Raw genomic sequence first — 60,948 nt, forward strand, 5'->3', positions numbered from 1 at the left:
CTCATCCTGCTACTCAGTTAATACGTGTGCTGTATATTGAACAATTTCTATTAAATTGGGTCTGCACAAAAACACAGGTGCAGAACATGGACATGGTTTTTTGACCAACAGATGGACTACTGTTAGTTGTGGTAATTTCAGATCTACACCTTATTTACTACTCTGCGGGACTCCGCAGGGATCTTCTTTGAGCCCTTCTCTGTTTAATGTGTATGTTGCCCCGCTGGCAAATTTGATTCGATCCTTTGGATTTATCCCCACCTCCTATGCGGATGACACTCAGCTAATCATCCCAGTTAATAAGAACTGGGAGGAGGTTGCGGATCGGTTCAACAATTGTATGCAAGCAGTTAGTAATTGGATGTAGAGTAACTGGCTTAAAATGAATGCTACCAAAACTGAAATTCTCTGTTTGGGGCTGGGAAATGAGCAATGGAATCCACGTTGGTGGCCCACAGATTGCAGTACCCCTCCTGTCCCCCACTACTGCTAGCAGGAATCTGGGCATCATTTTTGATGATCAGTTATCCTTCAAAAGTCAGGTGAATCACACCTTAAAGACATGCCTTTGGCTTATTAAAATGCTAAGGAAAATCTTCCCTTATCTTCAATTTGAATGGAGAGTTTCTGCTACTTTAGCATTGGTTATGTCCAAAGTAGATTATTGCAATGCCCTTTTTCTTAATCTGGACAAAGCTTTGATTAACAAGTTACAACTGGTCCAGAATTTGGCTGCTAGGGCGGTTCTTAATCTCTCTCGTTGGGCATCAGTCAGTGGGAGCCTTAAACAACTACATTAGCTCCCGGTGGCTCAGCGTATTATTTTTAAATCGCTCTGTCTGACTCACAAAGCAGCTCACGGGATTGGTCCCCGCTACCTTGCCACCAGGCTCTGCTGGTATGTTCCCAAGACAAATCTCAGGTCTTCCAAGGCCTATAGAATTCAGGTCCCTCGTACCTACAGAGCCAAATGGGGTGGCAAAGCGTTTACCATGGCTGCAGCAAAATGCTTCCTTTGAATATCAGGAAATAACCCTGCTACCTAAGGTTCAGGAAACTGGTCAAAACATGGCTTTTTCCCCGATAGCTTCTGTTTCTTTTTGGGTTTTCTTCCTGGGCTTTCCTCTTTCCTTCTATTGTCTGCTTCTTTGGGTGGTTTCTTGGCGTTGTTTTTTCTCTCTTACCTCCTAGGCTAGCGCTTCGATGCTCTTCGTGAGCCGGAATGCACTCTATAAATCCGACATACACACATACATACATACATACATGGTACGGTTTCTCTTGTTTGTTTTGCACTTTCCATTAGAAAATGCAGCGTTACAAACACCAGCATACAAATCAAAACAAATTTAAAAAACTGATAACTTGTGATTTGCTGTTTATGTATTGTTGGTTCCTGAATATGTTTTCATCCATATTGTTTTCTGGGACCCCATAAGATATTACAGTTACTAACTTTAGTGGAAAAGAAACATTCCCCAATTCTTCATAAAGGGTTTTTGCAATCAAACATATTTTACAAAAAGTGTGAACCTTTCCTTCTGTGCTCTCACTTTCTAACAAAATTTAAGTACAGCACAACTAAAAACTAAGAAACAGCTGCAAGCAGTAACTCGTCTTCTATAATATACCATTTTTCTTTCTTGTTTATGACAACTTTTTTTTTTAATTCGCTTTATTTTAAGTTACATTTTTCTAATTCTTTATTTATGGCAACTAAAGAGTATCCTCGTTGAGCAAGATGTTCTTGAATTCTTTTTTGTTCATTCGGTTCTACATTTGTGTTGAACACTATTTATTTTAATCTACACACTTGCAACAGTGACAGATTCTCAACTAGAGGTTTTGGTTGAAAACTCAACAGTGCATTAGGAACTGTGGGTTTTAATAAATTATTGTTTCCCAACTGTCTGTAGTATGTTAGACCAAAAATTCCTGAAATTGTATTTCTTCTGGATTTATAGTTTGTGTGAACTTGATTCTTATAGTTTCAATAAAACATTGTTTTATGTCTTTCCATATAAGAAAAATATAATCTATAAAACCTCCATGCATCTCGAAATCGTGGCTCCACAATTTGTGTGAGGATTTGGTCCTCTTCAAAGTTCATCTAAAAAATAGTGGCAAATCTTGGAGCTGTGCAACTTCCTATGGAGGTTCCATAGTTGTAAAAAGTATGTTCCCAAAGCTTGAAAATACCTAGTGTGGTAACACCCGAATAGCATAATCAGTTGTAGACCTCAAAATAAATGTTCTACAGCACTCATGTCTTCTTCATGGAGAATCAATGTATATAAAGAGGTCACAACCAATGTGCAAAACAACATATCCTTTATGTATTCTTCAGGCAATTTAGTCAGAAAATCTGTTGTGTCTCTTATGAACAATATACAATTGATCATAATCTGTTGCAGGAATGTGTTTAGAAATTCTCCTAAGTATTATTGCTAAGAATTTGTGGCGGAGACAATAGGCCTGGCTCTGGGATTCTCCAAATAAATTCTTATGAATCTTTATCTAATGTTTTCTCAAGAATAACCTCTCTAATTCATTTGTCAATCACAGTTGGGGTTGCCACCTTTCCCAGAGAAAAATACTGGCCATCTGTTTATTTTTTAACATTCTGCAAAGTCCCTGGACATGATTGTTTAGTAGAACTTTATGTGATATCTTCCATATTCATTTTTAACATGGCCCTTCACTTTGTTTACTTAACAATCAGTCAGATGTCATTAGAGCCTCTGTGGACGACATTGTAAATTGTTTTCTTCTTACATTTACTGCTTAAAGAGTGTACTGGTAAGGGAAAAATACTATGTTTAGGTGATTTGTCTAATTTGTGTATCAGTCAGGACATTAAACTGCTGGTCATACCTTAATTGCAATCCTGTTTTAAAAGTGCCGTGGTCAGCTAAATGAAGTCAAATTTTTTTCTTTGAAAAATATTGTGTCCTTTTTTTTACTGCACATCCCAAACAGCTGGTTTGATATTGATTTTGTCCATCTTCAACAACTGGTTTTATATTGATTTACACTTTTTTAGGGAGTTTAATACATTACCTCACTGACCTTTATATTGCTTTTCTTTTGCTTTTTGTATCGCTTTTTCCACCATCTACGTATCATGTATAGTGTCTTCCATATCTTCTGAAGGGCTTTCAGTGACTTCTTGTTCCATAGTTTGAAAGTTTTATAAAGATTATTCTGTGAATATGGGTTCTCTTGAACAGCTCAATTTGGCAAAATATTTATGATTTTCTACAGGGGGAGCATTTCTTCCTTTTTGCTGAGAATTTGGTTAAGTGGGGGAAGCCACCTCTGTATTAGCCACATACCAGCCTTCATCTTCCCTTATTGGATTTCAAGAGCTGTATAGCCAACTTCGCCACTTGTTCCTTAGGATTTTAAAGCCACTTTTGTGATTGCTGACTCCATGTGAGTCACGCTGACTTTGGACTTTTTAAAATGTTCCTAAGATGAGTATGTTTTTCAACAATGTGTAATTCCATCAAGATAAAGCGCTGAAGCTCTGCAGTTCAGCATTCCTGTATGGGGTGGACTCTGATTTCATGGTGTTTGTAAAGAAAATCCTCTGTGTAGCTCTGGAAAAACGTGCTTCCCCCCCACACAGAGCTGTGATGCCCCGCTCTAAACCTTTTTTCTCTAAGACTTGTTTTTCCCTCATTGAGCTTTCCAAACATGCAAGCCGACTGAGGATATTTCAGTTTCAGTGAGATGAGACCCTAGAATAGGCTCTGAGGTTGAGGCGACATACAAAGTGCACCCCTCTTTCAGAGAGCTGCAAGAAATTGGTGGTGGCGGCAACATGACAATAGTCTAAGGACAAGCCTTTTTTGTGTATCACATGGAGGGAATTGTCTCCCTGCTCAGCTCAGGAAATGTTCCCCCAGTGGAGTTCTATATCCCAATCATGTCTGGAATATGCATGGAGGATCTCTATACATGTATATATATATGGTTGAGGTGTGTAGCTATCTTTGATGCTGTGCCCATTGGAGTCCAGTGGTCTCCACGTGTGTGCCCTTTAAATGCAACTGAGTAATGCAAGTCTACCCATGGTCCCTACTGGACTTGAGGGATTGGAACCATTTTACTTTCCTTTCCCCCTGACCGCATACAATTGTTCCTGTGTGTGGGGAGGATAACCCCAGAGGCCATGCCAGAGTGACAATAGCCTCTTTTCTCCTTCAAGCCTCAATCTGCATAAGAACTGGCCCCATTCATCACTTAGCTGAGAAGGATTATGATCCACGGATAAGACTTTGCTGCCTGGCATCCCCAAACAGACTAGGCATAAATCTATTCCTGAGACTAGAAGAACCCTCTGCGGTACATCTCAGAAGGTCTCGAAGGGTTCTGTGCCTGGTACATCAAAACCCCTTTAATATTCCTACACCAGTAACTAAACCAAAATCTATACAGCTTAAAAAGCTAATTCACTCTGCTATGAAATGCAGAATTGTAATTGAAAACACATTTATATAGCGCTTATGACCCCTGATAAGGCATTGAAGTGTTCCTTTGGATGAGTAGCACACTACTCCGGAACCCAAGATTAGTAGTCAGTAATTTAGTACCATTTATTTTGTTTTTTTCCATGTGCATTAGTTGAGGTAGGATTGTACTCTTGATTTCTTGTGTGTTTAGTGAAGGTTGGGATAGGGATAAAATGATAGGAGGCGTTTTGAAAAGGGGAAGTAGGGAGGTTGTTTTGGTAGCTAATAGTCCTGTGTGTTTTTTATTTGGGTTGCATGTCTAAAAAAGAGGAGTGAAAGACTGAAAAGGATGTTTGGAAGTTCATAATAGTCAGAAGGTTTGGAATGAGTCAGAGGGAGTAAGGATGGAAGGGTTTATTTTGTTGTAGTAGCAAAATGTACATAATTATTATATATATATATATATATATATATATATATATGTGGGTGTGTGTATATATATATATATATATTTTTACACATGATGTTTGGAAAAGTTTTATTTTCTCGATGAAACCCCCTATATATAAATACCCATTAGTACATTGATACATTGAAGGGTAATATCTACATGGTCTGCTGTCCACATTTATCATGTAGTGCATTTTTGTGCTTTCAAATAACTATTATTATTATATATAATCATAAATATACACATTGTACTTATTGTGCTTATTAATAACAGGCATAACCCTCGATATATGCGCCTATATGTACGTAGAAGCAGCAGTTTTGACATGGTCTTTTGTACTCATGTATCCTATGGTATAATTTACAGTTTCCTCTTATATAAACTTATCTGCTTATAACCAGAGGCATAGTTCAAAGTACAATGATGTGTACTTGTATAACAATAGCTCTTTTCCATAGAAGTATTGTTTGTCATGTTTGAGTATCCTCATGTGGTACATTCCTGAGTCCTGAGTGTATTCATCATGAGGGGAAGAGTCAAATTCTGACAAATTTTTTGAATTGGAGATGGTTTTCTTATGTTTGTGACCAGACAGAGATGTTCCACCCATGATATGTTTTCTTGTATGTAGGTAGGAATTAAGAGGCGAGAAGACATTCTTGAGCTTAGATTTCTTTGTTATATGTATTTGTTGATTTGTCCTGATGAAGAGTGTTCCTTTATGATGTATTGCTTTGTGTATGATATAAAGCAGCATGAATGGCAGCTGGTAACCATGTAGCGCCCTCAATGCAGAAAAGATGTATGCTTTTGCCTTTACATGTAGAAGGAGTCTAGCAGCAGAGTTCTGAATTCTTTGTAGTCTTCTCATAGTTGGCAAAGTTAAGCTATGATACAGATCATTAGCGTAGTCCAATTTTCTTAGGGAATGCCAGGTGCAGGAAGATAAGTCACATTGTTTTAATTGTGAGAAAACTTGATTTGGCTACCTTTTTGTAAGGAAATGCCTCTTTTTAGCATAATCACCCCCAGAGTTTTGGACTGATGTTGATGGGTGTTTGACTCAGAGTTCATGAGGCATGCTAACCAGACCTCATTGCCAGTGTTCTAACTCCTTACAAAATATATGTTGATTTTGGCTAACCCCAATTGGTTTAAGGCAACTTTTTTATAAGTCCCTACTATATAGTATCATTTGTATCTAAGACATGTAAGTTATAGGGGGTCATTCTGACCCTGGCGCCACGAACGACTGAAGCACCGCCAACAGGCTGGCGGTGCTTCATTGCCCATTCCGACCGCGGCTGTAAAGCCGCGGTCGGAAAACCGGGTCCGGCGGTTTCCCGCCGGATTAGCCCCGGCTGGGCGAATCCTCCATGGCGGCGCTGCAAGCAGCGCCGCCATGGGGATTCTGACCCCCTTCACGCCAGCCTGTTTCTGGCGGTTTTCACCGCCAGAAACAGGATGGCGGGAACGGGTGTCCTGGGGCCCCTGGGGGCCCCTGCACTGCCCATGCCACTGGCATGGGCAGTGCAGGGGCCCCCTAACAGGGCCCCAGTATGCTTTTCACTGTCTGCTTAGCAGACAGTGAAAAGCGCGACGGGTGCAACTGCACCCGTCGCACACCTGCAACACCGCCGGCTCCATTCGGAGCCGGCTTCAGTGTTGCAGGCCCTTTCCCACTGGGCCAGCGGGCGCTCCCTTGGCGGGCGCCCGCCGGCCCAGCGGGAAAGTCAGAATGGCCCCCGCGGTCTTCTGACCGCGGAGTGGCCAATTGGCGGTTCCCGCTTGGCGGGCGGCAACCGCCGCCCGCCAAACTCGGAATGACCCCCATAGTGTCCACCCAGGGCTGCAACATTGATGATTGCACACTCTGCATGTGACAAGGTACAGAATGGCTTCCAGCCTGCCTCGGCAGCCTGGAAGAGCAGTTTCATACTGCTAGTTCAACGTTGCAGTTTAAACCAATGGTAAAGGCACAATTTTCCTTAACAATATATGTCTCCCCTGAGGGAGGCCTATTGAGCCCTACAGCAGTGAGCAGTATGTTATTAGATGGGGCAATATGTCTTAATAGTAAGGCTTCCAAATTGTTGTTTTACTGCGGAAAAGTCAGTAGACAGGTGAGCTTCAAAGGAGAAGCTGCCTTTGGTGGGCAAATGGCGATGACAGTTGAAAGGGGCTACTCCTTTGTTCATGTAGATTGGCTGACAGCAGGAACAGAGAGGGGACTAGTTGCCAAACTGGTTTTTCTATGGGTGTGTAGCCCCCAGGTTGCCACACCTCTAGGGTGGGCTACCAAACTCCTGACAACCAAGGAAGGGTTCAGCCATCTAGAGAGTGGTCAGAACAGTGCACTTTGGAATTGCCAGATGCCACACATAGCTGGAAGTTGCCTTAAGGCAGGAAGGATTCTGGTAGCACCTTGGCTAGTTAACATTTCATCCTCCAGGGCACTTACTGAGCATAAATATGCCAACCTGGTACCCTGAATCTCAGATAACATCTGGACTTTAGAAAGGCCTGAAGGACTGCCCTGCTGACCCCGGGACCTGGCAAGAGAGACTTCACTCCACCTGCTGCTCCTCGGGTTTGTGAAGAGAGGACTGTGCCTGTGGTCCTGGCTCTTGGTAAAGTTGGTCAGAGCCCCAGACCTTAAAGGTAAAACAGGGGTCTGGAATTCCTATAGCCCAACTCTCAGGACAAATTGTTTCAGGTCAAGGACGATAAGTTTTCATGTTTATTGTGTCCTTGGGACAAGTAGGCCCAACCCCCTGCAGCACACATCCTTTGGATACCAGTTTACAGTACCACATTATGAATCAGGGAAGGGCAGTATCTGCACCTAAAGTAATATTTGCATCCATATGTAAATGTTGGTGAACTTGTATTTATGGTTCATTACTGCAACACCTTTTGTATTAGGACGAGCACTTTAAGGTAATGTTGTAAGCTCAGACTGCAGGGCTGACAGTGGTCCCAGTATAAAAATGTGCACACACGTTTGCAAAGTTTGACAATATGAGGCTACGGATAATGTTCCAAGAAAGCTCTGATTAGATGCCAATACACGCAGAAGCTTGAAAGCAAGATTGATGAGACTTTGGTTTCAAATTAAATGTTCACAAAAATGCAACTAGGAAAAACATGTTTTGCTCAACCACTACTAAACTTTAGGTACTGTTTCTTTGAAGCATCAGCTAGTAAAAAGTGTTGATGCATGCTAGTATTCTACAAAAATATTCAGAATGGAAAATCAGTGCAACTAGTTTCAATAAGATTTTGTGAAACATGAAAGTAAACAATCATTGGCAAATCAATAGGTCTGACAAGGGTGGTCAGCCTTTTGCTTTTGTCAGTGCGTAAAATATTCTGCAATGGTTTTTGTACATCTTTATTGTTGTGGAAGCTGCCAGGCCCTCACCGTTATAACAAACATTGGCAGAAGGCAATAATACTCTTTAGTCCCTGGCACTGAACAAAACTACTTTGTGTGCTGATATGCTCCTTGTGAAAGAGCAGAATGCTGTCACTCACAGTGAAGCCAGTCTCTAGATTGACAGACAGAACTTAAATACAAACAAAAGGTCTTGGTTACTTCAAGGCTGAATTAGGGGCCCCAGTAAAGACACAAAAGTGCATCCATGGTATATTCCCTCCCATTAGTTCAGATTTACAGCTTTCATAAATTGACATTAATTTACCGAAGTAGGTCAGGAGATCATAATCGTAGAAAATATTTCTTAGCTTTATTTTAGAGCGGGCAAATATGCATGCGTAGTTTTGCTCATGCATAAATCTGTTGCACTTAAGAGTTTACTTTATCTCTAATTTTTTCCCAACTGTGGAAGACGTTTTACTTCTGCCCTTGCCAAGCGTAAATGTCCATCCTTTATAAGTATGGGAAAAGATTAGAGAAGAACAGGTGAAAACCCCTAAGACATGCAAGTTAGTAGATTTGCAAAGACTTAAAAGCACATTCCGACCCTGGAACTATTGCTTAGCGCTACTCCCAGCCCCAGTATGTAAATCTGTGGAAAGGTGGCTAATTTTGGGAATTGCTAGAATGTAAACCCTACTATAGTATGAGCCTTGGCATAATCAGAGAGGCTATTATCAGAGCCCCTAATTAATGAGATTGATGCCATAATTTAGCCGAGCACCACATGGCACCAAAAGAAGGAGTGTTTTTTTTTTTTACAGGGCATGTACATTTACGAAGCAACTTGTCCAATGGACAAGTAGATATCTTATTAAATTCTACACCGCTGGGTGAACTCCAACGGTCAGTTGGCTGAACCTCTATTCTAACACCAGGACCAGAAAAGCTGAAGTAGCCTGGCCTAGCTGGCCAGAAGCAACCCACAAGTAATTGCTCCTGAAGTGCAGCCAAGAAGACTTCCCCTCAAAAGTTGCACCAGTGTCCGCTGGAATGAAAGCATCACCAGAGCACACAGATTGGCCACCAAAGAGAGACAGTAGCCCTCAATAAAGGAAACTGCTGGACCTGGTGTTGCTGCAGATCCGTAGCCCAACCACTACTGGACTTTTATTGACCTAAAGAGGCCTTTGAGGGACAACGATCCTTGTGGCCAAACCCACCCCGCCTTACCCGTGGACCAAGGAATGATGGCAAGGAGACCCCCGCCAACCGCACGGTATCCAGAGCATCGTTCAGCATTCTCATCATCCTGGATCATCAGCATCAGGACCCCTCCATTTAAGTCTGGGGCGGTTTTGATGTAAAGTGTGGAGCTGGACTTGAGAATGCTTGGTGACCAGGTAACTGCCAAATATTCCTTATTGACCTCCTTGATCTTCTCCCTGTTGGAACTGGCCGGCCAATCCAGGCCGGAGTAGCCAAACGTAACTCTTCCAAACTTTTCAAAATGTTCTGAACTTTACAGTTAACACTGCTTGTTTGCACTTTGGACCAAAAAGCTGAGAATTACATGTTCCCTAATAATCTATATTCTGAACCCTCTGGTGCATGTTGCTCATCTCGGTGTCTGAAAATGTTTACAAATATAATCTATTTTTATAAATTGGTGTTGGGTTTCTTTTGTGTTGTGCAACTTTCTTGTTCTGTTGTTTAGTAATTCTAAATGGTTTACACTAATTCATTTGTTTAAGCCTTGCTGCTTAAAGCCCCAGATACCGAGAGTCGAGCAAACAAGCCTGACTGGACCCAAGACGGTTTTGTCAGTGTATTACACAGTGATGTTGCACAACCACACTATATAATACAACATAATCCTCACAGTTACCCACTTGTGGATACATTGACAGTTTGGCATCCTTGGTAATTCCAAAGTGTTTTACCTCCCTTAGATATTTTTATCAGATGGTCCCAGATTGTTCGGCCTGGTATAGAGAGGATTGTAATTTTTCCTGTTGCAACAGGTGAGTATCTCTGTTTTCGGGGCATTCAGTTTGATGTGGCTCTATGTCATTCTTTGGTCAATGGCTAAGAGGCAATCGAGGAATATTAATGTCCTTTGGGCCTTTCACTTCAAAAGTAGCTTGCAAAGGTTTAGTCTCCCAAGTGTATCATTGTAAAACTGAAATTTGGTGCTATAATTTTGGTTTATGCAACCCTCCTATAAGGATTATGAGCTCTCATGCATGTACTGTGGACTCTGTAGGTCATTGGTTGGTTATCAATAGCCATAGGCCTCTATGTTAAATATTCTCAGAGAGTTTCACTCATAAGCAATTTAATAATGTGTGAAGTCTTATCTCTGGCTGGGAAGATGCCAAATAATTTTTTTGCTGATCATCAATGTAGTTATAGTTTATCCCACTTATATATATTAAACACATTTTCCTAGATATAGTAAATCACTCCCTTGACAATTGGTTCTTAAGTTTTAATGAATTGTTTAATGTGTTTTAATGCCTCACATCACCACCTTGAGTAAGCCTTAGATTTCTCACCCAGGTTATCTTGAGAATCAAGTGGTAAAGGTGGGTACATGGACAATCAATTTGGGTTCCGGTCGCACTCTTGGCCGAAGGATATGATTAGTAAACGATTCCAATCGTCACAGTTGGAAATCAGTAACAGCTGACAGCACTAGGGGCCCAGTAGCCTCATCTCAGTCCAAGGTTGCCCCTTGTGTAGATGTATTCAAGTTCCCTCAAGCACCAGTAGGATGCATCCTATGATTTATTTTCCCTTCTGTTTTTTAGCATATATCTCTCATAATCTAGGTTGACCAGGGGCCAGGGAGTTCAAAGTGAGTATTGAGTGTAGCAAATGCATTTGAGAAGGTGTTGGGGTGGTTGGGTGTCGGTATTTGCAAGTTATCTGAAAAACTTTTCAAATACTTTGTCACTCTCCTTTTGTACAATGATGAAATAAATCTCTCTGGTTACCTCTGTCTTCAATTTGGGGCCAGGGTTGTTGAGGACCTGTCATACCAAATAGTTTGATTGCTTGGATTTCAAACATGCTTCATAATCATTCGGTTGTTTGTGTTTTTCTTCACTTGGCATGCTGTATTTGCACTTAATAGACCGTATGGTTTGTTTCTCAGTCCTCTTTCTTTTCTTGAGATCACCCTCCTTAGTTCTGGCATAGTTACCAAAGTACTGGATTGTTTTTCACATCCTTCTGCCTCATTCAATGCATTTTGAGATTTTGAGTGGATTGATGAACGTTTGCTGTGTCTCACATGTCTCTATACCTGCATTCCCCGCCCTTTCAGTATCATTCACAGACAGGATCCATCCTCATTAATGTTAATGGGGTATTCTTCTGAGAATCATACCAAAAGTCCTTTTTCCACTGAGAAGGAAAAGTACACCAATCACATGTCAAAATAAACTTCAGGTGAAAAACCTGGCCGGAGTCCTGTTATCGCTGTTCTGAATATATGCTGATCCCTTTGGCACATCCAGTGATCACCATATCCTTGAAAGATCTCTACACAAGTTTGTAGAGAAAGACTTGAATGAGAGGCAGAAACTTCGGTTTTCATATTTGTTTGGGTAGGTAATATACTCTAGGACTGATTAGAAGACTATTTGCTGTAACATAAGGATGAGAAAGGAAATAGAGGGCCCAGCATGAGGACAAAAAACAAGCACAATGATCCACAGTATTGCCATGAGGTGTTTGGTCAGATGATGACTACTGAGACATGAGATGCTTCTCAGCTCGACCTGTGACCCGTACACTGAGAGTTATTCATTCCTTGTATACTGTCACTTCATCTGTAATCGGTCTGACTAGTGCTGCCCACTGTCCTAAGTGTTTGTGAACGAGGTGTGATGGCCCATGTGCCTTTGACCTTCATCGCTGCACCATGATCTCAAATAGGTAGTGCTGAGACTTGGTGAGACGTTAGTTTAGATTAGATTATGTACACAGAGTACACCTCTTTCACTCAAATGGCACCTTACCACTGTAAAAACAAGAATAGTGATGTAACAGAACCCACAAATCACAAACCTGAGAATCTAAGGGACTAACAGGCTATGGCAAATTGTTGGGAGAGACAAGTTTTTTAGAGCTTTTCTGAGCTTTAGAATATTCACCTTTCAAAGTAGAGTTAACAGCTGAGAATTTTATAAAAGAGTTGCATCTGAAGAATATGCAGGTCACCGAAGCGTTGGGGTCACAAGATGGAAAATCCCAGTCTCCTAGTTGGGGGATACTACTTGAAGTGATGCCTAAAATGTGTAGGTTTAACTGCATAGATCACTTTATGAAATAATCAGGGAGACTTGTGTTAAACAAGATTTTTAATCGACAGGAAATGCAGAGCGATTATAGCTGGAGAGATATGGGAATGTGGGTCTACATGTTTCTGACCATGCTACATCTTTTGTTTATCTCAGAGGCACCCACGGTGGGGAGGTGTTTCTTCCTGCAGTTGGTAGGGCACTTTCTGGTGTTATCGATCTGCATCCTGTTTGCGCAGGGCCTTCTTCCCTAACCACAGGTGCTGGACATAGGCTACTTGTCTTTGAGTGGATATGCCTGCAACCAATGTACTTTTACAGAGCGGTCAGTGGTTCTGATTATGTGTGATATTTCGTATCTGCTGATGATTTGACCTCATTCTAGGAGTTTGATTCCTGAAATTACTTGTAATAGTATTTAAAGTGGGTTACAGTAATTTCAGCTCAGTAGTTCAGCGAAACCTTCACAAGTCAACATGGCGATGATTCCTTCCTGTGATTCCGCTCCCATCGTTCAGTGTCTTCCTTTGCAGCATGTGATTCACTCACAGCAGCGATGCTCCATGTTTGTTGATCTCTCTGCTTCCTTCTGCTAATTCTTGTTCCTGATGTGTCTTCTGTTCCTATTGCCTGAACTTCGACAGGTTTTTATCTACTCTGTTTTTCCTCTGGAGAATGGAGTTTTACCCTATCTGAATTTCTCAAACCTGCCTGCTTTGGTGTTAAGATATCATTCTGGAGTAAGGAACACATGAGAAGTGCGACAAGCCGTTCCTAGGAAACCCAGGAAAGAAATACAGCTTTAACTTTACAAAGAGCGGCACTGTTGACTATTTCTTACCAAGTGCTCTATGGACAAGAACCAGCGGATCTGTTTCTGAGATCCTGCCGGTCTCCAAGTTGGCAACTGAGATTATCATCTCTTTATCTTCTGTTCTGTATACAGGAAGATAATGGACCCACCTTCTCTGAATTAGGTGGATTCTTGTGGACTTTCCAGCCTCCTAGTCAGCTGAAGGTCGCCATGGCAGTTTTACATTCAGAAGATAATTTAGCGTGTTTGACTTTTGCACTTTTGAAATTCTCGTGAAAATGTTATGATTCAGCCACACTTCCCATCAAACAAGCATTTTTTGATTTGCAAGTACCTTTTTCCTTTTGTCCACATGCCTGGATTTGCACAAAATTTGTCAATCATTTGGCATAGTCATAATGGCTAGCTTGCATATTTTCATGCAGATCTGTGCGGGGGAGAGAAAGTTAATCAAGTGAAAAAAATATGTACTATTTTAGCTCCCATAGGAAATTGTGCTTGCACCTATAGTCCAAACCTCAGATTGAATTTACAATACATTTGGCGTGAACATATAATGGTAATTACAAAGGGTGTTTTTTGTTGGTTTGGTGTTTTTGAGATATTAACGTTAAAACAAAGTTTCCAGGTGTGCTTGAAAGGGTTTTTGTATTACTTTCTCATTTAGGTTTATAGATGCTCCGTGGATCCATATATTTTTTTTTTTTAAAGAAATCCAATTGGATGAGGATGCCTTTTCTCGCATCACCCCTTTTGGACCTGCAGTTCCAGAATTGGTACCACACATCACAGTGAACTGATTGGCTGATGGCTGCTGCAAAAGGAAAAATTATATTGCGGCAGCTTCTCAATATGCTTTTGGAAAATGTCCCTATGATCAGAACAAAAAAAACTAAAAAGTTATGTAAGATGGCAGGGTAGACATACCACGGATTCGATGGCATAGTAGAGGGATGCCCAATGGAACCTCTATGCATTAAATATCAGAAAATATAGATCTGCTGTACTTTTTAAGGCTCAGCAGGTCTCTGACACCTAAGAATGCTGCAAAGTGTCTGCTGTACAAAAAAGGTACAGCTGGCCCTGTTAGCATTTTAGAAGTTGGGGATCTGGAGGTCCTAAAAAATGTTTTCTGACTTATGTGCATCATGTTTTGCAGAGTTGCAATAATGGATTTGGAACTGTAATCTTCCAAAAGGGGGTGACATGGGTTGCAGAACCCAGACATTATGCTCACCCTAGATTTGCAGTTCCAAGCAAAGGCCTGCCAATCCGAAAAAAACAGGCTAAAGCTGAAATATTATTGGCCAACCCCTGACCTCCCACAGGGTTCGGCACATGGCAAGCCAAGGGTCAGGCCCCATGGCCAAACTCTACTGTGCACAACTGAAGGCCTAGCAAAACGATTGTAGACCAACAACCTCTGCACACCGGCTTGCACTGTATTCAAAACACCAATTTTCCAATGGTACTGCAACAAAGATAAGAACTATCAAAAGAACAGCCCGACTGGCAGCACGACTATTCTGCATGAATTGGTAACCGCAGCTTGGGAATATCAGTGGTTTTCTGCGGTTGAGCCAAAACCATACCTTTTAACTGTGGTGCAGTAAATACATATGTATATATACACACAAATATTACATTGTGTATATATTTATATTTATTTCTAATATACATGTATATATATATATATGTATATATATATATATATATATACAGGGAGTGCAGAATTATTAGGCAAATGAGTATTTTGACCACATCATCCTCTTTATGCATGTTGTCTTACTCCAAGCTGTATAGGCTCGAAAGCCTACTACCAATTAAGCATATTAGGTGATGTGCATCTCTGTAATGAGAAGGGGTGTGGTCTAATGACATCAACACCCTATATCAGGTGTGCATAATTATTAGGCAACTTCCTTTCCTTTGGAAAAATGGGTCAAAAGAAGGACTTGACAGGCTCAGAAAAGTCAAAAATAGTGAGATATCTTGCAGAGGGGTGCAGCACTCTTAAAATTGCAAAGCTTCTGAAGCGTGATCATCGTACAATCAAGCGTTTCATTCAAAATAGTCAACAGGGTCGCAAGAAGCGTGTGGAAAAACCAAGGCGCAAAATAACTGCCCATGAACTGAGAAAAGTCAAGCGTGCAGCTGCCACGATGCCACTTGCCACCAGTTTGGCCATATTTCAGAGCTGCAACATCACTGGAGTGCCCAAAAGCACAAGGTGTGCAATACTCAGAGACATGGCCAAGGTAAGAAAGGCTGAAAGACGACCACCACTGAACAAGACACACAAGCTGAAACGTCAAGACTGGGCCAAGAAATATCTCAAGACTGATTTTTATAAGGTTTTATGGACTGATGAAATGAGAGTGAGTCTTGATGGGCCAGATGGATGGGCCCGTGGCTGGATTGGTAAAGGGCAGAGAGCTCCAGTCCGACTCAGACGCCAGCAAGGTGGAGGTGGAGTACTGGTTTGGGCTGGTATCATCAAACATGAGCTTGTGGGGCCTTTTCGGGTTGAGGATGGAGTCAAGCTCAACTCCCAGTCCTACTGCCAGTTCCTGGAAGACACCTTCTTCAAGCAGTGGTACAGGAAGAAGTCTGCATCCTTCAAGAAAAACATGATTTTCATGCAGGACAATGCTCCATCACACGCGTCCAAGTACTCCACAGCGTGGCTGGCAAGAAAGGGTATAAAAGAAGGAAATCTAATGACATGGCCTCCTTGTTCACCTGATCTGAACCCCATTGAGAACCTGTGGTCCATCATCAAATGTGAGATTTACAAGGAGGGAAAACAGTACACCTCTCTGAACAGTGTCTGGGAGGCTGTGGTTGCTGCTGCAGGCAATGTTGATGGTGAACAGATCAAAACACTGACAGAATCCATGGATGGCAGGCTTTTGAGTGTCCTTGCAAAGAAAGGTGGCTATATTGGTCACTGATTTGTTTTTGTTTTGTTTTTGAATGTCAGAAATGTATATTTGTGAATGTTGAGATGTTATATTGGTTTCACTGGTAATAATAAATCATTGAAATGGGTATATATTTTTTTTTTGTTAAGTTGCCTAATAATTATGCACAGTAATAGTCACCTGCACACACAGATATCCCCCTAACATAGCTAAAACTAAAAACAAACTAAAAACTACTTCCAAAAATATTCAGCTTTGATATTAATGAGTTTTTTGGGTTCATTGAGAACATGGTTGTTGTTCAATAATAAAATTAATCCTCAAAAATACAACTTGCCTAATAATTCTGCACTCCCTGTATATTCACTGAACAAAAACAAAGGTTAAAGGGACATCCTAGTTAGGTTAAAATATCAGTTCAAACATATCATTTTAAATGAACAAAAGCACTGAAATTCACTGGTTATAGTTATCTCAAGCAACTCATGCCCAAAACACTGAACTTCACTAGTTATAGTTATCTGAAGTAACTTGTGGCATAAAATACGTATAAGTTGCACTATATATATATATATATATATATATATAGCCACTAGGTAGTTATAGTTAGGACCATGTTTCCATAGAAAAAGCGTTTTTTTACTTGCCTATATCTTTGGCACCGTTTGACGAATCTTCACTAAATTTTCCCCAAAAAGTGCCCTAGTAATTCTTGTTGCCTGTGGAAAATTGTGGGGTGATCTGTCAAGCGGGGGCCCAGAAAAAGCAGGGGGGTCAAAAAATTTGCGTTTCCCATATTAATTTCCATAGGACCTTTGAACAAGGCTACATCCCAAACCACTAGACGGAACTGCACCAAATTTGGCAGAATGCTAGCATTCGGTAGGCAGATTATGCTTTCACTTATTTGGTGTAAATCCACCAAATATTAAAGGGAAAACAAATCTGTATATCTCTGGCCGCTAAGACTTTGCGAAAAAAGACAAGCTTGTGCAGAGAATTGCACAGCTCTGATTGGCTGCCAGCGCTTCAAACCAAGAAGTGTTGGCAGTCAATTTGGGACACAGCTTCATCCCACTAAAAAAAGGTTTTTTTTAAAAGTACAAGGGGCTAGGGTAAAGTCACCCTGACCCCTTAGCTCTGGTGCTCGGGTCCCCGAGGGACCACCCCAGAGCTAAAAAAAAATTTTTTTTAACATGTTGCCACAAATCGTGGCAGATCTGGTGAAAATAATAATTTAAAAAAAAGCGGGGGCTCCCGCACTTGTTTTCTACAGAGCCCGTGGGTGGTCCGAGTCCCAAGGGCATTTATTTATACATGCGGGGAGGACCCCGGCCTCAGCCCGAGGACCGCCATCCCCGGGGGCTTCATTCAAAGTTCAATGCGAGTGGGGGCGCTTGGCCCGCCTGCAGCCCCAAGGACCACCACTCTACATAATTTTACTGCAAATGTTACAGTGACATTATCAACAATGTTCTCAAAGATGTCATGAGTGCTGTAATTAGTGGGATAATTAGCAGTGCAAAGCAAGGGTGTGAGTTATTGTTACTTTAGGGCACCCCCGCACTCAGTATTAAAAGTGCCCTGGGGAGGTGGTGGTCCCCCAGGGCTGTGGGGGGGGGCATGCCCCACACCCACCCTTAAAGTTAAAAGTGCCCCAGGGAGGTGGCATTATCAACGAATTTATCAAAGATGTCACGAGTGCTGTAATTAGTGGGATAATTAGCAGTGCATGGCAAGGGTGTGCGTTATAGTTAACTTAGGCCACTCGTGACATCTTTGATAATTTGTTGATAATGCCACCTCACCGGGGCACTTTTAACTTTAAGGGCGGGTGGGGCGCATGCCCCCCCGCAGCCCTGGGGACCACCACCTCCCTGGGGCACTTTTAACACTGAGTGCGGAGGTTGCCTAAGGTAACTATAACTCACACCCTCGCCATGCACTGCTAATTATCCCACTAATTACAGCACACATGACATCTTTGATAACATCATTGAGAATGTCACTGTAACATCTGCATTAAAATTATTGATCAAACACCGGTGCATGGCGAGGGTGCGAGTTATAGTTACCTTAGGGCATGAGTTATAGTTACTTTAGATAACACTAACAGGTGAATTTCTATGGTTTTGTACCAGTAAATTCAGGACCTAACTAAAATGTCCCAATAACCTTTGTTTTTTTCAGTGGATATATATATATATATATATATATATATATATATACACATATTGATGTATATATACATATATATGTATATTTATATACATAGATATAGTACAGGTGGAGATGGTGCCTGTGTAGTTATGGTTAGGTCAGAGATCCCAGTAATAATGGACTTTTGGTGTCGTTTGATGAATCTGCATTACATTTTTTGAAAAAAACATTCACCCCCTTTGTGAATTGGCATTGTGAATTGCATGCAGATCCATCAAGTGGGGCAAAAATGAAAGACGGAGGAACAGCAGACTCTTCCTAAACCCACTGCCAGCTTATAGAGATTTTGTGAATTGCTTTTTCTCCACAATATATATTGAAGTGTGCAGTGCCCGCAAATTTCACCATGTTGCATGAAAAATAAAACTCTGTGCAGCGCTTGTTTATTTTTTGCATTACTCAAGGTGGTTTCAAGTGCTACTTATTTGTATTTGTATTTATTTATAAAGTGCATTCCAGCCGTAGCATCGAAGCGCCGCCAGAGAGAGAAGCAAATTAATGCAGTAAGAGGGCAAAAATAGCCAAACAGCAAAAACGGGGGCAAATTATAGGGCAAAAAGCCAGGTTTTAAGCTGTTTCTGGAATGGCAGGAAGGCTTCTAATTTACTAATATGCAGCGGAAGAGTATTCCACAACTTGGCAGCCGCAAACGAAAAAGCCTTGTCACCCCATTTACATTTCCTGCAGCAGGGGACCACGGCCAGGTGAAGGCCGGCTGATATTAAACGGCGGCTGGGCGTGTACCACCTTAATGTGGAACAAAGATATTTGGAACCCTGGGATTGTAAAGCCTTATAAGTGAGACAGAGAGCTTTAAAGGAAATACGCTTCCCTACGGGCAGCCAGTGCAGCTGCCTGAGGCTCTCACTTGCAGATGGCATCCTAAGGAGATCCAGCACTAGGCGAGCTGCAGTGTTCCGAATGAGCTGCAGCTTATGAAGAGAGCCTTGATTAACATTCAACAGTAAGGCATTACAGTAGTCAAGTTTGGATATAACCACAGACTGTACAACAGAAGTCCTGAGATCCTTTGGGAGAAAGGGTCAACTTTTCTGAAGGGTTTTGATTATCCAGAATCAGATTTTAATGGTTTGATTGACCTGTAAGTCAAAGGCTGTCAAACAAAATCCCCAAATTTTTGGGAACTGGAAATGGAGATGGCAGGTCCCCGCAAGATTGTGGCCACCAGCGCGTACTCCATAATAAACTGTTTGAGACATAAATTTTAATCTCCGTTTTTTTCTTGTTCATTTTCAGCCAGTTTGGCTCATCCACTTGTTTATCTCATTCAAGCAAATATAGAAGCTATCTGCAACCTCTTCCCAGTTTATATTGATCAGGATAATAAGCTGAGTGTCATCTGTGAATGAGGAGACCTGAAAACCAAAGGAGCGGACCAATTTCGCCGGCAGAGCCACATAAAGGTTAAACAGGATAGGGCTGAGCGAAGATCCCAGTGGGACACCACATGAAAGTTGAAACAGGGAGGCTCTGAAGTCCCCACAACTTAGGATGGTGGATCTCCCACTGTGAAAAGAATGCAAAATGCCCAGCAAATCATCTCTGACCCCTGCCTGATATAGGTGAAGCATCATCAATTGAGGGGATATGGTATTGAATGCTGCGAGAGGTCTAATAATACCAAAGTGGCTCCCTCGCCTTGGTCAACCAGCCGGCGGATAGAATTTGAGGTGGCAATAAGGGCCGATTCTGTGCTGTGTAATTTTTGAAACTCGTGCTGGGAGGAGTCTAAGTATCCATTTTCCTGAAGAAAGTGGGCCAGTTCGATGTTAAGGTGTTTTTTCTAAAATTTTAGCCTGAGCAGGCAATAACAAAACAGGGCGAAGATCCTTTAGATCATTAGTGTCACTCCCTGGTTTCTTTTTAAGAGGGATCACAATCGCCTCTTTCTAGGAGGAGGGAAAAACAGTGTCTAACATCTCCCGAAATGCCACTTCCAATACCTGAGAAATATGGTCAGGAGCCAACCTTAGCAATTTAGGTGGGCAGGGACCATCCGGGGATCCTGGCCTGATCCCTGACAAAAGTGATTCAGTTCTGTCGACCAACAGCGGGGAGGAAATCGAGTAAATGAAACTCCGCTGTGTGTTTCTGCACCAGCCACTGGTTCATCCAAAACCAAGCCCGAGGAATGCTGGCTATTGGTTCTGCACACTGCATGTCTCAGTAGGCTCCTGTGTGCTTCCGATAAGCTGCTTTGTTGGAAAAAATCTCTTTCAGTCTCTTATGTGCTCCCTGCTCAGCATTAATCTGTTCGTTTGGTCATTGCCCAAGATCAGGCTCTGCTCACTGCAGATATTGTCAGAGGAAAGCCACAGCCCCCGCCTTTCTCCTGCTCCAATTGGGATTTGCTCCTGGGAAGTCAGGAGAGAACGAGAGTGGAAAGGAAGTCTCTTTTATTCTTATCTACCTGGCATATCTCGGTAATCTATTGAGTTCCACTGTAGATAATCCCACTGTGTGCTGACATACGTTGTGAGTTATGGATGCTTGGAGTTGTATTAAGGCACCACAGCACTATGCAGAAATTGAGCCTTAACATCTGAGACATATGGTTGGATGTCAGAGAACACTGGGATCGAATGCTCCCGAATTCCTTTTTTTAAACGATGGAACTTGTAACATTCATCAGTGGCTGTTCACTAATTGCATATATACCATGCGTGTTCGCAGGAGAGCGCCCAAAACAAGGTCACGCTCTGTTTCCTGTTCACACAGAAACCTCTCAGGCTAATGGGCCTCCCAGAAAGCGAACTGTGAGGGATGTTTGGGGCTGAGCAGTTATTACTGAGAAAAGAGAAGACAAAACAACATAGCAGTGCACACGAGTTCAGCGAGTACCTCAGTTCGTTCACATAACTCATCAACACCATGCTAGGAGGGAACTGCCTCCATCATAGAAACTTGTGGTCCTTATAGCCCATGTCTTGTTGATTCTTCACCACACATCCTCGGAACTTGATCTCCTCCTCCACGGATTTCATGTTCATCTCAATCAGCTGGGACAGTTTCTGAAGTTCCACCAACACCGGTGTACTCGATGTTCAGTTCGACGCCTTATTCGAATGTCATAGACAATCATATAAGAGAAAACACAGAGCATAAGTACAAACAAATACAAATTGTCCTCACAGATAGACATTGTGATCGAGGAATACACAACCGCTGTACTCATCCCCCGCCTTAGAAATTACTTAGGATGCCTCATCAACACTTCCATGTGCCACATTTAAAGGATTTTTGGGGAGTAAAGAAGTCCCGTGTTTTTTTTTTCATTCCCCTGTTTATTTCCCTTCAGTCACTTATCTGAAGGTCAGGTAGTTTACGACTAGCAGGAAAAGGAGAAAGGTCACCCTAAGCCCAAAGCTTGCCCCACTCTCGCCCCTCTTATATCACATGTTCTTAGTCAGTGGCTATTGTTCCCACCTTTACACTATAGCATTGCCTGCCCATTTCTTCCAGCCCATCTCTCTTCGTTGCCACACTGTTTGGTGCTGAGGAATTCTACACGGTACCAGTATGCTGGAGAGCACTGCAGTAGCTTCCCTGACTAAACAAGCATTAGCAAAGCCAATAGGTCTCGCCTTGCGCCTTTGCAATGCAAACTTATTGGCTGTACCAATGATTTCAGCTGATGCATAAAGAAAACAAAATGGATAATGCTGCTCACCAGCGAAAAAACTGATGCATGTGCAGACGTGTGCCCTCACTTTGCCATCAAGATGCTACTGTGGCCCATGGTCATTGCGAATACGTTCACATGCGTGTTGACACACGTGCACATGAGTCATTATGCTACTCCACTCTAATGACATGACTCATAAGTCGGCATGCATGATTGGACATGCACAGGTATACATTAAACATCATGAGGCAGCTGTCCTTTTTTAAAAATTGACCATTCTAAGTTGGTTAATGCCCATCATGGAGCAAGACATTTAAAATAATCATTGGCAAAGCAACTAGGTCTACCTTATTTTAGGAGTACACGTTTGTTGTTGTAATGGTCATATGTTGTTGAGATATAGGTTTGAATGCACCCAGTTGAAAAGTATCCAGGAGTTGAGTAAAGCAACTATCCGAATCTAAATGTCAAATTGACATTATGTGATATAAAAAGCTTTTAGCTAAAGATTGAATATGTCATATTTTAAGATGTGCACAATATGTTGAATGTTAACGAAAAACAAGTCATCATGAAAGAAAACGTCACTAGAATGTATTTGTCTGATGTGCACTCCGGCAAATATGTGGTCGGAGCTACAATATGCAGCATATGGAATCCATACGGTATCATACTTCGTGGATAACCTCACACTTAGGTTTGACCAAGCATTTAACATCACCCAAAACAACGTGGTCAGCAGCACTACAGGGTTCCTTAACAAAAGAACACGTACATGCTGGTGGCAGCAGTAGAAGAGCACCGCCCTCGCCCCACGCACAAAACCCCATGCGCGTGGTAGAAGTCAGGTGGCAGCAGTGTCCCAGTCCCCGTGGTGACACATGCAACAGTACAGACTGCCTCCACATCCACGGAACAATTGGTGCAGAATGATCACTAGGCTGAAAGCATCCGTCAGTGTGTTTGTGTGAGACTTCTTTATGTGTGAGACTTCTTTATGTGTGAGACTTCCTTATGTGTGTTTTCGTGAGACTTCTTAATGTGTGAGACTTCCTTATGTGTGTTTGTGAGAGACTTCTTTATGTGTGAGACTTCCTTATGTGTGTTTGTGAGATACATATTTATGTGTGAGACTTCCTTATGTGTGTTTGTGAGAGACATCTTTATGTGTGAGACTTCCTTATGTGTGTTTGTGTGAGACTTCATTATGTGTGAGACTTCCTTATATGTGTTTGTGTGACACTTCATTATGTGTGAGACGTCCTTATCTGTGTTTGTGTGAGACTTCTTTACGTGTGAGACTTCCTTATGTGTGTTTGTGTGAGACTTCATTATGTGTGAGACTTCCTTATCTGTGTTTGTGAGAGACTTCTTTATGTGTGGGACTTCCTTGTGTGTGTTTGTGTGAGACTTATTTATGTGTGAGACTTCCTTGTGTGTGTTTGTGTGAGACTTCTTTATGTGTGATACTTCCTTATCTGTGTTTGTGTGAGACTTCTTTATGTGTGAGACTTCCTTATCTGCGTTTGTGTGAGACTTCTTTATGTGTGAGACTTCCTTATCTGTGTTTGTGTGAGACTTCTTCATCTGTGAGACTTCCTTATGTGTGTTTGTGTGAGACTTCCTTATGTGTCTTTGTGTGAGACTTCTTTATGTGTGAGACTTCCTTATCTGCGTTTGTGTGAGACTTCTTTATGTGTGAGACTTCCTTATCTGTGTTTGTGTGAGACTTCTTTATCTGTGAGACTTCCTTATGTGTGTTTGTGTGAGACTTCCTTATCTGTGTTTGTGTGAGACTTCCTTATGTGTGAGACTTCCTTATGTGTGTTTGTGTGAGACTTCCTTATCTGCGTTTGTGTGAGACTTCTTTATGTGTGAGACTTCCTTATCTGTGTTTGTGTGAGACTTATTTATCTGTGAGACTTCCTTATGTGTGTTTGTGTGAGACTTCCTTATCTGTGTTTGTGTGAGACTTCTTTATGTGTGAGACTTCCTTATGTGTGTTTGTGTGAGACTTCTTTATGTGTGAGACTTCCTTGTGTGTGTTTGTGTGAGACTTCTTTATGTGTGAGACTTCCTTGTGTGTGTTTGTGTGAGACTTCTTTATGTGTGAGACTTCCTTATCTGTGTTTGTGTGAGACTTCTTTATGTGTGAGCGTGAAGAGGTGCATGCATTGTAGTAATGTACTGGTCTGCATTACGGTGCTTGTTTTGGAGTATTTGTATATATTTGATGTGTGTTAGTGTGGTGTGTTGTGGTGTATAAGTGCAACTTTGTGTGTTTAGACGAGTGGAGTGGGAACAAATTATGTGCGTATCTGTGTGGATCATTGTAAGTTGGTAGGCAACTCCTTGCTCTGTGTAAGGCACCCAGGACTAGGTTTCTAGCTATAAATATCCTGAACTAATCAAATACCTAATGTCACCTTTGAATATCTCTGAAAAACGTCTGTCTTCTTTAGATGACAAAGCCATTTTCAAAGTAAAAATGGAAATATTATGCATGTTTGTTTTGAATATTTGAAGGAATTCAGTGGAATGTCCATACCTTTTGCTTTATTTGTAGGAGAGATATGCTCGGATCCAGCAGCCGAGGCCTCTGGGAGACTCATGAAATGCCCACGGGAAATATTTATTTCAATGTAGGTAATTAGAGGTGATCTATACTTAGCTGTTCCCACGTCGAGCGATGAGTCGGTGTCTCTGTGTTTTTTTTTTACATTTGAATGTAAACTCGCGTATCGCCCAAGTGTGGTTATTGAAAAGTGGAACATACACAACATTTTGTTGCAATTTTCTTCCCACGTTTAATGCAGACATCAACAAGGGCACACACAACAATGGCTGTTACTCCACCGACAGAAGGCCGGGCCCGCCCCGGGCTTCTTCAGATGGCTCGAGACAATCATCCCTTTGGAAGCAGCGCGTGCGGGACTCGTGTGGCTGCTCAGAGAATGCAGCGTTTGGTGGCAGCGGGTCCTCATTCCTGAAGATGTGGGACATGGCTCAGCAGCCTCGGTGTCAAGCTGCACCAGCCCTGTGCACTGGCCGCCTGATTAATAAAGGTAATAACACACACTTCAAGGAGAACGCCTTTATTCAAAGTACAATGGCTTTGCAAGTGTCTGTGGAAATCATGAAAGTGCCTCTAAAAAGAGAAGCAGCGGAGACAACAACCTCATTTTCACAACCAGCCGAATATCCCCGAACAGCAAGTGTATTAGTAAAACAGACTGCGCTGTGTGAGCACTGGGACAACAAACTTGAATTGCTTGTGAATGTATTTGTTTGAAGGCCCGAAAGAATGCAGAGAAAACAAAACGTTCACGACTGACTAAACGTGTACATGCCTGGCAATACTACAGTAAACTCCGTCAAAATTGACGTGTAAATAAACTCTCCGACCTTACTGACGTCAGAGTTAATGGCTAAAGGGGATTGTCCGCCTGCTGCTGGTTTGGTACATGGCCTGGCCAAAAGCTGGGTCTTTTCTCCAACCTCTGCTACATATATGATTTGCCCGTGTGCAGTGGGTGGTTAGACTCCAGATGTGGGTTGGGTTCCAGGGCCTGGCATGCAGCAGCAGGGTTTGGAGGCTGTAGTTTTGGGCGTGGTAACTTGGCCATACATACACAGCAGGGTTTGGAGGCTGTAGTTTTGGGCCTCATAACTTGGTCATACACACACAGCAGGGTTTGGAGGCTGTAGTTTTGGGCTGGTGGCTTGGCCATACATACACAACAGGGTTTGGAGGCTGTAGTTTTGGGCTGGTAACTTGGCCATACATATCCAGCAGGGTTTGGAGGCTGTAGTTTTGGGCTGGTGGCTTGGCCATACATACACAACAGGGTTTGGAGGCTGTAGTTTTGGGCTGGTAACTTGGCCATACATATACAGCAAGGTTTGGAGGCCAGAAAAACGTTTCGGTCCTGATTAATAACATGACATATGAGAACATCACAGCTTGACTGGTGTGAATGGGATGTGGGGCCCAAGGTCTGCCTATTATGCATACAGACGTGGGCGTGGTGGCTTGGCCATAGTACACAGCAGGGTTTGGAGGCTGTAGTTTTGGGTGTGGTGGCTTGGCCATACATACACAGCAGGGTTTGGAGGCTGTAGTTTGGGGCGTGGTAACTTGGCCATAGTACACAGCAGGGTTTGGAGGCTGTAGGTTTTGGCCTGGTAACTTGGCCATACATAAACAGCAGGGTTTGGAAGCTGTAGTTTTGGGCGTGGTGGCTTGGCCATACATACACAGCAAGGTTTGGAGGCTGTAGTTTGGGGAGTGGTGGCTTGGCCATACATACACAGCAAGGTTTGGAGGCTGTAGTTTTGGGCGTGGTAACTTGGCCATACAGACACAGCAGGGTTTGGAGGCTGTAGTTTTGGGCGTGGTGGCTTGGCCATACGTACACAGCAGGGTTTGGAGGCTGTAGTTTTGGGCGTAGTAACTTGGACATGCGTACACAGCAGGGTTTGGAGGCTGTAGTTTTGGGTGTAGTAACTTGGCAATACATACACAGCAGGGTTTAGAGGCTGTAGTTTTGGGCTGGTGGCTTGGAAATACATACACAACAGGGTTTGGAGGCTGTAGCTATGGGCTGGTAACTTGGCCATACATACACAGCAAGGTTTGGAGGCCAGAAAAACGTTTCGGTCCTGATTAATAACATGACATATGAGAACATCACAGCTTGACTGGTGTGAATGGGATGTGGGGCCCAAGGTCTGCCTATTATGCATACAGATGTGGGCGTGGTGGCTTGGCCATAGTACACAGCAGGGTTTGGAGGCTGTAGTTTTGGGTGTGGTGGCTTGGCCATACATACACAGCAGAGTTTGGAGGCTGTAGTTTGGGGCGTGGTAACTTGGCCATAGTACACAGCAGGGTTTGGAGGCTGTAGGTTTTGGCCTGGTAACTTGGCCATACATACACAGCAGGGTTTGGAAGCTGTAGTTTTGGGCATGGTGGCATGGCCATACATACACAGCAAGGTTTGGAGGCTGTAGTTTGGGGCGTGGTGGCTTGGCCATACATACACAGCAAGGTTTGGAGGGTGTAGTTTTGGGTGTGGTAACTTGGCCATACATACACAGCAGGGTTTGGAGGCTGTAGTTTTGGGCGTGGTGGGTTGGCCATACATACACAGCAGGGTTTGGAGGCTGTAGTTTTGGGCGTGGTGGGTTGGCCATACATACACAGCAGGGTTTGGAGGCTGTAGTTTGGGGCGTGGTGGCTTGGCCATACATACACAGCAAGGTTTGGAGGGTGTAGTTTTGGGTGTGGTAACTTGGCCATACATACACAGCAGGGTTTGGAGGCTGTAGTTTTGGGCGTGGTGGGTTGGCCATACATACACAGCAGGGTTTGGAGGCTGTAGTTTTGGGCGTGGTGGGTTGGCCATACATACACAGCAGGGTTTGGAGGCTGTAGTTTGGGGCGTGGTGGCTTGGCCATACATACACAGCAAGGTTTGGAAGGTGTAGTTTTGGGTGTGGTAACTTGGCCATACATACACAGCAGGGTTTGGAGGCTGTAGTTTTTGGCGTGGTAACTTAACCATACTGTAAAGATGAGCCTTCTGGCGTAGTTTAATTCCATCTTTCCTTTATTTCACATTACATGTGCAGCATCTCCAGCATAGCAAAGTACAGTATCACCAGTACAGCACTCCCTCCTTCTCTCCTTCTCCTTTCATGGAATGTAACACCGCGAATTTCAAGATGGTTATTATCTGTAATGGAATATAATTTCGATGTGGAGTTTGTAAAAGGTAATAGGAATGTGGTGGCGGATTGTTTATCTAGAATGCCTGTGGATGTGGATGAAATCGTGAGTGAAATAGTTGAGAATTTTGGGGGAACCATCTTGGGTGAACTGGCCTTGAGCGAGATCAAATGGGCTAATGCTAAAGCGAATGATTTGGTTATGAATAAGGTGGAAAGAAAATAATTAACGGGTGGACATATGAAGACGAACAAGATAGTGATGTGTCTTCTTACTTTAGGATTAAGGATCATCTGAGTATACTGGAGGGTAGGCTATATAGGAAGAATCAAATTGTTCCTCCAGAGGGTGTTAGGAAGCACATTATTGACATAACACACCATGGACATTTAGGGCGAGGAGTAATGAAAAGGAAAATAAGACAATTGTTCTGGTGGCCAGGAATAGACAAACAAGTAGAAGAGACACTGAAATATTGTGTACCTTGTGGTAATAGTGACAAAACTAAGATTATAAGGCAAACTCCTCTGGCTCCCATAAGTTTTCCAAAAAAACCTTGGGAAAAATTAGCTGTAGATTTCATTGGTCCCGTCTCCAGGTTGGGTGCTAGGAGTAAGTTCATTATTGTGCTAGTTGACTATCACTCAAAATGGTTTGTAGTCAAAGTTGTTGACCACGTGGACACTGCAAAAGTCATAGAATTCTTTGAAGAAGTTTTCTTAGAAGAGGGTATTCCAAAAACGATTGTGTCTGATAATGGTGTACAGTTCGTGTCACGTGAAATGGTGGAATATTTACGGAGGATGGGTATTAATCATGAGAGAGTTGCTCTCTTTCGGCCATAGGCAAATGGTTTGGTCGAAAGGGTGAACAGAGTGATAATGGATAATATTCAGTTGTCTTTAGCTAATCATCTCTCTTGGAAAAGAGAGTTATGTAAAATTATGTGGACATATCGCACAACTCCACATTCGGTCACTGGGGTAGCACCATTTGTGTCTCTGAAGGGGAGAATGCCTGGTGTGAAAGAATGCCCAGTGTGGTTAAAAACTGAAAGGAATGTAAGAGTGGACAGGGAGGCAATAAAAAAGAAAGTAGAAGAGATGCGAAGAAAAAATATCCAACAATATAACAAAAGAATGAGTGTGAAATATAGCAACATAGATAAAGGAGATTGGGTAGTGACAAGGAGAAGTGGAGTGCTGGTGAAGGGGGACAGCAAGTACTCTGCTCCTCAACTGGTGAAGGAGGTCAAACGAAATGTGGTAGTTTTAGAGGATGGTTCTTCCTGGAGTATGGGAAGTGTGTGCAAAGTTCATCGTTGAAACGTTAGAATGCAATGTTTCTTAAGTATGTTGTAGAACCTTTAGTGTAAGCTGATGTTTATAGTTTGGTCTTATTTTTTTTTATGTATGTAATCTTTTTTAATCTTCTCCTTGTTTTGTTATGCGTTGTATATCATATAGGGGGAGAAGTGTAGAGATGGTCATGTAATATAGAATGGTCAATACTAGAATGTCATGAGCGAGATGGGATTCTAGAATGGGAGAGAGAGAGAGCTGGGAAAGAAAGGAGAAGGAGAGAAGGAGGGAGTGCTGTACTGTTGATACTGTACTTTGCTATGCTGGAGATGCTGCACATGTAATGTGAAATAAAGGGAAGATGGAATTAAACTACGCTGGAAGACTCATCTTTACACATACATACACAGCAGGGTTTGGAGGCTGTAGTTTTGGGTGTGGTGGCTTGGCCGTACATACACAGCAAGGTTTGGAGGCTGTAGTTCGGGGCGTGGTGGCTTGGCCATACATACACAGCAAGGTTTGGAGGCTGTAGTTTTGGGCGTGGTAACTTGGCCATACATACACAGCAAGGTTTGGAGGCTGTAGTTTTGGGCGTGGTAACTTGGCCATACATACACAGTAGGGTTTGGAGGCTGTAGTTTTGGGCGTGATAACTTGGCCATACACACACAGCAGGGTTTGGAGGCTGTAGTTTTGGGCTGTTGGCTTGGCCATACATACACAGCAGGGTTTGGAAGCTGTAGTTTTGGGCGTGGTAACTTGGCCATACACACACACAGCAGGGTTTGGAGGCTGTAGTTTTGGGCTGGTGGCTTGGCCATACATACACAGCAGGGTTTGGAGGCTGTAGTTTTGGGCGTAGTAACTTGGCCTTAGTTTTGGGCGTATTAACTTGGCCATACATACACAGCAGGGTTTGGAGGCTGTAGTTTAGGGCGTGGTAACTTGGCCATACGTACACAGCAGGGTTTGACACCTGTGCCGGGTTGGGTACAGGGCCCGGCTGAAGGCAAGGTCCTGCTACCAACCCAGTGCTGTGCACAGTCTGTGTTGTCTCCCATTATGGGTGGGGCACAGGCCTTACAGCCAGCCCTCACTGTGCCCAGCCTTTCACCGAGACTACTGGGGGTGGCTGCTGCGGTGGTCTGGAAAGCTGTGGGTAAATAATGATTTAAAAAAAAAAAAATACTAAAAAAAACAACGATGAAAATGAAGTTATGGTTAGCTTTGGTTATTGCACCCAAATGCGAGTTTCAAGCACTTTACAAATTCACTGAAACCCCACGATTAAAGTGGAGTTATTGTGTGGTGTAGGCTGCCCTCCAGTGCCCGGAACAAGTAACTGCACCTGTGCCATGCTGCCGTGTGTCCTGCGGTCCTCTGCCTGGACCTGTTGTGCCGCACGGCGCCATTAGCACAGGGCCTCAGAAACGGAGTTTCCATACGTGGGGATTCCCAGGAAGTGGGCACGTGCAAGGAAATCTGATGGCGGATGCGTGGGAATCTGATGATGGGTAAGTGGCCATTTCATGCTGTGTGTGTGGGAATGTGATGGTGGGTGAAGGGTTACCTGGTAGTGGGTGGGTTGGCATCTGAAGGTGCGTGCATGTGTGGAGGGTCACTATCTGAAGTTTTTTTTTTTATGTGGCAGGTTTTTTTTTAACTCTACCCCTGCCTTGCCGAGTGTTGCTGGTGAAGCATCAGCAGACTTGAACTGTTCCACCTTGCCCAAGGACGGGGAGGGGTGTGGGACTGTTCTCTGCGACAACCAATTACATTGCCCAAAGGCTGGAATTCCATGATTGCTTCCTCCTACCCGCCTTGCACTTGGGTAGGGAGAGTTATTTTGTTTAACTGCCCCCTACTTCTTGGAGGTTGAAAGCCTCACAGCCTGAGCCTTAAATCCTGCTGCAGACCAATAAATATACCCATCAGAGGAAACTAAAACACTTAGCAAGTATCTTCACAGGTTGCTAAGAGGTAAATTGAGTTTTAAGAGCGTTTTAAACTTCTAAAGCTCTCTGTGTATCTAAGAGGTGTACACGCTCTGGAGCAATGTCAGGTATTTCTGCCTCTGGGCCATCACTGACTTTTGGCAGGTATACACTTTCTTAATTCTATTTTGGCAGACCGCATCAACACCTTGAGAATCGGTCAGATTTCACACTTATTTTTCCTAAATGACATTCAAGTGAATCATCAATGAAGCCACGAGAAAGCCCTAGGCAGATGGCTGCAAAGGAGTGAAATACCACTTGGCTGATGTGTGCATTAAAAAGTGTCAACATTGTACGTGCTCTAGGTGGATCTGCTAGGAAGTTTGATACTATTTGATAATTACACATAAGGTCATGTTCTGTAGCACTGAAACTTCTACGTAGCATCTGTGTCTTTTATCTATGATGTCAATGCTCTCCCTGATATCGCAGTACTGTAATACTTGGGGATATGGGCCAACGCACCGATTGACACCAATTATAGTTAGCTGTGTGTACCTGTTACTGAAGGGATATCTAGCAACTTGGCATTCTGTCGGCATACAAAGGCCATCCTTCACCTGACATAAAAGAAGTGGAGGACCGTCACAGTGCCCACCTATTCTGCTGTCCTGTTTTGCGAAATGGCCAGAAAAACATTTCGGTACTGAATAATAACATGATATATGAGAACATCACAGCTTGACTGGTGGGAACAGATTTCTACTTAAAGGTGGGATCCCAGGGTCTGCCTATTATGCATGGTAGGGGGCAATCAAAAAACATCTGTGTTCAGAGCTCCAGCGCCTCGGTTCCTCTAGTCTTCTTACTCCCTCTCCATCCAATCCTGACGCTTCTCTCATGCTGTTGCCAGTATGAGAGAAGCTCTGGGATTGGCCTGAGCAGGCAGAAATGCTGCTCAGGGAGAGAGCGAGAAGCTGTGCAACACAGCCGGTGGAGAGTTCTAAATGTGTATGACAGATTGGCACCTCGGGTAGCCGGCCAAACTGACATGCTCACTTTGAAGCGCACCGCCCCTCCTCCTCCACCTGCTGACATGGAGGATGCTGGCCCCGCCCTGCCCTAAGAACGTGGAAAAATAAAGTGATAATAAAATACTTTTATTATCACTTTACTTTTCTGATTTTTGCAGCGGGGCCACACTCCCTGCCTTTCTTCTTTTATTTAACTGATATGCGAGTGTGGGTCAGGGGTGACTGTGGGTGAGTATGTACTCTGCATACAAATATATACGTTTAATGCCCTGATTACTTACCAGTGATCGTCATTTATCTGATTCTTCCATACACAAAAATAAGGTAAACCATAGATGCAAAGAAACAAACTTTTATTACTACATCCCAGGGAAATGTTAGCTTACACCTGTAACACAATTACAGCATGGCTGCCTTAGTAAGACTCTGATCCAAAACACAATTCAGTTCCTTGGGCCACATTCAGCCATTAATGTGAAATACATGTGGGCAGAGTAGCTCACGTGGCTGCTTTGTAGATATTGACAATACAAATGCCTGGCCATTCTAGCCAGAAAGTGGTCATACCTCTGGTAGAATGAGCCTGCACCCACCCCAGAGGATCTCTACCAGGGTCTGAATATGACACAGAGACAACTGTTTTGAGCCACCTATTTAGGTTAGCTTTTGAAGCCTTGCAGCACTCTTAAGTGCTAATATTGATAAACTGTCAGTTTGTGTGAAATCAGCCATTCAATGCAGACAGATCTTCAAAGCCCTCACTAGACCTGATTCCTAATAAGAACTGGCACTGAAGCAAGCAAGGATACTTTCCTGATCCCTAAGAAATGCAGAATTAACAGACAGAAGAAAATTTGACCGAAAACCTAGACAATTCTGTCATCAAAAATCTTTAGGTAGGTGTGATGAGAGAGTCACAAACCTTATGCTCAATTCGTCTTGCTGTATTAATAGCCACCAAGAAGAAAACACGTATGATAGGAACATTCTAAAGCGTTCTACAAAGAATCAAGAGGAGTGTTTTTGCAAAAAGGATAAAGGCAATGGTAGATTCCAAGACGTGTGTTGGAGCAAAGATATTGGCCCCAGTAGTTTAAAACCCTTTAATACTCTCAACACAATGGTCTGAATAGACTAAAAATCACCTCAAGAGGATCTAAAGGCTTTTGTTGAGGCCCATTGAAGTTTTTAAGGTGGCTACTGACAGATTCTTATTAAAACCACTCTAAAGAAATGGCAGAATATATTGTGGAGAAAGAGATAGGATAAAGCCAGATGCCTGGCTCTGCTCGAGCTCCTCTTGGACCCTCGAGCCCAAGATGAGCCGAGCTGGATATGCACTAACTGCAACGGGGTGGGGCGGTGTTGTGGTTGGACAAGTGCAACGGCATCCATTCCTAAAAAGGGTAGCTGCTCTTTTTCTATCCTTGGAAATTTGGATTGTGTCTGTGAAACATATTTGACATTGGTAAGAGTGTATGGTGAGGGAGGGGGGTAAGGTTAAGTTAACACAGCAGGGTGGCAAGAAGGTTAAGGTATTGTCTACCTTGTGAAAGTCTTGTCTTGATAGGTTTTCTGCCTTAACCACTTTTCGCACCCTGCCACCCTTAACCAGCCTTTAACATTTTCAGTGTATCTGTAGATTTAAGACTCTTAAAATGGGTGGTGAGAGCATACTTTAGATGTTTTTTTACTTCATACAGTAGTCTGCAAATTTCGTAGAACATTAAGGGGGTTATTACAACTTTGGAGGAGGTGTTAATCCGTCCCAAAAGTGACGGTAAAGTGACGGATATACCACCAGCCGTATTACGAGTCCATTATATCCCATGGAACTCGTAATACGGCTGGTGGTATATCCGTCACTTTACCGTCACTTTTGGGACGGATTAACACCTCCTCCAAAGTTGTAATAACCCCCTAAGTGGTCTAACATTATGTTCTTTGGCACTGTTCATTAAGATCTTTTCCATGGGTACGTGTTTTAGAAGCCGATGTTTGCTTCTGTGCTGTTGCAAAACTCTGCCTGTGTTTACTTCACTAAAGAGACCTAACATCGAAAAGTAAAATGTAAAAAGCTTGTCCTCTTCATCATATCTCACATCATCAACAATACCCACAATGCCTCTTGGTTTGACGCCTGGTTGTCTTGTAAAAGCTCTAGTGACATCCATCACCAATTGGTACCAATAACTTGCATGTTTGATTTTGAAACCTAACTTAACTTGTGGCCTGAATTCGTAGGTGGTAAGTGTGACAATTAGCTCTACCAGAGGTGTGGCTCTTCCTGTGGCAGGTTTGCTGATGCGTTTAATTTAATATTTGTGAATACCAGAGTGTGTCGGAGTTCTGAACCTAACATAAGTTGTGGCATATATCTGTGTCATAGTTGTGATACTTGCTCCTGCCAGGACAGGGATTTCGCCAGCAAACAATTTGTTGCAGATGTTTCTTTTGATGTCATAAATATTGAAGTGAGTCTGAGTTTTGAATCTAACATTAAGGCGGTCATTCTGACCGCGGCGGGCGGCGGTTGCCGCCTGCCATGCGTTTACCGCCGAATGACCGCACCGCGGTCAAAAGACCGCGGCGGTCATTCCAACTTTCTCGCTGGGCCAGCGGGCGACCGCCAAAAGGCCGTCCGCCGGCCCAGCGGGAAAGCCCCTGCAACGAGGAAGCCGGCTCCGAATGGAGCCGGCGGAGTTGCAGGGGTGCGACGGGTGCAGTGGCACCCGTCGCGATTTTCGCTGCCTGCAAAGCAGACAGTGAAAATATTTGTGGGGCCCTGTTAGGGGGCCCCTGCACTGCCCATGCCAGTGGCATGGGCAGTGCAGGGGCCCCCAGGGGCCCCACGGCACCCGTTCCCGCCATCCTGGTTCTGGCGGTGGACACCGCCAGAAACAGGCTGGCGGGAAGGGGGTCGGAATCCCCATGGCGGTGCTGCAAGCAGCGCCGCCATGGCGGATTCCCTGGGCCAGGGGAAAACCGGCGGGAAACCGCCGGTTCCCCTTTTCTGACCGCGGCTTTACCGCCGCGGTCAGAATAGCCCAGGAAGCACCGCCTGCCTGTTGGCGGTGCTTCCGCCGCCCACCGCCATGGCGGTCATGGACCGCCAGGGTCAGAATGACCCCCTAAGTTGTAGAATATGGGGGTCATTACAACATTGGCGGTAAAAGCCGCTTACTGCCGTGCAGAAGACCGCCAACACACCGCTGCGGTCGTGGAATTCCACAACGGTCATTATGTCCCAAAGCCCGGAATCCACCAAAATCTAGACACCCACACAAGTCCGCCACACCAAAGGTCAGTGATAAACTGGCGATAACAAAACCGACACCGTCACGTCAACAGGAATACGCCCACACTATCACGACCCACGATTCCACGCAGCGGTCTTTCAACCGCGGTATTCCATTGGCAGTACACACCGCTGCGCTCAAAATACACACACACTTACAAAACACTACCACACTGGACAATTCAAAATACACACACCTGATACACATACACACACCACTCCCACACACCCAATACAATATAAAACACACACCCACATCACCCACAATCCCCTACGACCACAATTGCGACAGAAGGCCAGAGAGAGACACCACCATCTACAAACTTGCATCACAGGCACTCAACACCATCACCCACATAACATCCACAAATGACAAATCTTAACTACTTCATCCCCCACCCTACCTGCATGCCATCACATAACCCCACCCTCGCCCTCACCCCCATCACTCCAACTCCTCACACATGTCCCAATATCACAAACCACAAATCCCAAACCCAAGCCCTGCATGCAACACCAAAGCATGGACACCCATCACCAAAGCATGGCCCCTGCACATACCCATACACCCCCTAAACCATTATCACACAAGGTCGTACACAGGAATGCAAGCACTGGGGTACACGGTCATCCACCCATTGCACACCATGGCACACACAGATGCAATAATCATGCTTTTACACCCCTGCAGGACCCCTACCCAAAGTCACCGGACAAGAGGGTCCAGATATGTCCACTCCACCCACAGAGGAGGGCCACAGTGATGACAGCAGCTCTGTCCAACTGGATCTAGATGACCAGCCCAGCCCATCTGGGACCTCGGGACAGTCGGTTCCCCTCACACTGGCACATGCCACTACAGACCTTCCCCCCTCTGGAAACACCAGCACAGCACCCACCCAGCGGGCGCATACCTCTGTCCCCAGGACACGTCAAGCAGCAGTGTGTCCACCACTACAGGGAACCCAGGCTAACCCACCACCCCAACAACACCAGGGACCTGGGGGCAGTGGCAGTGGACACACGGTTCAGGGGACAGAGGCCCAGGAACACAGGGGAACTGGGAGGGCTGCTGTGCGATAGGGGGAGGACAGGCCCAGGGAACCCACTCTCCATAAGGCCCTCTCCAACAGCATGGGAGCCTACCACCATTCCCAGGAGACGATGACGACAGTACTGGCCAAGTTTCAGGAGACCCAGCGGCTGCAAGAGGAACAGTATTTGAGCTTCAGGGAGGAACTCAAATCCATCAATTCCACCCTGGGCACCATTGTAGGGGTGCTGAAGGAACTCGTCAACACCAGGAGGGACACTGTGGCACAGCAACGTGCTCCCTGACACTAGCCTGGGCGATGAACTGCCCACCACCTCCGCCGGCGCTAGTGGACAGGAGGCACCGCCACAGGACTACCACACCAGCACCCCATCCCCTGCAGAGGGAGAACCACCTCGCAAACGGTCCCTGAGATCCAGGACAAAGACAGAGAACGATGCCAAGACCCCCGCCATGAAATGAGACCACCCTGATTGTCATCCTTTTGTCCCACCTTGTCACCCTATCCATTCATAAACTGTCCCAGCTCCACTTCCTATGCCCCTTTGGACAATGCACCTGTGAGACTAATAGACTGGACTCTGCCATGGATATTCCTCCACCATCACCCCTCACCATTTAACAACCCCCTCCAATATTGAGCACTTAAATAAACACCCTTTAAGCACAAAACAATCAGGAGTCTGTCTGTGATCTCGAAATAGTGTATTAGAAATTACAGTGGCAAAATGCTCATTCAAATGTAATGTCAACATACCTATGTCACCCAGCTATAGTCCATGAGGAAACAAAGCAGATGTCACACAGTGGGACCCACATCTGTGAAATCGTAAGGGAAAGTGACAACTCAGTGACCATACACTGGGTGAAAATGACAGACAGTAGAGAGGTAGTACATTTAAATCAGATGTAGCAGGCAGTGTTGTCTTCTTACCTGTGTCTCACTGGAAGTATTGCAGGATCACCATGTTCCTGTTGTCGATGTCCACTTCTTCTGCTTCCTCGTCTTCACTGTCCACAGGGTCCACAGCTGCCACAAGACCTCCATCTGGACCATGCTCTTGCAGAAAAGGCCCCAGTTGTCGCAAAGCCAAGTTGTGAAGCATACAGCAGGCCACGATGATCTGGCATACTTTCTTTGGTGAGTAGAATAGGGAACCACCTGTCATATGCACCGGAACCTGGCCTTCAGGAGTCCGAAGGTCCGCTCTATAATCCTCCTAGTTCGCCCATGGGCCTCATTGTAGCGTTCCTCTGCCCTTGTCCTGGGATTCCTCTCTGGGGTCAGTAGCCATGACAGGTTGGGGTAACCAGAGTCACCTGCAAATGGCGAGGGGCAACTGTTAGACACACACGAACTCATAGGGACATCCACAGACCCAGATAACTATTCCCACTGTATGGGGTCCATGTCCTCACCTAATAGCCACACACAGTGCCTCTAGAGTTGCCCCATCACATAAAGGATGCTGCTATTCCGCAGGATGTAAGCGTCATGCATTGAGCCAGGGAATTTGGCATTAACATGGGAGATGTACTGGTCTGCCAAACACACCACCTGCACATTCATGGAATGGTAACTCTTCCGGTTTCTGTACACATGTTCACTCCTGCGGGGGGTACCAAGGCCACATGTGTCCCATCAATGGCACCTATGATGTTGGGGATATGTCCCAGGGCATAAAAATCACCTTTCACTGTAGGCAAATCCTCCACGTGAGGGGAAACTATGTAGCTCCGCATGTGTTTCAGCAGGGCAGACAACACTCTGGACAACACGTTGGAAAACATAGGCTGGGACATCCCTGATGCTATGGCCACTGTAGTTTGAAAAGACCCACTTGCTAGGAAATGGAGTACTGACAGCCCATGCACTTGAGGGGGGCTTCCTGTGGGATGGCGGTTAGCTGACATCAGGTCAGGCTCCAACTGGGCACACAGTTCCTGGATTGTGGCACGATCAAGCCTGTAGGTGATGATCACATGTTGCTCCTCCATTGTCGACAGGTCCACCAGCGGTCTGTACACCGGAGGATGCCGCCATCTCCTCACATGCCCCAGCGGACGGTGCCTATGGAGGAGAACAGCGAGCAGAGAGTCAACCAACTCTGAGGTAAACACAGCTTACTCGTAAAATATTAGCAATTCGAAATTAGTCTGTATGAGTGTTGAGGCAAGGCCTACATATGTATGACGCAGTTAAAAATGCCATGTGGGCCCATGAAATGGCGGCTGCCTGACCTGTAAAGTGGGACAAGGGGATATGAGGTAACTGCGCTGGCGTTGTACACTGTCGCGGTAGGTGGTCGAAGACCGCGGCGCAATCCTGCATTGGTTAACATTGGACCGGCCGCCAGGGCCACCGACCACGGGAGCACCGCCAACAGGCTGGCGGTGCTCCAATGAGCATTCTGACCGCGGCGGATCAGCCGCGGTCAGAAGCGGAAAGTCAGCGGTCTCCCGCTGACTTTCCGCTGCTCTTTGGAATCCTCCATGGCTGCGGAGCGCGCTCCGCAGCCATGAGGATTCTGACCCCCCCTACCGCCATCCAGTTCATGGCGGGAAAGCCGCCATGAACAGGATGGCGGTAGGGGGGGTCGCGGGGCCCCTGGGGGCCCCTGCCGTGCCCATGCCAATGGCATGGGCACGGCAGGGGCCCCCGTAAGAGGGCCCCGAAAAGTATTTCAGTGTCTGCCTTGCAGACACTGAAATACGAGACGGGTGCCACTGCACCCGTCGCACCTTCCCACTCCGCCGGCTCGATTACGAGCCGGCATCCTCGTGGGAAGGTCGTTTTCCCCTGGGCTGGCGGGCGGTTTTACTGGAACCGCCCGCCAGCCCAGGGGAAAACTTGTAATACCCGCCGCGGTCTTTTGACCGCGGCGCGGTAAATTGGAGGGCGGGATCCTGGCGGGCGGCCTCCGCCGCCCGCCAGGGTCATAATGAGGCCCTATGTGTCCCAGGAGCCAATAACGATGTATGCCGGAGGTGATGGTACGCACCGCCACGGACGTGACCGCCATTTTCTCTCTGTTTAATCACTTGATACCTGATCTTCAACAGGAGAGGACCTACACTGCAAGTGCTGCTGTGACCTCAGTCTGGAAGAGACAATGGCTCGTGTGTCTGGGGAAAGGGCCCCTGCCTTCAGCACGGAGGAGTTGGAGAAACTCGTGGATGGGGCCCTCTCCTAGTACACGCTACTCCACGGTCCTCCAGACAAACAGGTAGGTACACTGTGAGCATGCTGTATGGGCAATGCCTGTGTGGAGTGGGGTGGATGAAAGATGGGGGGGGAGAATGATGTGTGCATGAAACGACGGTGAGTGCATGTGCCACATGGCAAGGATAGGGATGCGGGTCAATGACTGTGACAGTGCAGTTGGTAATAACTTCTCTTTTTCCCCTATACAATTTATGTAGGTCAGCGCTCACCAGAAGAAGGATATTTGGCGTGCTATCGCCAAGGACGTCCGAACCCTGGGGGTCTATCACAGACGGAGCACCCACTGCTGGAAAAGATGGGAGGACCTGCTCACCCAGGAGGGCGGGCATCTCCTTCGCCCCAGGCACCTCAGGCCCTGCCCCAATCACCCCTGCTGCCCTCAGTGAGGAGGCCATTGACCTCCTCAGGTCCCTCACTGTTGGGCAGTCTACCATTTTGAATGTCATCCAGGGTGTAGAGAGACAGTTGCAACAAACCAATGCATTTCTGGAGGGCATTCATTCTGGTCAGGCAGCCCTTCTGCGAGCTTTTCAGACTCTGGCCTCAGCACTGATGGCAGCCATTGTCCCTGTCTCTAGCCTCCCCCCTCCAACTTCCTCCACCAAGATCCAATCCCTGTACCTCAGCCTACCCCAAGCACACCATCAGACCAGCATGCACACACCTCAACACACAAAGGAAGCTCAGGCAAACATAAGCACCACACATCCCACAGGCACACACGCAAGCATCACACACATGCAGACATAGCAACATCCATTGCCTCCACTGTGTCCCCCTCCTCCTCGTCTCCCTCCTCCCTCCCAGTCTCGTCTCCACTCACACCTGCATGCACTACATCTACAGCCACTACTTCCATCACCAGCAAACCCAGCAGCCCCGCTGGCCCAGACAGGACCGCCAGTAGCAGCCCCGCTGCCCAGGAGGCGACCGCCAACATCATCCCCGCTGCCCAGGAGGCGACCGCCAGCAGCCCCGCTGGCCAAGACAGGACCGCCAGCAGCAGCCCCACTGCCCAGGAGGTGACCGCCAGCATCAGCTTCGCTGCCCAGGAGGCGACCGCCAGCTTCAGCCCCGCTGCCCAGGAGGCGACCGCCAGCAGCCCCGCTGGCCCAGACAAGGCCGCCAGCAGCAGCCCCGCTGCCCAAGACAGGACCGCCAGCAGCTGAAGCGCTGCCAAGGACACCGCCGCCACAATCCCGCTGCCAAGGACACCGCGCCACAAGCACCGCTGCCAAGGACACCGCCACCACAAGCACCGCTGCCAAAGACACTGCCGCCACAAGCACCACTGCCAAGGACACCGCTGACACAAGCACCGCAGGCGGATGAGCGCCAAAAGCACTGACTCTACTGAGGCCGCCACGAGCAGGATGAAGCACTCTGGTCACCAAGCCCCCTCCAGAACCAGTGGAGTATCACAACCACTACCTCTGTCCTTGGCAGGATGAAGCACTCAGGGCACCAAGCCCCCTCCAGAACCAGTGGAGACTGTTATCCACTTGAGAGGCTGTGACTTTGCATTCCCCGGGATTGAACAGTGGGCAACCCACCCACTGTAGAGACTTGTGAGCCTGTGGCTTTGCGCTCCCCAGGATTGAATAGTGGGCAACCCACCCACTGTAGAGACTTGTGGGTCTGTGGCTTTGCACTCACCAGGGTTGAACAGTGGGCAACCCACCCACTGTAGAGACTTGTGAGACTGTGGCTTTGCACACCCCAGGGTTGAACAGTGGGCAACCCACCCACTGTAGAGACTTGTGAGACTGTGGCTTTGCACTCCCCAGGATTGAACAGCGGGCATGGGGCCCCCTCGTGGATTTGGCGTCGTGCACTCAACCGGCAGAGGTGCCCCCCCTTTTCCTTCCCCCTGAGGTGCCTGTTTTTTTTCTATGGGATGCCCCTGCAGTGTTCTCTCCGTCATGTTCGGGTATCTTGTGTGGGCCTCGCCCATGCAGTGTGGGCCCAGTGGTCCACGAACTTTAAGGGTGGAATACCCTGGACTAATATTCTTGGTGTATATATTTGTAAATAGTGTATGTATATTATTTGACTACTGAGTTTTGATATATTACAATTGTTCAGCTCATTTCCTTTTGTCTTTGCATTCTTCCGGGGGGTTTGCGGGTGTAACTGTAATGTATCATGCTGTATTAGTATGTGTGTTGTCGTGGGTGAGGTTGGGGGTGGGGGTGTTGCGTGTTGCATGTGTGGGTCACTGTTTTTTCCCTCCCCCTCCCCTGTGTCGTAGGTGCAGTACTCACTGTGGTCTTCACCGCCGACGTTCGTGCTCCTGGTAGAGGAGCAGGAAGATAAGGGCTGGAAGAATCTGAAGTTCCGGTTCCATGGCGTCCTGGTTCCTCGTGGGATGTGTAGAAGTGAGCGTTTTCCCTCCGAAGTCCAGTTTCTGCCGTGTTTTTGTTCGCGGTGAATCCGCCCCGGAAAAGGTGGCGGATTGGTAGGTTGTGATACTGTGGGCGGTACATTGTCTCCCGCCTGTCTGTTGGCGGTGACCGCCGCGCTGTTTGTACCGCCGTGGCAGTCGGAGTGTTAAAGTGGCTGTCTTTGTTGGCAGTATCCGCCACAGTCGTAATTAAATTTTTTTTACCGCCGGCCTGTTGGCGGTCTTACCGCCGCTTTAACACCGACCGCCAGGTTTGTAAAGACCACCTTTGTGATCTGCTGATACACGTTCTTTGCAGCAGACATATTGACCCTCTCCTCTACCTTACGAAGAGTCAAAACTTCCACTAGACAAAACTCTGATCTCTTTCCAGGAAGCCCATTAATCATCAGAGTTATCATTAAATTTTTACTGTTGCCTGAAAATTGCTGAAGGCAAGGAACAGCGGTGCATTTAAAACCATAATATACTTGCAAACACGGCGGCCCCCAACCGAAGTCAGCACCCGGTGGCACCGGTCGCACCGCCCTAGAGCTGGCTCTGGTTGTACCTCCTGGCCTCATGCAGAGATATTATCCTCATCTGCCCATCACTAACTGCCATCCCCGACAGCCACCATACCTAATGCGCTAAAGGTAGCAGGGAAAACCCACTTAGTGCACAAGGCAAGGTGCGAAAGAGGAAGCCTTCCCTGGTGTACCTCCCCAATGCCCTTATAAACCCTACTTCTACTCCCCCCAGCCAGTTAGTTCATTTGTCCCCGTTGGTACGGACCCTGGGGGTCTATCACAAACGGAGCACCCACTGCCGGAAAAGATGAGAGGACATTCGCCGCTGGAGCAAGAAGACGGCGGAGGCCCAGCTGCGGATGGCTTCCCAACGTGGGAGGGGTGCCCGTCGCACCATGACCCCCCTGATGTTCAGGATCCTGGCCGTGGCGTACCCGGAGTTGGATGGGCGCTTGAGGGCATCACAGCAGCAACAAGGGGGTGAGTACACTCTCATTCAGCTGATTCAGCGCGCAGTGGAGGTGTCTGGGTGGGGGAGATGGGCTGTGGGTTTCCCTAGGCCAGGGCGAGTGTGCTAGTTAAGTCCCCTTTTTCAGGCACACCCTGTGGCATCCCACCCCACCTGGGTACAGTGCCAACTACACCTAGTCAGGCTCCTGTGACATCCATGTCTGAAGATATCGGCCATAGCCTTGTAGGCCATGTCACAGGGATTGAATAGTGGACCCCAAGTGCACGGCGTAGTGCAGGGGGCTTCTGTGTCTGTCGTGTCCGCCAACAGTAGCGGTAATGCATGCACTCAACATGTCTTTCTTCTGTCTCCTCCCTCCCTTTTTGTGGTCTCCCTGTACATGTGTGCAATAGCAAGCAGTGGCACCGGAGCAGGAGGGAGCGGCATCCCACATGGCCCTGGAGGGCGACACTACGGAGTCCGATTTCACCAGTGGGACGGAGGGCGAGGAGAGCTCCACGGCGGGGACAGGAGCTGACACCAGTGATACGGACTCGTCCTCTAATGCGAGCTTCCTTGTGGTGGCGGCCCCATCTGTGCCCCCCGCATCTACAGGTACAGCTGCCACCCCCCACTCCAGCTCCGCCCTCCCAGCAGCCCCTCAGCCTTTGCCCCATGCCTGCTCACCCAGGAGGGTGGGCATCTCCTTCGCCCCAGGCACCTCAGGCCCTGCCCCAGTCACCCCTGCTGCCCTCAGTGAGGAGGCCATTGACCTCCTCAGGTCCCTCACTGTTGGGCAGTCTACCATTTTGAATGTCATCCAGGGTGTACAGAGACTGTTGCAACAAACCAATGCATTCCTGGAGGGCATTCATTCTGGTCAGGCAGCCCTTCAGCGAGCTTTTCAGACTCTGGCCTCAGCACTGATGGCAGCCATTGTCCCTGTCTCTAGCCTCCCCCCTTCAACTTCCTCCACCCAGATCCAATCCCTGTACCTCAGCCTACCCCAAGCACACCATCAGACCAGCATGCACACACCTCAACACACAAAGGAAGCTCAGGCAAACATAAGCACCACACATCCCACAGGCACTCACGCAAGCATCACACACATGCAGACATAGCCACATCCATTGCCTCCACTGTGTCCCCCTCCTCCTCGTCTCCCTCCCAGTCTTGTCTCCACTCACACCTGCATGCACTACATCTACAGCCACTACTTCCATCACCAGCAAACCCATCACCACACCCCGCTAACGTGCAGTCACCAACCCCACTACCATTCACACATCCCCTGTGTCCTCTCCCAGTGTGTCTGTGACACCACCCCCCAAGGTACAGAAACACAGGCACACACCCACCCAACAGCCATCAACCTCACGACAGCCTCCAGCGCATGCACCTTCACCCAAAGTCACCAAACGTACACCTCCTACAACCCCAACCTCTTCCTCCACTCCCAAGCCCCCTCCGGCTACCCGTCCCAGTGTTCCTAAGAAACTTTTCCTGTCCACCCTTGACATCTTTCCCTCACCTCCCCCACCCCGTCAGTCTCCTAGGGCCCGACTCTCCAGGTCCCAACCTAGCACCTCAGCCACAACATCGGCGGGACCAGTGGTGCCAGTAGTCACCGGATTCTGGAGTGCACCAGGCAGCAGGGCAGCCAGTGTGGCAAGGAGCCACAGCACGGACAGTCCCCCACCTGTCAAGCATCAAAAGTTGGCCAGTGCCCGGCGGCAGAGGGGGAAGACAGCAGCCAGCAAAGCCGCTCCCAGGGGTACAGGTGGGAGTATGGAGTCAGCTGCGACACCTTCCAAGGTAGGGAAGGGGCACAAGAAACCCAGCAAGTCTGGAAAGATCAGCACGGCGGAGAAGACCGCCATCAGCCCCGCTGCCCAGAAGCCAGCCAGCAGCAGCCCCGCTGGCCCAGACAGGACCGCCAGTAGCAGCCCCGCTGCCCAGGAGGCGACCGCCAGCATCAGCCCCGCTGCCCAGGAGGCGACCGCCAGCAGCCCCGCTGGCCCAAGAGGCGACCGCCAGCATCAGCCCCGCTGCCCAGGAGGCGACCGCCAGCAGCCCCGCTGGCCCAGACAGGACCGCCAGCATCAGCCCCGCTGCCCAGGAGGCGACCACCAGCAGCACCGCTGGCCCAGACAGGACCGCCAGCAGCAGCCCCGCTGCCCAGGAGGCGACCGCCAGCATCAGCCTCGCTGGAGGGCGACACTACGGAGTCTGATTTCACCAGTGGGACGGAGGGCGAGGGGAGCTCCACGGCGGGGACAGGAGCTGACACCAGTGATACGGACTCGTCCTCTGATGCGAGCTTCCTTGTGGTGGCGGCCCCATCTGTGCCCCCGCATCTACAGGTACAGCCGCCACCCCCCACTCCAGCACCGCCCTCCCAGCAGCCCCTCAGCCTTTGCCCCGTGCCTGCTCACCCAGGAGGTTGGGCATCTCCTTCGCCCCAGTCACCTCAGGCCCTGCCCCAATCACCCCTGCTGCCCTCAGTGAGGAGGCCATTGACCTCCTCAGGTCCCTCACTGTTGGGTAGTCTACCATTTTGAATGTCATCCAGGGTGTAGAGAGACAGTTGCAACAAACCAATGCATTTCTGGAGGGCATTCATTCTGGTCAGGCAGCCCTTCTGCAAGCTTTTCAGACTCTGGCCTCAGCACTGATGGCAGCCATTGTCCCTGTCTCTAGCCTCCCCCCTCCAACTTCCTCCACCAAGATCCAATCCCTGTACCTCAGCCTACCCCAAGCACACCATCAGACCAGCATGCACACACCTCAACACACAGAGAGAGCTCAGGCAAACATAAGCACCACACATCCCACAGGCACTCACGCAAGCATCACACACATGCAGACATAGCAACATCCATTGCCTCCACTGTGTCCCCCTCCTCCTCATCTCCCTCCTCCCTCCCAGTCTCGTCTCCACTCACACCTGCAAGCACTACATCTACAGCCACTACTTCCATCACCAGCAAACCAATCACCACACCCCGCTAACGTGCTGTCACCAACCCCACTACCATTCACACATCCCCTGTGTCGTCTCCCAGTGTGTCTGTGACACCACCCCCCAAGGTACACAAACACAGGCACACACCCACCCAACAGCCGTCAACCTCACGACAGCCTCCAGCGCACGCACCTTCACCCAAAGTCACCAAACATACACCTCCTACAACCACAACCTCTTCCTCCACTCCCAAGCCCCCTCCAGCTACCCGTCCCAGTGTTCCTAAGAAACTTTTCCTGTCCACCCTTGACCACTTTCCCTCACCTCCCCCACCCCGTCAGTCTCCTAGGGCCCGACTCTCCAGGTCCCAACCTAGCACCTCAGCCACAACATCGGCGGGACCAGTGGTACCAGTAGTCACCGGATTCTGGAGTGTACCAGGCAGCAGGGCAGCCAGTGTGGCAAGGAGCCACAGCACGGACAGTCCCCCACCTGTCAAGCATCAAAAGTTGGCCAGTGCCCGGCGGGAGAGGGGGAAGACAACAGCCAGCAAAGCCGCTCCAAGGGGTACAGGTGGGAGTATGGAGTCAGCTGCGACACCTTCCAAGGTAGGGAAGGGGCACAAGAAACCTGGCAAGTCTGGGAAGATCAGCACGGTGGAGAAGACCGCCATCAGCCCCGCTGCCCAGGAGCCAGCCAGCAGCAGCCCGCTGGCCCAGACAGGACCGCCAGTAGCAGCCCCGCTGCCCAGGAGGTGACCGCCAGCATCATCCCCGCTGCGCAGGAGGCGACCGCCAGCATCAGCCCCACTGCCCAGGAGGCGACCGCCAGCAGCCCCGCTGGCCCAGACAGGACCGCCAGCATCAGCCCCGCTGCCCAGGAGGCGACCGCCATCAGCCCCGCTGCCCAGGAGCCAGCCAGCAGCAGCCCGCTGGCCCAGACAGGACCGCCAGCAGCAGCTCCGCTGTCCAGGAGGCGACCGCCAGCATCAGCCTCGCTGCCTAGAAGGCGACCGCCAGCATTAGCCCCGCTGCCCAGGAGGCGACAGCCAGCAGCCCCGCTGGCCCAGACAGGACTGCCAGCAGCAGCCCCGCTGCCCAAGACAGGACCGCCAGCAGCTGAAGCGCTGCCAAGGACACCGCCGCCACAATCACCGCTGCCAAGGACACCGCCGCCACAAGCACCGCTGCCAAAGACACTGCCGCCACAAGCACCACTGCCAAGGACACCGCTGCCACAAGCACCGCAGGCGGATGAGCGCCAAAAGCACTGACTCTACTGAGGCCGCCACGAGCAGGATGAAGCACTCTGGGCACCAAGCCCCCTCCAGAACCAGTGGAGACTGTTATCTACTTGAGAGGCTGTGACTTTGCATTCCCCAGGATTGAACAGTGGGCAACCCACCCACTGTAGAGACTTGTGAGACTGTGGCTTTGCACTCCCCAGGATTGAACAGTGGGCAACCCACCCACTGTAGAGACTTGTGAGACTGTGGCTTTGCACTCACCAGGGTTGAACAGTGGGCAACCCACCCACTGTAGAGACTTGTGAGACTGTGGCTTTGCACTCCCCAGGAATGAACAGTGGGCAACCCACCCACCGTAGAGACTTGTGAGACTGTGGCTTTGTACTCCCCAGGATTGAACAGTGGGCATGGGACCCCCTCGTGGATTTGGCGTTGTGCATTCAACCGGCTGAGGTGCCCCCCCTTTTCCTTCCCCCTGAGGTGCCTGTTTTTTTTCTATGGGATGCCCCTGCAGTGTTCTCTCTGTCATGTTCGGGTATCTTGTGTGGGCCCCACCCATGCAGTGTGGGCCCAGTGGTCCACGAACTTTAAGGGTGGAATACCCTGGACTAATATTCTTGGTGTATATATTTGTAAATAGTGTATGTATATTATTTGACTACTGAATTTTGATATATTACAATTGTTCAGCTCATTTCCTTTTGTCTTTGCATTCTTCCGGGGGGTTTGGGGAAGTAACTGTAAAGTATCATGCTGTATTAGTGTGTGTGTTGTCGTGGGTGAGGTTGGGGGGTGGGGGTGTTGCGTGTTGCATGTGTGGGTCACTGTTTTTTCCCTCCCCCCTCCCGTGTCGTAGGTGCAGTACTCACCATGGTCTTCACCGCCGGCGTTCGTGCTCCTGGTAGAGGAGCAGGAAAATAAGGGCTGGAAGAATCTGAACTTCCGGTTCTATGGCGTCCTGGTTCCTCGTGGGATGTATAGAAGTGAGCATTTTCCCTTCGAAGTCCTGTTTCTGGCGTGTTTTTGTTCGCTGTGAATCCGCCCCGGAAAAGGTGGCGGATTGGTAGGTTGTGATACTGTGGGCGGTACATTGTCTCCCGCCTGTCTGTTGGCGGGGACCGCCGCGCTGTTTGTACCGCCGTAGCGGTCGGAGTGTTAAAGTAGCTGTCTTTGTTGGCAGTATCCGCCACGGTCGTAATTAATTTTTTTTTACCGCCGCCTGTTGGCGGTCTTACCGCCGCTTTAACACCGACCGACAGGTTTGTAATGACCACCTTTGTGATCTGCTGATACACGTTCTTTGCAGCAGACATATTAACCCTCTCCTCTACCTTACGAAGAGTCAAAACTTCCACTAGACAAAACTCTGATCTCTTTCCAGGAAGACCATTAATCACCAGAGTTATCATGACATTTTGACTGTTGCCTGAAAATTGCTGAAGGCAAGGAACAGCGGTGCATTTAAAACCATAATATACTTGCAAACACGGCGGCCCCCATCTGAAGTCGGCACCCGGTGGCACCGGTCGCACAGCCCTAGAGCTGGCTCTGGTTGGACCTCCTGGCCTCATGCAGAGATATTATCCTCATCTACTCATCACTAACTGCCATCCCCGACAGCCACCATACCTACTGCGCTAAAGGTAGCAGGGAAAACCCACTTAGTGCACAAGGCAAGGTGCGAAAGAGGAAGCCTTCCCTGGTGTACCTCCCCAATGCCCCTATAAACCCTACTTCTACTCCCCCCAGCCAGTTAGTTCATTTGTCCCCGTTGGTCCATACCAACCGCCCAAAGCGTTGGCAGGCCCCTTGTTATTTATAATCTGGCTTCACAGTTCACCTGTCCTCAGACAATTATGTGAGCATCACCAGAGAACGGCTTGGCTCTGCCCCTAAAGTTGGGAGCTAAGAGTAGATGTTTTGATTGGGCAGAAGTTGTGTGATTCCACAAGAAAGTGCTTGTCCTCCATGTAGCTGCGATCATTTTGTTTATGAAGCTGCGAGAGCTTGAACGGTCAGTGACACAGCCACACATACACGACATTGTAATGCTATTAAACAGTCTTAGATAACTAGATAATTAATGTTGGTGTTTCTGTGGCAGCAGCACAAATGGAAGTGGGGCATTCATTAACCACATGGATTTGTAGGTCTTGCATGACAGAGCAACTGACACTGGACCTTAACCTACACCAGTTTTATTCTACTGTTTTTTGATTGCACACAAATATATATACAGTACCATGATATTTACTTTTGATGCTTACATTACCAGACAACATCCCTTAAAAGCCAGACCTATTGGCGTTAGTATTGTTTGTTTTCAAATATTGGCAGAACAGGTGCTCCACTCTGCTTTTCTCCCTGGGACTGAAGTTTTCGGTTGCAACCTCCCTGAATCACAGCGACTCTCAGACCCCTGCTCCAACCCGACCTCTCCTTGCAAAGGGGCAGCAGTGAATGAAATCTTAATTTCGCATATGAAATACAATTAAATTAAAATGTGTGCGTTGTGTTGTAATAACTGCTCAAATTGATCCATTTACATGGCTCGGGGGGTACAGTTCTTCAAAGCACACTGAAGCAGCTTTCCTGTACCATTTTGACACAATGCTCGTTTTCAATCTGATAGCACATTGTGACCAGTAGCATATCATTTGTTTACACAGCAACCCAACTTAGCATAGTGCAATAAAAACACAGACATAATTATTTGTATTTATAATTTGAGGCCATGTTGTAATTTACGCAAATAATTCATCTAGTTACACCATACACCATGAAAACAGGAAATACGGAGATAAATAACGAAACGACCCAATAGAAAAAAGTGGGGGATATTGTTGATCATGGAAGCTAAATTCTGGTGCTAGCAATCTCTCGATGTCTGGTACCAGCAGTTATCACTTTAACAGATAACCTCCTTTTAGCCAGACGTGTACTTTGGTAATCACTACTACCTCCTCTCATGCATAGGCAGGCATTTTGAGAGGGGCCATTTTTGTAAACGTCATTATCACTTTTAATGCCAATTTCTGCTCTCAATCTCGGCGTTTTTAGGATTAGGAATACCACTCTGTCATGGATGAGAGACATCCAAGTGTGAGAGAACAATAAATGACCATTCCCCAGGCACCTGCGTAGGAATGGTGCCAAGGACAGGGTAACAGTGGGGTCAGTGCCTAAAGGTACTGTTTTGACTGACATGTTCACTTTGTACTGGCACACCTGGGTGAGCATCACCAGTAATCACGTATTACCGTCACTGAGCCCCTTTATTGTTAAAGTCAGGCATATTAGAGGGTTAAAAATAATATGCTGAGATTGCCATGTCTGCTATTGGAGTAACTCAGCCAGTGGATGATATTGTCATAGAGTGAGTATTGTTCTTAACTATTGGAAACTTCTCAGCAGCCAAACTGGGACAGTTTATTAGGCCGAATTTCTGCATCCAATTTTCTAATCCATTTCTAATGGAAGGTGATGAGGTTATCCGAAGTTTTATTTTATTAACAGAAACAAAGGAGTAATGTTCCCCTAAGTAATCAATTACAGAAAACACTGGATGACCTCGGCATCGCTAGTCAGTCTCATATAATGAAGGGTGAGAGTAATCACCGAGTGAAGCTGTTAGTATGTTTAGAGAGCGGGAATAATGGATCTTAAATCCTCAAAGTACTTAAAAAAACCGCCAGATCGCAAATAATCTAGACACCCCATGTCTTCCAACATTCGGCAGCATGTCTGTAATATTCGATAACTTCCCTGACTGCCAGAGGGACTCGTAGCTAGAGATTCTTAGGGATCTCTTGCCACACATGCACCAAGGTTTGGAAGATTTTAGGCTCAGCCTGCTTACAGTATTACCTGTAGTTAATGTTTAGAGGGCGGGAGTTGTATGGATTTATCATTAAGGATGAATCAAATTGCAGGCGAAGGTTGAAAGAAAAGATTCATAGTGTGAATGAATATTCCACAATAGGAAATATAAAAAAAAAAAAGTTTTCAAGCCCCACCCTTGAATTAAAGAGACTCGATGCAAGTTGCAGGACCAAAGCATCCCTTATAGGGCCCATATGAACCAATTAATTGTTACTAGATGTTTAAAGAAATGTCTAGGTATAGTGTTATTGTTATATGGCACATAAATAGCGCAACATCAGCTATTAGTATGGCCTCAAAACACATTCAGGCATCCACAAGATAACTTTCCAACTAGTGCCCCAAGGTAACGATAACTCGCACGTCGCCATGCACAGTTTTTGCATCAATAATTTTACTGCAGATGTTACAGTGATATTATCAATGATGTCAAAGAAGATGCCGTGAGTGCTGTAATATCTGGGGTAATTAATAAGCAGTGCATGGCGAGGGCGTGAGATATAGTTACCTTATGGCATTAGTTATAGTTACATGAAATAACCCTACCAGCTACATTTCTATGTTTTTCTGCATATAAAATCTGAACCTAAATATAACGTCCCGGTAACCTTTGTTTTTTAGTGAATTTCTAAGTTTTTAACATTCTATTTCCTAACTATAACGGCCCTGTTACCTTTGTTTTTTTTTTGTGTGTGAATTTCTAGGATTTTTTAACATTCATTAAGATACCCTTCGCATCGCGTGGGGGTTGGATGCAGGGCCTGGCATTGTGCTGTCCCCACCCAAGCTTGCTTCTCCTGTCTCCTTCTCCTTGCCATCCATTGTCCAAGTTTGTGCCCCTGCTCCCTCATTACAGCCCTGTGTTGCTGTTGTTCTGCCACTGCCCTTCCTGTTTGCACTGAGCAGTTAGCTTGCTGCCACATCCGCCTCCTACCTACCCTCTGTTGTCTGAGTCCATGTACCGGCCCTTTCCCTCCTTCCTTGCATGGTCCGATGTGTTGCCACAACCCCCTCCCTCCTGCCTTTCATGGTCTGTTGGGCGTAAACTGTCCTTCCCGTCAGTCCGGTATGGTAAGCTTGCTGCCCTCGCCTCCTTACCCTTTGCTCTCTGTTGTCCATGTGAATTGCCCTGTCCTCTCCCTATTCCTTTCCACAGTCCTTAATGCTGCACTGCCATCCCGCTTGCCCTTTGTGGTGTATTGTGCTGCTGCAGCCCCATATGCTTGCCCTGTAAGGTCAGTTTAGATGGAGGGGATCCATCTCCTCAGAGATATTCTTCGGTAGGGTGACTGGATGGTCCGCCTCAACCTGAAAGACGTCTACCTTTCAATTCTGATTTGGCACCTGCATCAGAAATTTCTCCAGTTCATATGGAAGGACCAATGGTTTCATTTCAAGGCTCTCCCCCTCGGGCTCTCCTCCGCTCTGTGGTGCTTTACCAAGGTCATGCACCCGGTAGTGGAGAATCTACGGTTCAAAGGCGTTCATCTGATTGTTTACCTAGATGACATCCTGATTATGGCCCAGCACCCACAGACTCTACTTTGTCACCTGAACTGAACCATCCAGCTCTTACAGAGTCTATGCTTCATCATCAATACAAAGAAGTCATCTCTTTGCCCATCCCGTTGCATGGGATTCCTGGGATTCCAGATCAACTCATCCATTCCCAGTTGTTACTTCCCCTCTCAAAAATGAAAAGCAGTCCAGAAAGAGATCAGATCCATCCTTCACAAGACCCAGTTCTCTCTCAGAGCTTTGGCCAGGATGGTGGAACTCCCAGCCTCCTCGATCCGTTGGATCTCCCCAGATCCTCTTCATTATTGAGAACTACAAGGCTTGAAGATACAGTGTCTTCAAAGAGGTGTGAATTACTCAGATCTCATTTCTCTCACTCCCGAGACCAGGTCCAAACTACAATGGTGGCTAGACCACATGTCCACCTGGAACGGCAGAGCCATTTTTGGCACTCAGCCGGACATCGTGCTGGAATCAGAGCCAGACGATGGGGCTGAGGCACCAGATGCGGCAACGTTTTCACCGGGAGCGATGGTCGGGTAGAGGAGTCTCATTTGCACATAAACTGCTTGGAACACTCTGCCGGTTCCTTCGTCGTTCAAGCTCTGGCCCCACACTCCAAAGGCTGTGTCCTTCTGAAAATGGACAGCATCTCAGCAGTCTGCTATACAAACAAACTGTGAGGAACAAAATCCCAAGTTATAGCAGAGATTGCAAAGACCTTTTGGCAATATTGCCTTCAACGCTACATTTTTTTCTGTAACAGCAGAGTACCTCCTGGGTCTATGCAATGTGGTGGCCGACTGGAACTCGAGATTCCTCAAAGATGCCAGCGAGTGGAAACTCCAGCACTCGGTGTCTTTCAAGCCCTATAGAACCGGTGGAGTCATTGCCACATAGATCTATTTGCCTCACGTCTGTCCCACCCCAATTACCCCAGTTTGTCTCTTGGAGACCAGATCCTTTGGCCAGTGACGCATTCCTACAGCATTGGCAGTGCCCTATTCATTATGTATTCCCGCTTTTCCTGATGATTCCGAGGGTCACAGCTCAAGACCTTCGACAAAGAGCGGAGCTGATTCTAGTCACGCCCCATGGAGAGCTCAATCTTGGTCCCCCGTCCTGTTGGAGATGTCTCTCGGGACTCTTAAGTCCAGATTCCGTCATTTCCGGATCTGCTGACTGAACCAATGGGGAAGTCACATCCCCTTCTTCTTCAAGACATCCTTCAGCTCATGGCTTGGGGCATTTCCGAACATGCTGGTTTGTGTCAGACCTTTTGGACCAAGCTGTTAAATTAATCTCCGCATCCTGGTCAGAGGTTATCCATAAACTATATGCCTCAGCCTGGCGTGAGTAGTTGGGTTGGAGCGACCCACGGAGTTTGGATCCCCAGGGGGCGCCCGTTACCTCAGTCATCAACTTTCTAGCTGAAATGGCATCCAACGTATTGGTCATAGCTCCATCAATAATTATCAATCAGTTATCACCACATGTCACACCTTTCCTAAAGGTAAACCTATTGGGGAACTCCCTTTGATCAGTAGGGTTATGAGAGGAATACGCTTATCCAACCCTCCTCTTCCAAAATATTCTGCTTTGTGGGATGTTAATATCATCCTCAAATACCTCCAATGATGGCCGGCTAATTCTGATTTGTCTCGGAAACAGTTATCAGCTAAACTGATTAATTTATCATGCCTGGTCTCCTGCAGAAGGGTGTCTGATGTCAAGGCCTTAGACCTTTCAGGTAGGGTCTATTCTCCAGATGGAGTTACATTTTCCTTGACTAGGTGCACCAAGGCCGTTTCAAAGCAAATTACCTATCCTAGCTTCCCAGCAAAGCCTGAACTGTGCATTGTTCAATGCATTAAAGAGTACGAAGTTCGCACTACAGAATTTCACCAATCCATTGGAGGCCAGCTCCTAATTGCTCTCCAGAAGCCATTTCATCTTGTGTCTTCTGTCACACTAGTTCGCTGGATGAAGTGGATTCTGTCAGAGGCAGGTATATACACGTCTAGGTTTGATGCACACTCCGTTAGAGGAGCCATGGTGTCTAAGTCCTTCAACCTAGGATCACACCTTCAAAGGCAGCGGATTGGTCTGCTGATTCTACGTTTAAAACCTTGTACTACAAACCGATTATTGATGTGGCTTCCTTGGTTCTCCAACACCTTTGATCAAGCATAATCCGAAGCCTCCCGTCCTGACATAGAATAAAACATTTCTAGCTAACGCATCAAGAAATTTCAATTCTATTAAGGACACGGAGGGGAGGATTATCCCGCCCTTCCACCTCTCAATACAATAGAATGAATTACTGTGGAAGGTTGTTATATTCATTTGTATTGATTTTGTGTTTTCCCTCCCATCAGTAATGATTATTGTTGGACTGAAATGTTAATCCAGAGTTCTGGGTATTATGTTGCCTTTATCTCTATCTTTTTTCAGATGCTGAACAAAAGACTGGGGAGTGGAATTTGAAAGCTCTGCTTTTGTCTCCAGAAATGGTCCCAGTTGGTCCTTTAACAACGTTGGATTGATCTGTTCCATTGACGTTTGCGGTGGTTGTTCTACATTTGAAAAGACTTCCAGTGGCCGAAGATGTTCACGAGAAGAATCAAGCCGCAAAGAAATAGGACGATCATGGCACTGAGGGGTTTATATAGAGGAGGCAGTTGGGCATCATGTGCGCAGAAGATATATCGTCATTATGAACGTTTTGGAAATGTAGTTTTACTTTGATTGTTTTTCATTGGCTGCTGTGTGTTTTGTGTTAATAAACAGTGAAGAAGGAGAAAAATAATCCTTACCTCCATGTCTTTAATAGAATTGAAAATTCTTGAAACGTTAGCTTGAAAAAATGTCAAATTTCATTCTCATATGGGTGAGAAAAATAATGTGAATTTACAGAAAATATGCTCTCATTTTACCTTCTGGAGCACCTTCCATTACCTCAATGGAAACACATGAGAAAACAGTTTTCTCTCAAGCATGATTAATGAAATCCCAGCAGAAGGTTTTCACAGGGTAAAATCACCTTAGAACACACCACAATTCCTAAAATTAGTATGGTACCATCAACAAATGTTTTATATTGTAACTAAAATCTTATCACCCTTTACATGTTCTCCTTTTTGTGACCCTCAAAACCTGCCATTCACTACAATGCATTTCAATAGGGTCTATGTCCCAGAGTCCTGTAAATACTGCCACAGCATGTTGTCCATGTTGTGGCCAGACAATAAAGGGGTGGGTCCATTTGGGACCCCCATTATACCCTTTGGGGTCTGGGTGTTCTCACCCTGCCCTCTTACATATTTTTAAATTAATTTTCAGGACACAGTGACCACGTCCCTGAGTCTTGTAATGGCTGCCAAAACATATTGTTCAGGTTGTCACCAACCAATCAGGATTGACTAGTCTCCTTTAAACAGACCTGCCACCTTGGGAGGAAAATCGGCTGTGTGAAGAGGGGGCATGGCTTTGGAGGGGGCCAAGGCTTTATGCCGAGAACTTCCTGAGGGGGGGTCTTCTGCCCCGTACCCTGTCCCCATTGATCTCCTTCTTCCACCACAAAAAACAAAAACACATGGTTGTTGAGGCTGCTCTTGATGTACTGGGGTCTTTTCACACCCCTTAATGGACATTGCCTACTTGCAGCCTCAAAGGACGAGCTGGAAATCTACTCTCTCCAGTGGTTTCCAGCTCGCCTTACCTGTCACAATGTGATTTTTATCTCCTCACAGGATGACCGTGTGAAGACAGCCAAAATCGTGTGACACACGGTAGCACAGTGTAAATTGGCAGGTCCGTTTAAGTTGGCCAATCCAAGCATATCTGAACACCAACAGTCCAGATATACAAATGTCTTTTTCCTTTATTATCTCAAAAACTACTGAATGGATTTACACCAAATAACAAAAAGAGCTCTTTGTGGACCAAGAGCTACCATTGTGCCAAACTTGGTGTAATTATGTCCAGTGGTTCGGGCTGTAGTCATCCCTATGGGAAATTGCATGGGGAAAAAAAACATTTTGGGACGCCACTTTTTTCCCTGTCCCCGCTTGACCAATCACCCCAAAACTTTCAAGACAGCAGCTGAACTGAGTGTTGTACTAGTTTTGAAAATTTCGTCAAGATTCATCGAATGGAGCTAAAGTTATCTACAAATCAAAACAAGCATTTGCAATGCAATGGTCATATTTCGCCAAAGTTAATTGTCATCTTTTGACAACAGCACCCATGAGCAAAAACAAAAGAAAACATGAGAAGAAACTGAGAAAAGATGACTTGGCAAAATAAAAAAAAGTTAGCTTTAAAAAATAAAACGTTGCAGTTTTGTGCCTACTGGGTACGATTTTGCCAGTCACAAGCCTTCTGTTTGCGAGGCACTCAAAGTTAGAAAGCATAAATCGTACCTCGATTACATCAGGAGCAGCAGACGGGCACTAATTAATTTGCATCAATTAGTGCTTGATCCCTGCTCCACGCAGAGAAACAGAAGTGATGCCAGGCATGCCTTGATGAATTACGAGAAGAGTGCCACCCAAACCAACAAATGGTGAGTGACAGGTGGGCTCCAATTCCTGCACTGAACACAGCAGAGTCTCACAAACGAGACGCATGTGCTAGTGCATGTACTCGCATACTCGACCCTGAAAAGCTTTTCCTATGGAAACTAGGTCCTAACTATAATTACCTACTGGTGACCCCCAGCAGGTGAGGTATATATAACTATATATCCAAAAGTTAATGTGCCCCTTACGTTTGAGAGACAAATTGCTCGCACTCCAGGAATGGTTTTCAAAGAAAGTTTATTGGCAACTCATTTAAACTAAAATGGTCTTCTTCACGGCCAGTGTGAATTACATGCACCATTTACCCTTAAAAGAATTGCTAAACTATAGATATGGAAGTGATATACATGGCTACACATTCTCACAATATTTTCAAACAGCAGTTAAATTTAACAAAACCAAAAAAGCAGACTTCTACTAAATAACAAGGGAGCAGTAATACATTTTATCAGTAATTGCATGAATACACAAATAATACATTGCATTTAGGTATTCTGTACTGAACATTTAAGCACAGTTTAAAAATGCTGTTACATTGTAACCAGTTTTATGGCCAGGTAGCCTTAGAATGTACTAAACAGAAACTTGCAGCATACAATATCAGAAATAATACTCCTGATGGCAAAATATTAACGTTAAAAAAACGAAGAAATTAAAAAGTAAACAATGAAAGAAATAGAAGTAGTACCGGCCCTTTGCCTTATACATGTTTTGTGAATGTAAACAAACACAGCAGCCTAGTCAAATGAATGAAAAAGATATATGCAAAGAAACATTTAGTATAAAAAATATAATGTAGTATAGCAAATTGAAGCACCCCCACTTGCTGGTTGTCTGAAAAATGTAAGAAGAAAAACGAAAAACATTCCACAACACTATGTCAAAACACCAGGCTTAAAAATGTGTAAACCTTTTCATACTCTAATTCATTCCTATACATCACCCGTTTTCTACACATTCACTGTGTAACAAAAAATTATTATTGCCTAAGATAATTGCCCCACACCCTCATTCCAAGATGATTACGGGTTATATAATTGCTACATAGGTTGCATGGTTCGTAACCCCTTCTGTGCCGCAGACGTAATTGTTACGTCTCACGGCACAGTGGTCCTGTGCCGAGGACGTAACCATTACGTCCTCAGCACGCAGCCCGGAGGTCGCTCCCTTTTGGGGGCATGTTTATGTTGGCCATTTCATCGGCCTATTATTTTTAGGCCGATCTGCCCCCAAGGGGGGCAGAATCCACTAGACACCAGTTTTTTTTTTAAAATTTACTTTGAAATGTTTTTAGTTGGGGAGCGGCCCCTTGGGCAAGGGTCGCTCCCATTTGGGGGCATGTTTCTTGTGGCCATTTCTGTCCCCCTTGGGGGCAGATCGGCCTATTATTTTTAGGCTGATCTGCCCTCAAGGGGGGCAGAAGCCACTTAGACACCTGGGATAAAAACTTGAGAGGGGACAGTGAAGTGCCTTGCGGAATGATGAGCTGGTAGCTTTGATGTTTTCAGACAGGAGGGATGCCTACATGCTAAGTACCATCCATGATGAGAGCACTTCCCCCGTGACTGTTTGGGGCCAGGTTGCTGAAGTGCGCAAACCTGTGTGCATTTTAGATTATAATAAGCACATGGGAGGTGTAGATAGAGTTGATCAGAGGTTGGAACCTTATACTGCTATTCGTAAGTCTTACGTTTGGTATAAGAAGTTAGCAATTCACCTTTTCCACTTAGCAACTTTTAATGCTTTTATTGTGTTTAAGGATAGGTCTCCAGAGTCAAAGATGACATTTGTGAAATTTCAGGAGTCAGTGATAGAGAGCCTTATTGTGGTGGAACAGGCCAGAGTTCCTAGAGAAGCAGTGGTGGAGGATGTGGCTAGATTGAAAGATCGCCACTTTGCTGAGCACATTCCTCCCACACCCAAAAAAGACTTTCCAGCTAAGAAATGTACAGTGTGTTTTCGAAGAGGTATCCGAAGGGAGACTCTAATGTACTGCCCAGATTGTCCTTCAAAGCCTGGGCTGTGTGTGGGTGGTTGTTTTAAGAATTACCACACCCAGAAGAATTACTGGGAACAACCATGAGTGTAAACTCATGTCTGTTTTGTATTTTCATGTGTTCAGTTTCATGGTTAGCATTTCTGTCATGTACTTAGTTAGAGCTTTTGTGTTTGTAGTTTTGTAATTATTTCTAATTAGTTAGGGGTTTCTTTGTTTAGAAAAAAAAAAAAAAAAAACTGATGCCATTGTGTGTGGAGTGGGGCTTGGCTGAGGGTGTACATAGTGTACATATTGACTTGCTGTTGGCTACTGCAACACAATGCCAGCCAAACACCAGTCCACACACTCCCATCAGCTAGTGTGATTGTTGTATCAGGCATGTGGGCGTATGTAAGTGATGGGCCCTTGAGTGGTGCTGTCTGTCGATGTGAGTGTTGTAATGTGCTGGGCCCGTGGCTGGCGGTGTGAATGGTCTTGTGTGTGTCATGTATGAAAGGTGTGTGAATGGACTGTAAAGCGGTTGGTGCCTTGCCGTGGCTTTACAGCTCACGAGCTGTGAGTCATTGGTTCAGTTTTTTCGCCTTTCAGTTATTAACAGTGCATTTCATTTTTGTGAAATCTCTTGCTAATAAAATTTGATCCACTGAACCATCACTCACCCTCTTTCCAAATCCAACCAGTATGTGTGGTAAAAATGACAAAACCTGCTCCGCTGTAATCAGGCGTCGCAGCACACCTGTGACACGCTAGGTGCCTCGGGTGGGACCCCGATGATGAAGCTTGCCACCAACTTGGTTGGTGGGTGAGGGGTCTTTTTCACATAACCTAAGTGCGTTTCTTTTCACAATTTTAGTGTTTGGCACATCACAGACATATGTGGACACATCAAAATGCTAAATTACAAAACTACCTGTGTCTGTGGGCGAGGGGGCACCTATGTTTTTGGGCCTGGGTGCGGCCTTCATCTAGGGAAACCTACCAAACCCAGACATTTTTTTAAACTAGACACCCCAAGGAGTCCAGGGAGGTGTGGCTTGCGTGGATCCCCCAACATTTTCTTACCCAGACTCCTCTGCAAACCTCAAAATTTGCTTAAAAAAGCATATTTTCCTGACTTTCGTTTGTACGATCACCGCTCCAGCACAAAATTCCTACTCCCCAGCGTTCCCCTCAGTCTCCCAAGTAAAATGACACCTCACTTGTGTGGGTCCCCAAAGCAGAGTCAGCCTAAAGATGTATAAAAGAAGAATATGTCCTTATCAACTCGCTGTGCTATCCCCTCTATCTCTACAAGTTTTTGGCCTTATTCTGTTGCAGGCACCTGGCCCACCCACACAAGTGAGGTATAATTTTTACCGGGAGACTTGGGGGAACGCTGGGTGGAAGGAAATTTGTGGCTCCTCTCAGATTCCAGAACTTTCTGTCACCGAAATGTGAGGAAAATGTGTTTTTTTAGCCAGATTTTGAGGTTTGCAAAGGATTCTGGGTAACAGAACCCGGTCAGAGCCCCACAAGTCACCCCATCTTGGATTCCCCTAGGTCTCTAGTTTTCAAAAATGCACAGGTTTGGTAGGTTTCCCTAGGTGCCGGCTGAGCTAGAGGC

At 46.3% G+C, this 60,948-nt stretch overlaps 1 long non-coding RNA gene across 1 annotated transcript; it reads left to right on the plus strand.

Moving 5' to 3' along the window:
• Positions 1-30,635: 30,635 nt before the first annotated feature.
• On the plus strand, positions 30,636-55,572 carry LOC138260728 (uncharacterized). The gene is made up of 2 exons (XR_011198944.1): positions 30,636-30,750; positions 55,218-55,572. It is a non-coding gene; the product is annotated as an uncharacterized lncRNA (long non-coding RNA).
• Positions 55,573-60,948: the final 5,376 nt, after the last annotated feature.

The sequence above is a fragment of the Pleurodeles waltl genome, chromosome 10 (assembly GCF_031143425.1).
Source record: "Pleurodeles waltl isolate 20211129_DDA chromosome 10, aPleWal1.hap1.20221129, whole genome shotgun sequence".
Lineage (NCBI taxonomy): Eukaryota > Metazoa > Chordata > Amphibia > Caudata > Salamandridae > Pleurodeles > Pleurodeles waltl.